Raw genomic sequence first — 62564 nt, forward strand, 5'->3', positions numbered from 1 at the left:
AGAAGCAATACCAAAGGGTAATCTACTTAAGTGATATCAACTGAATAGGGAAATTAAGATAGCTAGGTAAAAACAATGACTGCAGATGCTGGAAACCCACCCCCACCCCCACCCCCACCCTCCTCTAGCTTATCTCTCCACGCTTCAGGCTCTCTGCCTTTATTCCTGATGAAGGGCTTTTGCCCGAAACATCGATTTTACTGCTCCTCGGATGCTGCCTGAACTGCTGTGCTCTTCCAGCACCACTAATCCACAATTAAGATAGCATTGAGAGTGTGGTGCTGGAAAAGCACAGAAAGTCAGGCAGCATCCGAGGAGCAGGAAAGTTGACGTTTCAGGTCGGAACCCTTCATCAAGAATGAGACTGGGAGCCTTGGGAGTGGAGAGATAAATGGGAGGGGAGGGTGGAACTGGGGAGAAGATACCTGAGAGTGCAATAGGTGGTTGGAGGTGGGGGTAAAGGTGATAGGTCGGAAAGGAGGGTGGAGCGGATAGGTAAGAAGGAAGATTGACAGGTGGGACAGGTCATGAGGGCAGTGTTGAGCTGAAAGATTGGAACTGGGGTAAGGTGGGGGGAGGGGAAATGAGGAACCTTGTGAAGTTCACATTGATGCCTTAGGGTTGAAGGATCCCGAAGCGGAAGATGAGGTGTTATTCCTTCAGGCATCGGGTGGTGAAGAGAGTGGCGATGGAGGAGGCCCAGGACCTGCATGTGGCAGAGTGGGGGGGAGTTGAAATGTTCACCACAGGGAGGTGGGTTTGATTGGTGCAGGTATCTCGGAGAAGTTCTCTAAAGTGCTCTGCAAGAAGGCATCCAGTCTACCCAAATGTAGAGGAGACCGCATCGGGAGCAATGGATACAATAAATGATATTTATTGGTGGATGTGCAGGTGAAACTTTGATGGATATGGAAGGCTCCTTTGGGGCCTTAGACAGAGGTAAGGGAGGAGATGTGGACGCAGGTTTTGCAATTCCTGCGGTGGCAGGGGAAGGTGCCTGGATGAAGGGTGGCTTGTTGGGGGCGTGGACCTGACCAGGTAATCGTGGAGGGAACTGTCTTTGTGGAAAGGGGATGGGGTGGGGAGGGAAATATATCCCTGGTGTTGGGGTCCATTTGTAGGTGGTGGAAATGTTGGCGGATGATGCGATTTCTGAGGAGGTTGGTGGGGTGGAAGATGAGGACCAGGGGGTTTCTGTCCTTGTTGTAGTTGGAGGGGTGGGGTTCGAGGGCGGAGGTGCAGGACATGGATGGGATATGTTGGAGGGCATCTTCAACCATGTGAGGGGAAATTTCAGTCTTTAAAGAAGGAGGCCATCTGCTGCGTTCTATGGTGGAACTGGTCCTCCTGGGAGCAGATGTGGTGGAGGAATTGGGAATAAGGGATAGCATTTTTTGCAGGAGGTAGGTTTGGGAGGAGGTGTAATCCAGGTAGCTGTGGGATTCAGTTGGTTTGTAGAAAATATCAGTGTTGAGTCGGTCATTGTTGATGGAGATGGAGAGGTCCAGGAAGGGGAGGGATGGTCCAGGTGAAATTAAGGTCGGGGTGGAATGTGCCGGTGAAGTTGATGAACTGTTCGACCTCCCACATCAATGTAGTGGAGGAAGAGGCGGGGAGCGGTGCCGATGTAACTCTGGAAGATGGACTGTTCTACGTAGCCGACAAAGAGATAGGCATAGCTGGGGCCCATGCGGGTTCTTATGGCTACTCCTTTTGTCTGGAGGAAATGGGAGAAATGCTATCTCGTATTCCCAATTCCTCCGCCTCCGCCACATCTGTTCCTCCATGACTACCTAGTCAGGTCCACGCCCCCAAACAAGCCACCCTCCCTCCTGGCACCTTCCCCTGCCACCGCAGGAATTGCAAAATCTGCGCCCACACCTTCCTACTTACCTCTGTCCAAGGCCCGAAAGGAGCCTTCCACATCCATCAAAGTTTCACCTGCACTTCCACACATGTCATTCACTGTATCCATTGCTCCCGATGCGGTCTCCTCTACACTGGGGAGACTGGACGCCTCCTCGCAGAGCACTTTAGAGAACATCTCCGGGACACCCGCACCAATCAACCCTACCACCCCATGGCTGAACATTTCAACTCCTCCTTCCCACTCTGCTGAGGACATACAGGTCCTGGGCCTCCTCCATCACCACTCCCTCACCACCCGACACCTGGAGGAAGAACGCCTTATTCTCTGCCTCGGGACCCTTCAGCCCCAGGGCATCAATGTGGATTTCACCAGTTTCCTCATTTCCCCTCCCCTCACTTTACCCCAGTTCCAACCTTCCAGCTCAGAACTGCTCTCATGACCTGTCCCACCTGTCCATCTTCCTTCTTACCTATCCACTCGACCCTCCTCTCTGACCTATCACCTTTGCCCATACCTCCATCCACCTATTGCACTCACAGCTACCTTCTCCCCAGCCTCACCCCTGTCCCATTTATCTCTCCACCCCCAAGGCTCCCAGCGTCATTCCTGATGAAGGGCTCCAAATCGAAACGTCAATTTTTCCTGCTCCTTGGATGCTGCCTGACCTGCTGTGCTTTTCCAACAACACACTCTCAACTCCGATCTCTCGCATCTGCCGATCTCACTGCCTCCTAATTAAGGTAGCGAGCAGTTGGGATTTTTCATCCAGAGGGACATACCAAAATCAATATTAGCATACAACCTTGTAAATATTCTACTGGACCATGTCCTCTGATTGTTCTTTTTACATTTTCTGTTAGTGGGTGAGGGATTTTCCTAGATGTAAAGAGACATACAGACTTGGTGTCAGTCTTATAAGGAGCTTCTAGCTTTCTCAGTCCAGCAAACAATTTGGGATATTGTGGTTGGAAAGCACTTTTGATAGCGTTTGTGTGAGTTCCTAAACTCTGTGCAGGAGATTGAGGGAAATGCATATCTCAATAAAGAAGATTGCTGTTAGCTGTTAATGTATGCTTTCTCCTCATATGTGTGATCTTTGAGTTTCAGTATGATATGAAATGTGTCTTTAACCATAGGAATCATACCTCTGGCTGCACACAGCTTTAAGTCAGGTGGTATAATGTTCATCTCCACCATGAGGTATCAACTAAGATGAACATGACATTGGCAGGAATAAACAGTTTAGACATGATGGTTTAAGCTTTCACATGAGTGACTTCTGTCAAATCTACATCAGGTGACTGTTTAATTTCTCCTGTGGATCGGAATGTAGTTTTCCTAAATAGCTGCACTTTGGTAAAACAAACAAGGGCAGGACTTATACAATTAAAGGTAGGGCCTTGGGTGGTGTTGTAGAACAGAGAGACCTAGGCATTCAGGTACATAATTCTTTGAAGCTTGCGTCATATGTAGAAAGGGTGATTAAGAAGGCATTTAGCACACTTGCCTTCATTGCACAGACTTTTGAGTAGTATTCCAGCAGTGGTCTGACAAGTGCCTTGTATAATTTTAGCAAAACTTCCCTATTTTGTATTCCATTCCTATAGACTTAAAGGCCACCATCTATTTTACCTCAGCACTGATCCCTGTGGCACTCCATGAGTTACAGGTTGTGATCCTAAACTTTATCCCAACTCTCTGTCTTCTACTAGTTAGTTAATCCTCTATCCACACTAATATATCACACCCAAAACCATGGGCTCTTATCTTGTTAAGTGGCCTTATATGCGATGCCCTACATACAAAGGTTTCTTTTGGAAATCAAAATATATGTTACATCTAATGGCTCTCTTTACATCTAGTGGCTCCCTGCTTGTTTACCTCAAAGAACTCTAATAAATTATTCAGACATGATTTCCTCTTCGCTGAGTCATACTGACCCTGCTTGAACATATTATGTGTTTCTAAATGCTGTTCTAGTACATCTTTTGTAGTGACTCTAACATTTTTCCAAAGACTAAGCTAACTGGGCCTATAGTTTCTGTGTTTTGTCGCCATCTCTTTTTGAAAAAGGGTGTTATGTTGGCAGTTTCCAGCCCTCATGGACTTTTCCAGAACTTAAGAACTCTTGGAAGGTTATTACCAGTACATTCTACTATATACAACCCATTAAGATCAGGGGACTTATCAGCCTCAGGCCCATTATTCTCTCCCTAAGATTTTTTTCTCCAGTGGTGGTTATTTTATTTATTTCCTCTTCCACCCCTCTTTTGTCCTTAAATATTTAGAATCTCTAGAATGCTATTGATGTCATCTTCCTTGAAGACCGATGCAAAGTATTTGTTCAACTCTTCTGTCATTTCCTGGCTCATCATTATTTCCCCAGCCTCATTTTCTAAAGGGCCTATGTTTACTGTTGCCTCTCTCACTTTTTAAATATATTTAAACAAGATCTGACTGTCTGTTTTTATGTCACTTGCTAGTTTGCCCTCATACTTTATTTTCTCCCTTTGTATTAATATTTTCAGTCATCTCATCCTTGCTTTTAAAATTTTCCCAAACCTCTGATAAGCCTGCCTGGAGTGGAGGCTGGCACAGGGCAGCAGTTCTGGAGCAGAGGCTGGTGCAGGGAAAGGGATCCCAGAGTGGAGGCCGGTGCAGAGGAAGCAAGCCATGGAGTGGAAGCTGGTGCAGGGAGACGTCCCAGAGTGCAAGCCAGCACAGGGAAGCGAGTCCCGTAGAAAAACATATCTTGGAGCAGCTGAGAACTGGTGCAGAGTGGACTGGAGGCTTGGACTGAAACACGGACAGTTGTTGGACTGAGTCTGGCACGGGTGGTCAGACCATGTGTGAAAGGCCCTGCACTGAGCTATTGCAATGTAATGTTTATTTGTAATTTGTTTATCTGACAATAATATCTATCCTTTTAACTATGTCATGTTTCTTAATTATACTATGATTCACTATAAAGTAATGTAACCACTTTTTTATTCCTCTTTTTGTATCTAAAATGTGTACCAAGGTACTTTGTACCTAAGATAGTGCCATAAGTGACATTGGAAGCTTTTCACATTGCGCCTGTATTTCTGTATTTGTATTTCTACATCTGTATTTCTGTACTTGAGTGTAAGGGACAATAAGGGATATTCTATTTTGAATTCAAATTCTATACCACTGATCTTTGCCACATTGTATTTTTCTTTTCCTTTTAAATTGATTTTGTACTTAACTTCCCTGGTTAACTATGATCAGTTTATCTACTTCCTAAATTTCTTCTTCCTCAGTTGGATATATCTTTGCTGTAAACCATGAACCATTTTGTTTTAAATGCCAGCCAAAATCTTCTTGAAAAGAAGTTTGTTCCCTTGCTATATTGAACTATTCTTAAAGGCTTTATTCCAAGACATGAATGTATGTATTTTGCTGGAAATTATTTGATTTCTTGCTTAGTCTATTCTTCAAACTTTAGCACATTTTCAAGAGGTGAAATTATGCTACAATGAGTACATCATTGGTGGAAGTTTGGACAGTTTTGTCTTCACTAATTTGCACTTTTAGAACCACACCTGTGGTGTGAGATTGCTAAGGATTTCACGTTGACCTTGCGGCGTGTGATATATTGGTCAGATGAGACGTTTGCTTCCTCTGGTCAGATGGTTTATTGGAATTTAAGTAGTCAATACACTGTGTATAACGCTCTGCATTAAATGGAATCTTCACTGTATAATCCTTCTTGAACGGTTTTCCCAACTCTGAATTTAACCTAGTATCCAGTCTAGAAGTTGTTCAAAATCTGAGGACTCATGTTTTCCATGACTGCCAATTCACTGAAAGCTTAAAATTTTCTCCAGGATAGATTGGTCTCGGTAAATGTTGATGCATTGTTTTAGCCTTGACAGGTACTTAAGTTGTTGATTATTTTCTTAATTTGTTAGGATGTTGTAAGGATGCTGTCCCCCTTGTATGAAACTCATTTAGTTGTCTTGTCAAATTCTTAGCTGATTTAAGGTTTTGTTGAATCTATTGATGTTAACATTGTTATTGCAGTACTAAAACAGTAAACTGTTAAAGTTATGATTTTTAAAATGTAAAGTTCAGGTTTCCTTTACCAATATGGTGTCTTCATAGAAATGAATGAAGATATCCCTTTTCCAAGATGGTTGAAGGAATCCCAAAGATCAATAGGTGGAAACTTGATCAAACTTGCTTCACTCAAAAAAAAATCAATGATTTCTTTCATTGCATCAAAGATGGCTGTTGTGATGTCATTGGCATTAAATTTTTCTGTCCATGGTATTTTCATGCTAAATTTGACACCATGTGATCAGATTCACAATCTTTCTCTTTATCTGATTTTTTTTGTAGTTTAATTAATAAAATTGATAAAACCGGGAGTTGCCAAATAAAACTTTTTACAAAAACAAAATAATATGAATAGGAAGGGTTTGGAGGGATTTGGGCCGGGTGCTGGCAGGTGGGACTAGATTGGGTTGGGATATCTGGTCGGCATGGATGAGTTGGACTGAAGAGTCTGTTTCCATGCTGTACATCTCTATGACTCTATAATTGTGGATACAGGAAATCAGAAACAATACCAATGCTGAAAAACTCAGAAGGTCTGGCAGCGAAATCAGAGTTAACGTTTTGGGTCTCGTGACCTTTCTTCAGAGTAGACTGATTTCTCTTCATAGGTGCTGCCAGACCTGCAAAACTTTGTGTTTGTCAAACCACTGAAATAATAATTATTTTACTGCCTTCACTGTTTAGGCTTTATGATTTTTATTCACCATTTATTTTCCGTTTCACTTGATTTTCTTTAAGCATATACCTGAAGAATTATCTTAACTTGCTATTGTTAATTTTTTCATCAAGTAAATGGTTTCAGACATTTCTTAACTCACTGTTAGAATTCTTAACTATGCTCCACAGCCTAGACTTAGAGTAAAAATAAAGCTGTATTGTTTCTTCCCTTAAGGGATCAAATTTGCTCTGGATGTCTAGTAGATTAGATTACATTAGATTAGATTACATTACATTACATTACAGTGTGGAAACAGGCCCTTCGGCCCAACAAGTCCACACCGACCTGCCGAAGCGCAACCCACCCATACCCCCACCCTAACACTACGGGCAATTTAGCATGGCCAATTCACCTGACCTGCACATCTTTGGACTGTGGGAGGAAACCAGAGCACCCGGAGGAAACCCACGCAGACACAGGGAGAACGTGCAAACTCCACACAGTCAGTCACCTGAGGCGGGAATTGAACCCGGGTCTCTGGCGCTGTGAGGCAACAGTGCTAACCACTGTGCCACCCACTAATTAGCTTTTCATCTATACTTCATTTGATTTTCTCCACTTAACTGTAAATGGGCTTATACTGCTCTCATCACTTTTTAAAAGGTTTGTTTCCCTTATTAATGGCTGTTTTAGTCTTTTTGAGATTTACAGTGTCCTAATTGTTCTCTGGAGCATTTTCTGTTCCATGATATTTTCCTCACAGCAGCTGTTCTGCTCTGTGTTGTTTTTTGGCTGTGAGTTAGTGTTAAACCTATCAAAAAAAAATTGAATTTTTGTCTTCTCCAGGTGAACTTTGGTCTGTTTCTTGTTCTTCACTGCTGCCATGATTTTTCAAAGCTGTCAATTCCATAACTGGCATCATCTTTTATTGTGTTCTTTGATGCCAAATAGTGAGTTTGAGTTCTTGACAGACTGGTCAAGGAGAAGGCAAAATCAAGAAATGTCTTCAAGCTTAGACTTCAAATTAATATTATTTATTAGATTTTTATGCTCATTCTCTCATACATCATCTCAGGGTTGCTCCAGCGTCCTGAAGCTCTTACACAATGCAAGTTCCTATCCTAATTCTTAACATTAACATCAGTGTTCCTGCGACTAATCTGAAGCAGCTTGATTCCAATGCCCAGGTAGTACACCTGCAGTTCCCCACTGATGAGCCAATCTCTAGTCACCTACTTTGCGATTATGAGAGAGGTAGCAGGGTGTAATAACTGAAAAGTAGCACTTCCTTTTGATGGTTACGTTCCACAACTTTCATTTTCAATAACCTTCCCAGCTCCTATTTGTATAATAAGACTAGAACCCACATTAGAGCAGTGCAATTCAGTATTTTTAATAAATGTGCGGAGTGTATAGCTTCAATCCATGTGCTACTGATTTGCTGTTAGAAGTTTTCTTTTCCTTTCCTTCATTCCAGCTACCCCAACATTTCCAGCTAGGTGGAGGGAGTCTAGAGAGCGATGTGCCCTGAAGGCTTTGAAAACTTCAGTGCGTGACTTCCAGGTGATCTTTGAGTTGAGAATGATGGTGGGGGGGTTCTTACCAGACCCGAACTGGTAAGCCCCACTAACGGGAGTGAGGGACATGGGAGCCAACAGTGGCATGTGGGAGTGGAAGACCCTTAAATAAGTCAGCCTATATTGGGCCAAGGATGCCCAGGCTCCTGGAGCTCTTACACAATACGAGTTCCTATCCTAAATGTTAACGTTAACTTCAGTGACTGGCAATAGGCAAGGGCCCTTGCCTATTACCAGTTCAACAATGCAAGTTCAGGCCTGCATCTCTCTGACCACTGGTTAAATCAATTGACCCAAAGCCTTCCACCACTCCCCACAACTAGAAAGATGGAGTTTCCAGCAGGAATGGGTAGGTGGGTGGGAGGGTCAGCACACGTGGCACTTTTGCAAACCGTTCAATGTGTTGTAGTTTGCTGCCACCAGCCTCTTTCTGTGACTGGGACTAAGGGCCTACTTGGTTCCCAGTGTTAAAGAAAAATGCCACTGAATCTTAACAAGAGACTGGACATAAACCAGATCCATGTTTAACCCTTGGGAGGATACATTTTGAAACTAAGACGATTGGGAAACTGAGAATAACATGCCTATCTTCTTCAAGATCCTGAGTTGTTCTGTCTTTCTCCACCCAAGTCCCTATGACATAATTAGATTGGGTAGAACTTAATGCAGTCTCCAACATTAATCCATTCAAAATTATTAGGTTATATAACAACAACCAATTCTGAAGGGCAGCAAAATTTAGCCGTCAGGCTGGGATTTTGCATTTTGGAATAAAATATGGTGCTCAATAATCCTTAAAGATCGCCACTTCCACTATGACCCAGGGCGGGTTATCTTGTATGACTACATGCTTTTCATTGTGATATTGAATAGGTGACCCTTGGTGAGACCTGCCAGGATATATATAGGTTTTAATGCAATATTCAAAGGAGACTGCTCTTGCACTACCACCCCCAGCCCAAACAGAAAGCAGAGCTTGTCATGGGGGCTATAAGTAGGTGAAAATGGGTTAGCTGAGCTGAAGGTACAGTGTCAGAACAGGACGAGGGTAAAGGATTATTTCCTCTGCTTAGGTATTCCAAGAGAAGGGACAGAAAATTGAATTTACTAGACCATTGAGAAACAAAATACTATTTCATGGGAGGTAAGGCTAGGGAAGTCAGCAAAGCATTGTAGATGTGTGAATTGTAGGACAAAACAAAAGGACAAACCTTTCAGAAGTAGCATTATACCTCCAACAAAGTAACTGGTAATTTACCAATTATTCATTACCTTTGGAGCACATAATCTGAAAAACAAAATTTTCCTGTTATTTGCTAGTTGGTTCATTGGCATAAGAAAAAAAATTACTGGTTTTGCTTCACTTGGCCTTTGTCATGCTTTGTATGACTTCACTGATCTTTGTTACACATCATTACAGGATGTGATTGTAGTGTTATGTGCATACAATGCGCTGGTTGAAATATATCAAAACATCTTACTGGGCTTATTTAATAATGCAAATCAGAACTCAAATCACGTACATTTGATTGTAATAGTCAGTCGGCATTCGTTTGGAATGTAAAGTACAAATTAATGTAAGTCATTTAGGCACGTTTTTAAAGTGGCTAACATAATTTGCGGAAAAAAAACATGCTAGCGTGAGTATTTGATTTAAAAGAAATATAATGTAATGATGACTAAGCCTGCACGGAAACGAACATAGGGCAAGTTCCTCAGTGATAAGCCCGCCCTTCTAACAGAAGGCACCTTTTCAACAGACCTGGGATTTCTTGGGAATTTAGTATTGGTTAACGTGATACAGGAAAGACTCATTCAAATTTCATCAATCGTGGAACGATCAACATCATTACATTAACATTTATTCAGCCAATATGTACTTGCACGTGTAAGTTAATTTTAAAATGATATCTTCATTTAGATTCTGATTCTTAACTTTAAGTAAGAATCTTCCTGATAATGGTTTGTAAAAATTTCTTTTTGTTTCGATGAATAACGGAATGCGCTGCGATTTGTTTTCCGCTATGTTGAACCTTGTGGTTTGCCGTAGGAATGATCGGTGGATTGGTGTTAATACGTAGGTTGTAGTGTTTAGGAGGGCATCGCCCTATTGCCCGGAAGCGGCTTTGTGGGATTGTTGAACTACAACTCCCAGAAGGCCGCACGCGCGGTCGTTGTGCGACCCCTGGGCGGAGGTGGGAGGCTGAGACCTGGAACCGGCCGCATTTAAATTCTGATTCTTAAGTTTAAAAAAAAATCGCTCTGATAGTGGTTTGTACAAAGGCCTGACCTTTTTTAGTGTTTTGATGTATAACGGAGTGCGCTGCGATTTGCTTTCCGCTTTTTTGAACCTTGAGGTTTACCGTAGGAATGTTTGGTGGAGTAGTGAGCACGCGTAGGTTGTAGTTTTTTAGGATGGCATTGTCCTATAGCCCGAAGCGGTGGTGCGGGATTGTTAAACTACAACTCCCAGAAGGCCTCACGCGCGGTCGTTGTGCGACCCCCGGACGGAGGTGGAAGCTGAGGCCTGGAGCCGGCAGCAGTGGGATCGACCAGGGTTTTAATCAGTATTCTGAATTAGTTAATTAGTCACCATTAATATGGGGTTTGATTCGAATATATTAGTTTCCTGTTGGTGACACCGTAAGTGGTGGTTTATATGTTCTTAAATTTATGATCCTTATTACGCCATTGAATGGTGTCAGCTGTGTTCAGGTGGCAGTGTTGTGGTCTCTGACACACAAGGTTCTCGTTCAAATCCCAAACCCTGGGGGCTTGAGCAAAAAAAAATCAAAGCTGATACACCAATGCAGTGCTGGGGGAGCAGCGGGGATATTCGTGACACTCACGCCCTAAATCAACATTAATGTTTGGGAGAATGTTGTGTTTCCTGTATTATATCAGTGACTGGCTGCACTTCAGAAGATGTTCATTAGTTCCATAGTGGTTTTAAGATTTTCAATGGTAATGGAAAGTACTCTTATCAATTGCAAGTCTTTCATTGCCGGCCTATCACATTAATCCAGTCTTGAAATGTTACAGCAGAGGATCAAATGATCTTTTGAAAAACTAAATGGAAGAGCAAGAATTTTTTTTTTCGCACAAGCGTTGTTCTAGTTCTTGAGGGTCTTGCCTCCTGATCGCTGAGTAGTATCCTCAAGCGACATATATAAACAATTCTTTCAAATGGAAAGAGATGCTTCTCGCCCCTTTTTGGACTATGGTTAATTGCCGAATTGGTTTTACTAGAACCAGCTAACTACTATTCATAGAGTCAGACTAAGATAATGATTTTTGTTAGATCATATCTTTGATGTATTTTTCACTAATAAATGTAGCTTGATTTGAGTTTACTTTCCTAACATTTTGTCTTGGTAAATCTTATTCAGAGTTACATGGTCCTTCCAATAATGGAGGCTAATGAATTTGAAGTGGGATGATGGTATATTTTGATATGCGTTAGTAATTCAGAGGCCCAGGGAATGCTGGTTTAAATCTGGTTAAATGGCAGTTGGTGCATTTTAAATTAATTGAACAGATCTAGAAGTGAAAGCTAGCCTCAGTAAATGGTGACCATAAAATCATCCATTTGATTAGGTGCGTTAGACAATAAAAACTGGTTCCATGTCTGGTTTGGTCGTATGTGACTCCAGAGCTACAACTTTGCGGTTGACTTTTGACTGCTCTCTGAAATGGACTGGAGACAAAAAAAACTGCAGATGCTGCAATCCAAACAGGCCTGCCTGTCTACTCTGAAATGAACTAGCAAGCCACTCTGTATCAAGCAAAAGGGAAAAGTCCAAACAGCACTGCAGGTATACCTGCACTAAATGGACTACAGCAGACCAGAAGGCCACCTGCCCTATTCCTTCCAAAGGGCAATTAAAGTTTGACAATAAATGGCAGTGATACCAATATCCCATGAAAGAATAAATGAAATAAATATTTACTATGACTTGTTTTTTTTTTGTTTTAATTGATTTGTGTATATTGTCTTGTGGGTTTGATTCAGTAGCATCTGGAAGAACAGTTTCTGCTGCAGTTCTTGAAGAATGAATATCAACCGCTTCACACCTTTTGGGTACTCTGCTAGGCTGAATACACAGAATTTAAGAGGGTAGGAACTTGCTTAGTGTTAATATCCACATTAGTATAATCTTTAGAGTGGAAAGGCCTTACAAATTAGCATAAACGGTGGCACTTTATGGTGCCTGCCATTATGTTTTTCTTCCTCTTGCTAGTCATCTTAGAGTCATAGAGATGTACAGCATGGAAACAGACCCTTCATGGTCCAACCCGTCCATGCCAACCAGATATTCCAACCCAATCTAGTCCCACCTTCCAGCACCCAGCCCATATCCCTCTGAAATTGTTGAGCTAACGGGGTGCAGCTAACCCTGAGTGTTTCTGGGCAGTGAGTGACAGTAAACTAATGTGAGGCTGAGATATCATTGATACACTTTAGCTTAAGTGCTTAAAATCAAAGAGAATGGGAATCCCAGCTAATATTTCTTTCTCAATACAATTTTGGACAATGTAATTTTTCCTCCCATGCAGTTTGGTGTGGACAGCATACCAATCCTTTATTAAACTAATACACAGAAAAGGGTGAAATTACAAAAGTAATCTGATTATGCAATTAGAATGACTGGTTAATACAACATACATATTATGTGGTTTTCACTAATCCATATTTGTTTTTTTTTTGTTTATTTTATACTATAAGCAAGTGCTCCCTATTTAAACATAGATATAGAATGTAGAAATAAGAACAAAACAATGACTCAGCACGTCCGATAGCATTTGTGGATTGAGAACCTGTTAATATTTTGGCTGAATATTGCTTTACCAGTATGGTAGATTTTGATTATGTTCATCAATTTCAAGTTATATATTGGTATTATATAAATAATATACTAGTTGAAACATCTTTTAATCTCAGTTACATTTTAGCTGTGTCGACGTGATAAAAATACAGAATTTCCTACAGAATTTAACATCTATCTGGCCAGTTTAAACGACTAAATTAGTAGTCTGCCCTGCTAGTAACATGAGATCCTTGTCAAAATGAAAGTTAAATGGCCTGAGTTTAGTAGACTCTGCTAAACTGAGTTACATGATAGCTAAAAATAACTTGGATTTTGAGAAGTGTATTATACATCCCTGGGCATTTTTAAGGCTTTAACATTGTTAAAGAAAGCACTTGCATTTACACAGTCCTTTCTACAGCCTCAAAATATCCCACAGTACTTTGGGATCGATCAAGTACTCTTGAAATTAAGTCACTGTTTAGGGTGTAAGAAATGTAGTGACAGTCAGTTGCACACATCAAGATCTCACACACAGCAGTATGATAAACAGATTTTATTTTTAAGTTTTAATTGTTTAGAAGCACATGCTAAGATTGGATTAAAGCAAAGCCTCAGATTTGATCATGACTTGCAATATATTTTTCTTCAAATCAATTATTTTTGGTTGTGCAGTAAGCTCCACGCATATTGCGTTTTCATGTTTGCATGTTCACTCTGTAAACCTCTTACAAAGGTCATAAATGAGTTCTGTGAATAGCATAGGCATCAGAGTTCTTTCCTTTGAGGTATAGGCAGTATTGGGGTGGTAAATTTCATATCCTCCCATGTCTTAAATAAACACCAATTTAATTTAAGGAGTGTAGATAATCACCCAACACTTACATTGCGGTTTTCAAAAGGGATAAAAATTGACAAAATTTCATTTAAATTAGCTGCTTGGAGAAATGTCAAACCTGTAAAGATGTAGACAGATTTGCACTAACTTCTTACTTATGTTGAGCCTGCCACCAGCAGTAAGAAGAGGATTTTTAAAAGATTTTTGAGGAGAATTTATGGCACAAAAAGGGCAAGAAAACACTATTCTATCCATTAGTGTTGCCCCTATCTTTGCTACCATGCTCAGACGTCCACAATGCATGCTCCAGGAAAAGATAAGAATAATTTGTGGTACTTTTGGAAAGAAGTGAGGCATATCAATTCCAGTGCTGTAATGCAAACATACATTGGCAGCACCATATTTTAATTTGATTCCCTGCATATGGAGTTTTTTTTTGCAGTCCCCCATCCTTTCATAACGTTTATATTTTCTTTAATTACATCTTCAAGATCAATGTATGCCCTCTAATTTGATATTTCCTTCATTCCTGCACTGATTAAAGTATCAAGTTTTGAAGGTAAATTTAGAAATTAGATCTTCAAAATTGATTTATACTGCACACTGCCCTACAAATTCTTATAATAATTAAATAGATTAACCATTAATACAATGATATAAAGGCCTCTGGATGTATTTAAACATTACAGTATTTATCTATTTGAAAGTTGACTAACTTTGTTATAACTTATTAATTTTAGAAGTATGATAAAATCCATTAATGTGTTTTAATAAGGTATTGCACCTAGTATAAGTTATGTTGTTTATTAGTTTTTCATGAAACATTAAGGGGGTAATTTGTGTTTTCCAGGCACCACATGCTTACTCATCATCTACAGAGCTTTGGCAGGAGTTGCATTGCCCGCTCAGAGATCCCGCATTGGTTCCATAGGACCTCGTTCTTTCCCTGTCCTCGGTGGCCATCCAGTTTTGCTCCTGAAACTTTAAGCCTGCATGGTTTTGGAAATTACTTCCCATTCCACTGGAGACCACCTTTTCATTGGAGACCACTTTGTCATAGTAACCCACTGGTCACCTTTCACAGTGATTCATGGACAGGAGGCAGATCTTTACACCAAGGCTTGAGTTCTTACTCAATAAATCAATCACCTGGTTGTTCCATGGAGCTAGTTGACAGTCAACCTCAAACTAAACGAAGAAAGTATTCCCAACCAAATCAGGAAGAACGGAGCCCTACAGAATCAGAAAATGGAAGTCGTGCAACTTACAAAAATACTGGCTGTGTTACTTTTCCTGGAAATGAATTGGAAAATTCATATGTCTCCAACGTGATTGAAGATCAAGAAACTCAGTGCACAAAAGGTAATACTGTTTATAAAGTTTAATCCAGAGAATTAGATTTGATTTAAATTATGAAGGCAAGTAATAAATTATAGCATCTATAAAGGTAATCGTAATTCCATTTGAAGTATATTTGCCTGTTATAGCAAAAGAGTTTCATTGTCCCGTGGTCTACAATAGAAGCTGGTGTGACCAATTAAAATAACTTGGTAAGTTACTATCCCCTTTTTGGATTGGGGGTTTTCTCTGCATATCAACACAGCAAGGATGCCAAATAATTATTTGTACATAACACACTTACTCAGAACACAAATAGAATCTTATACTCAATAAGATTTATACTCCAGTGACCACGTGTTTGGGGTTGCCTGGGCTTGTATGCAGGTCAGATTGAGGGAATGATCAGTTCCATTCCTCTGGTCTCCAAGTAGTGATCAGCCTATTTAATCCTGAGCCAGTGAGTTATCATATTGGACCATAATTCCTTATACCTGGCTCTGTGCTTTCCACAATACGATCATAGGTCAAACCTGTCTTCTTGAGACTTAGCAATCAGCCACTTACCAGATTGGCGTAGCGATTGGCTATACATCTATTGATCTTACATAACTAGTTCCCTGTTTTCAACCATCACTCTAACAAAACAATAATCTTATCTCTACCAACTTCTCAGTTTCAAAACAATCAGCCTGTATAGTGCACTCGTTACAAATTTAACAACAATTTTAATCATATCAAGTCAATAATGAACCTTGTCTAGAGCACTGTCTTGCAGGTGTTTGTCCATTCAGGTACTTTAACAATAGCACAATTACACCATGTTAATCGTGTTACAGGCTTGGAATCAAGATAGTCAGACCATGGGATTTAAAGATCACTTAAACTTTGATCACAGCAAACAAGCATCATGGGAATCATTACAAGTTAATGTGATCAGTTGAACTTGATATTCAAGATTTAACATGTTCTCTCCCCCATGCCTTAAAAAATGAAGCTCTCTTCATACTTTTATTTCTTTGTTTAAGTTGCATGTTATTTGTGTACATCACTTTCTCCTTCACGTGTCAAAACATGCACAGGGGCAATAGAAAAAGGGGGGAATCACTTACACAGGGCACAGATCTATTTCCAAAAACTCCACCTGATAGTTATTTTTTGATTTCGAGGGACACATTTTAGTTTTTGAGACTATTTTTTAAGTCTTATTAACTCCTTTATTAGGTGACACAGCCACATAATAATGTTACTTGCTGTCTATGTGTTGATGGTATGATGCATTTGAATTCTCAGAGAAGCAGAATTAGAAGAGTTCATCAATATCATCAATAATTATCAATCCTCCGTTAAGTGTGAAGCCATAGCATGCAGGAGGAAGGCATTGTTTTACTAGAGTTAAATTCATGCAGATATGTTAGCAACAAATTATTTTTGCAGAGTGACTGACATACACTTCTACACACAAAAAGCCATCACCGTAAACATTGCAGATTGGTGAAATCGCAGCAAATGCATTTCTATCATATGCTTAGATGGAGGAAATTTCTGCTCATTCATTATTGGATGTTGGACTAGCAGTGTGACAAATAGAAACATTGGGAGGTTCCAGGAGAGGTCGCAGTGAGTTGGAGTTGATTGTCATCTGTATGTGTGGAGCCTGATGTTTATTCAGTCTATATCACCAGTTGGCAGCATGTGAATAAGAAAGCACGTTGCCCTGTGATAGATCATTCAGGGACTCCAAAAATAATGACAGAGAATTGAGAAGAGAAGCTTTTGCATGTTATTCTCTAGCTATAGTTTGAAAGATGAGAACAGAATCTAGCAAAGGCGGTTCCACCTAGCTGAACAATAGAGTTGGAGAATACTGTGGTTCACTGTATCACAAGGATAAGGCGGGATAGTTTACCATGGTCATAATTACAAATGTGTAATTTGTGCTTTGATAAAGACCATTTCAGTAACAAGGTCATTGCTAATGATTATTGATTATCATTAAAAGATTTCTTGTGCTTGAAGTGACAACATAACTTCCTGTGCAAGTTAATTTATATCTACCATACAGATGCAATAGCTTTCTAACAGTTGATGCATTCCAACCATGAGGCAGATATTCTCATTGCACTATGTATAGGGTATAAACAGGCAGGGAAAGAGTTAAGTTCTGGGTTTTGTGAAACAAGATGTTCAGCTGAGCATGACTCAGGTCAGATAAGAATGGGGTGCTGGAGGCAAGGGTAATGGGTTAAAAAAGTGGAAAAGCATTCATTGTGTAGAGCCACTTAACAAGATGAGGGAGCATTCAGTCTGTCACATCAGTTAACAAGGTGAAAAGTATTCATTATGTGAAGCCAGTTATTCATTGTGTAACAACAGATGGCTTAATCTTTCGATTGATATTCGTTGATTGTAATGGTCACCCAATTAATATGTATGTTGCCTTATCTGGATGCTCCTCCCTGTAAAATGACTATGTACTTCATTGAGAAACTGCTGTTCCAGAGAAGACCGTAAACTCATGCCCCTGTGCACATGGGCGATCGTTCTCTCTTCCCTCAAGGGCCCGGAATAAAAATACAGGAGGTAAAACTATACTGTGTCTCTGAGCATTTTGCTTTGACTGGGGGGTGGCAGGGCGTGGAGGGGGAACGGGACAACAAAATGCTAATGGGAAAGATGCAGCAATTTAGATAGTGAGCTTTGATGTAGGCATTTAATCTTGCCTGAAGTTGCTGAACTATTTACACATAATTAACAGAATAGCACTAACCTCACCAGTAATTTCATCATTACCTGGCTTACTCTATCTGCCAATACATTTTTGAAGTAAATGTTTCTTGACTGCCATGATAACTATGAAGATTCATTCCTGTTAACAAATGTTTTTGTCCTCTTGGTTGTTGAGATTCAGTAATCTTACGAGTTTATAGTATTCAGATTCTGAGCAGAATCATTTTTTTTTCTTTTTCCCCCTGCTTCCCAATCTCAAACTATGAGAGAAAATCTGACTCACAAAACATGGTGACCCAGACCACACCTTTTCAGTTGGTATATTTATGGCAAGTGAACTTGTAGTGTCTTTCTGAAAACTCCCATCTTCGGGCTAAACAAAGTTGCACCCCAAAAATGTGCTTTTGCTTAATGTTTATAAAATTCTGGCAAGGTTGTGAGAGCACTTTTTCAACTAACTGACCAACGAGTCACCAAAATTATAGTTACAAATCTTTAATTGTGCAATTGCTACTGAAAAAACTTCTGTGAACAGTATTTGTAAGTGAAGACTAAGAAATCAGATTGAATAGCTGTCAAAGTTGATTTGGCTACCAGTCCCTAGATCAATTACTTTGGTGAGTTTTGAGAAGGTTTGTATCTCAGTTGAGGTTCTGGATGTAGGTTTGCTCACTGGGCTGGAAGGTTCATCTTCAGATGTTTCGTCACCATACTAGGTAACATCCTCAGTGAGCCTCTGGACTAAGCACTGTGGATGTTTCCTGCTTTCTGTTTACATGTTTGGGTTTCTTTGGGTTGGTGATGTCATTTCCTGTGCTGGTCATTTTGTGTTCTTTTTCTCAGGGAGTTGTAATTGGAGTCCAAGTCAATGTGTTTGTTGGTAGAGTTCTGGTTGGAAGGCCATTCTCTCTCACTAGTATCCTTACATACAGATAAGGAAGGACACCATTTTAACTGAGACAACACATCCATCCTAGGACAAGCCAAACAGAGACATGCACGTGAATTCCTGGAATCATGGCATTCCAACCGGAAGTTATTCAACAAACACATTGACTTGGATTCCATTTACCATCCCCTGAGAAAAAGAACAGGAAATTACATCACCATTGGAAATGGCATCACCAACCCAAAAAAACCCAGACAAATAAATAGAAAGCAGGAACATCAGCAGTGCTTCGTCCAGAGGCTCACTGATGATGTTACCTAGTATGGTGACAAAATGTCTGAAAATGAACCTTCCAGCTCAGCGAGCAAACCTACACCCAGGTTACTTTGGTGTGGGTTATAGTGTCCATTTTGAATGTAGTTCAAAATAAATTTCGTTTCTTAAGGGGTTGGAGTACCTAAATGTATTGGGCTTCGTGACATAATGTGAGTAAAGGAACCCAAGTTGTTGTTTGGGTGGATATGTTTGCCCTCCTTTCCATTCTCTCTGCTGCTGTATGCCATTGGGTGCAACTGCTTCTGTAATAAGGATGCTGTGCTTTGCCAACTTTGCCTTTGAGGTCTTCAAAAATGTCTTATAACTATCAAAAGTACAAGTACCTTTGAAGGAAACCACAGTGTTCAGTTAAGTATAACAATACTATGCAGTTCAGTAATGCCACATATACTTAGCCGTTGCGTCTCCAATGCATGTACCATCACTTGCTGCAGTGTACTAACATGCCTGCATCTAATTTTGATTTTGAGCATTTTAATGTAATGTCAAGAAATATGGAAAAGGGCTTAGCTAAATGTTTGCGATTGTGTATGGCTCAGTTAACAAACATGTTGGTAACATGATGTGAGAGTCTTAACCTGCAACCTAGGTTGTCTATCTTTTTGGATTTCTATTTGGGTACCCCATGGTTAGTGGAGTGAATAGTGGGCCTCCATTATTGACTCAGGACCTGGGACTTTGCTTGTGATGTGATGATAGTCATTAATCTAGGTATGATTTACCAGGTTTATTTAGGAATGGCACTTGGTTTTCTGTGAGCAGTTCATACATCAATTGTTATGCCATTTGGGGAGGTACGTATAAGGAATCCCTCAGAACTTTTAAGTTGTACCTAGTTATACATTTAATGGAATGATGTTATGTGTGCGCTACAAGTGTCCAGAAAGGATGATATCAAGTCTTGGTGTTGCTTAGACATTTTATGCCTTTTAAATTTAGAGCTTTTAACAAAGTAATCCAACAATAGTTCACAATGCACAATGCAAATAAACACCAGATAGGGTTTGGACATTTTAAGAACTATGATTGAAAAGAGAGATTTTGTAATGGCTTTAAAGACAGACTGTGATGTGAATGCATTCCAAGAACAGGACCAGTTCTTCTGAAGGCTACAGTGTTAGGTTCTTTTCTCAAGGTTTCACACACGAGATGCAATTCCCACACACCAACTTATGCAAACAGTTAAAAGTTATTAAAGCTTGTACAGGCTAGATGACCTCTTTGACCCTCTTTGCAGGCATGCAAACTCGAGTCAAAGAGAGACCCCGAACAAAGAACACATCCTTTTATACAGGTCAGTTGGCAATGCTTTCAGATACTCTGGCCACTCCCCCATAGTCACATGCCACTCAAAACAACTCCCAGCCACTCCCTCACAGTCACACATTACCCCAAGTACATTGGTTAGATGAGATCATTTTTGGAGATAATGTAAATATAAATGCCCTTATCTTGGAAAATCATTATGCAGATGATTTCCTGACTCTGTTTCCCCAAGACAATGCAGGCACGACACAACTAGCTTTGGGGGATGGCTATGAAGGCATTTCTGAATGGAAGGCACTGAATGATAGTTTAATTTGATAATAGTAAGGGAGTAGTGGCAAATTTCTGTCTAAATTGAATGGGAGTCATCCACATTCCTGCATGAATGTCATCCCCACACACTTTCAGAATGTTCAGTCAGTGCAGTTTAACCCTTTGATATTACATTAATGTCCAGAGAGATATTACAAGTTAATCTTTTAACATAACATTCCACCCTTTTGTCATTCCATGATAACCACCTCGATGACACTACCAGCTTTCATAAGACTCTGACAGCCAGTATTTAAGCAAGTTATTGATATACAACATGCAATCTTTATAACAACAAAAATTACTCACCCATGCAGTAAATAGAACTTGGAGAATCCTCCCACGTGGAAAAAAAGTTCACCAATAAAGTTCTTAATCCACAGTCCATAGTGACCAGTCCGTCCCCTTCGAGTCGAGTGGCAATGAGCCAGTTATCCAAAACTTTCTTCAGTAAAGTCCACCCTGAAAACAAAATTCAGTCTATCTTTGCCCACCACTCCTTAATTCTTGGTAAAGGGCAGTTAAATGGTGAACAAAACTAATGGACTTCCATCATTGCAGAGATGCTTCACATGGAGGATACTTCAGATGGAGTGTGAAATGCAGCAGCTGCAACTGCAGCAACAGCCTGGGTGAATGCATCATTCTTTCGCTGCGTCTGCTCCCACTCTGCTGTTAAGTGTAACAAAGCCAACTGGCTGTTGTGATGTTAGCTTCATCAGTGAACCGTCATATTCCTTAAATGATTGAAAGACAAGGTAAAGCTCATGTGCTTTAATGTCCATAGGAAGGCCACTGACAAAAAGCGTACAGACCGCCTCTTCACCATCGTTAGTTTCTTCACTTTTCATGCTCATGATGGTGGAGCTGATTGGATCAGGTTGTGGAGGGGAGGGTGGTAGTCTGAAGGTGTGCTTTACCAGTGAATGGAGAAACTCTAGAGACGATGTTAGCTACTGAAAGTATCTTTGCATTTCCTCTCTCATTCCTTCCTTTCCAAGGTGGTTATCAGTGTGATAACAGTCACACGTTTAACTACACTCAATTATGTCTGCCTATTCCAACATTCTCAGTTGTCTTGAAGTTTGTTACTCGTTCACTATTTATGACATTATCAAGTTTTATACAATCCATAGACTTCAAAATTTTACTGCTTAAACAATTCAGTCATTTATAAACAACAGTCAATGATCCTAAAATCAAGCTTTCGGATATCCCATTCAGGTTATTCAAATTTTTTTTCTTTTTAACAAATTAATACTTGGCTAATGTGAAAGCTGTCAGGAAAAGTAGTTCAATAAGCTAGAATAGCAAGAAAACAACAAAATGTTTCCTGTGCTTAAGCCATTTAAGAGGCAGTTTCAGTTCAGTTTTAAATCTCAACTATTCATGGGAAACAAGTGCAGAATATATTAAGATATGTTCTCCAAATAAAACTTTCCAAATAAAATAGTCAGAATTACAGTGGCAACTCTAGTAGAGATTAATATTCTTTGAATTTACAATATGAAGGGGGCCAATGAAGTCTTAACAATAATAGAAAGAACTTAAACAGCTCAGCTTAAGTTCTAATATTCTCTAAAATCTTAGCAAAACATCAAAATTAAAATGCCGTCTTCTTTTTGTGAACATTCTGCATTTTAAAAATAAGCAAAGATAATTTAATACAATAATCTCATCTGGCTAAGGCATGACCACTGACACAATTGTTTTTTAAACAGGCATTCTAGAATTTCAGACAAATCAGGGGCTCAAAGACCTCAATCAATTTATTTTAAGGTTTCAAGTTTGATCATTTAAAAAGGACATAATATTGTACAATTTTATTTAAAAACAAAATCTGCCCTGTTATATAGCCCACATGACACACTGAATTGAGATTCTGATTCAAACAAGGCTAAACAGTCAATTAAAAGGATTTTCTAAACCAGGATTTTAACAAACCAAAATATTTAAATATCAAACACTTCCAGTATGCCATAATTTATATTGAAACTTCCTTTTTTCAACCCAAGTGCTAGTACAACCTTAATTTCAGTGTTTCTCTTTTTTTTCCATTCTCTCAATGAAATTACACTTTTATAAAAAGAGAAATCCCTTGCAGTTGACCACATGGCACCGCAGTCCAAGCTCTCTTCCCCCCCAGAACAAAGACACATCGAGTTGAGTCCACAGCTCAGAAACTGAGACTCTCACAACAAAAGCCTGGACAAAGCTTCCCGTCAGTTAACGCACTTCATTGTCAGGATCCGAGCAGACCGGCTCCACTTTCTCCCACATTTGCCAGTGACACATGCTGTCCTAACAGTACTTCTCAGGGGAGGTATGGGGGATAAAGGCAATAACTCTAAGAAAGGGGGTGTGTGGAGAATAAAGGCGATAACTTCAAGACGTACCAGATTCTAACAATTTTTATTCCTGCTCTGGAGCCTCAAACCTCATGTTTGTAGAGGACTTTAAACTCCTTTTTTCCCTTGAGGACTTAATCCCTTTCTCACTTTACTTTTCATGGGGACTCGAACCCCATTTTTAGTCTTTATGTCAGGAGACTCTAACCCCAATCACAACCCAGGTTTGTGCAAAGCAACTTTGTGTGCAAGCGTGTGAGTGACCTCAAAGATTCCGTCACTACCAAGTCCCAGCAGACGAGGGGTCGATTGAGTATTAAATTTAGAGAGAGAGATCAAGGTGAAGCTTATCTTGTGGGCGCATCCATCTTACGCAACCAATACTCCGATGAACGATTATTCAATCTACCTGGAAGCTCCGTGTATGTTGGAATCCCACCACTGCCACCATATGTTAGGTTCTTTTCCCGAGGTTTTACACACGAGATGCAATTTGCACACACCAACTTCTGCAAACAGTTAAAAATTTATTAAAGCCTGAACACGCTGTGTGACCCTTTAACCCTCTTTGCAGGCATGCAAAGTCGAGTCAAAGAGAGATCCTGAACAAAGAAAACACATCACCTTTATACAAATCAGTTGGCAATGCTTACAGATACTCTGGCCACTCCCTCACAGTCACATGTTGCCCCAAGTACATTGGTAAAATGAGATCATCCTTGGAGATAACGCAAATATAAATGCCCTAATCTTGGGGAATTGTTATGCAGACGATTTCCTGACTCAGTGATCCCCCAAGACAATGCAGGTGTGACATACCTAGCTTTGGGGATGGCTATGATGGCATTTCTGAATGGAAGGCACTGAATGATAATAGTAGGGGAGTAGTGGCAAATGTCTGTCTAAATGGAGTGGGAGTCATCCACATTGCTGCATGAATGTTGTCCCCGCACACTTTCAGAATGTTCAGTCAGTGTAGTTTTAACCCTTTAATATTACATTCATGTCCAGAGAGAGATATTCCCATTTAATCTTTTAACATTACAGTAATACCCACCAACAGGATCAAGAGATGGAGGAGGACTTAATGACTTAAATATTGGAATCAAATCGATTAAATATTTGAACGTTGTAGAGATGGAGGAGTGTAAGGAGTTCAGGTTTCATAAAGGCCATTGAGGGCATTTTGAGTTTTTTTTTAAATGAGGACCTGGATTTTTGTTGAGTTGGGTCAACTTCAGAGACTTTTACAAACGGTGGATAGGACGGATTCTGAGATTCCCATCTTCATTTCAATTTCGGATAGCTTGCCTGTACACTGCGCCCACAAACTGGCTGCTTCCATTGCAGGGGTAAGCACCTTGGGCATTATATGCACTCCCACAATTTTATTGGACACTAGGCAGTTTCTATAGGATATGATGTTCATGACCTGTGAACCAATTCTGGATTCAGAAACCTATTAATAAGTAAGAGTAAAACGTCTTACACTACCCCTTGAAATGTTGTATGTCTTCTTACATACTCGTGTGCCACCCCCACCCCTAGCTGCAGCCCAATGCTCCATGCCCATTCAATTAGTATGCTTTATTTACTGAAAGGTAGCCATATAACAATAGTGACAAGTGTTTAAAATACCTAGTGAAATGAAAAGTGTCTGGAGTTGCGCTATTGCTCTTACAATCCTATAAAACCAGACACAGCTATTCACAGTATCAGTAACAGAAGCTTTACTCTTTCTCATACTGCTTATTTTTGTCCAAATAAGCCCACATATTGAAACATTATATCTAAGGAAGAAAAATTTACTTTCACTGCATGAAGATGTCAGTCATCAAAGCTAACGCTGTCATTTTAAATTGTGCAAATAGACCGTTGCTGAGCTGATTATGCTAGTGGTTCTTGGAACTCTGCCAAGCATTCACGACAAGGCTATTTGGCAACTGCATTAATAAAAACAGATGGCCAGATATCTCGTTCGTGAAGTGGCCTCATAATTTTCAAAAGAATTACTCCTTTTTTGAAATGGTTAATCACTTTCAAAGAATTCAACAAGACTTAACTTTGAGAATCAGTAACGTGTATGACATTTTTACCTTGACCTTCACCACTACCTCTCTTGGGTCCTCCGTTATTTGTGGATTATCATGCTGCTTATTTGATATTCAGCACTGGATGAGCAAAAAATGAAAGTATCATAAAGAATGAAGCTACTGTTTTTGGCCCCACTGCAAACCTTGTTCCTTGGATACCAACTCAATTTCTATCCCTGGCAACAATCTGAGATTGTTTGTTCACAGTTTTGGTTTTGTATTTGACCCCAAAATGACATTGCAATCACAGGTTTGCATCATTATTACGGCACCTATTTCCCCCTCCATAACATTGTATAATTTTGCTTCTGTCTTATCTCACCTGCTTGTGAAACCATCAATATATATTATTCCAAAACACCCAAGGATTGTCTCCCACATTCTATCCTGTGTAAACTTAAGTTTATTCAAATTCTGCTGTCTTTGTAATAATTCAGACTAGGATCCATTCACCAGTGATCCCATTGCTCACTTTTTAAAAACATTTGATCATGAAACAATATTGTTACTGGCTAGGGCAGCACTAACTGCCATCCCCTAATTGCAATAGCGAAAGTGAAAGTGAGCTGCTTTCTTGAACTACTGCAGTTCTTAGGATGTAAGGTTCTTAGTCCTGTTAGGTAGGGAGTGCGAGTAATTTGGTCTAGTGACAGTGAAAGGACAGTAATTTAATTCAAAATCATGTCAAGCAGTGTCTTGATTTTTATAAGTTTCACTCTTGTTTCCAAATATCTCCATATCTCTTCCGTACCACTATATTTTCCAGCTCCAGTGACCACTGAGGTATCTGTTCTTAGCTAATTCTAGCCTCTTAGACATCCAGGAATTGAACCTTTCCACTATTTGTGGCAATCCCCTTCAGTTTCCTCAGCACAAAGCTTTTGGAATTCCCTACCTTAAACTGCTCCATCTCTTCACCTTCCTTTCTTCTTCAAATTACTCTTCACAATTTATGCTTTGATCAAGCTTTTTGACATCTGATGCCTCCTCATGTAGCTCAGTGTTATATTTTGCTTTATGATATTCCGGTGAATTGTCTTGGCATTTTATTATGTTAAAGTTCAGTGTAACTATGTTATCAGTTATGTGATAATATGATAGTAAACTAACTGTGCCAAGTTATTTCCTTATTTAAGCTGCTGTGGTTCATCCAAACTTAAGCTCCAGGGACTAGAATTCAATGAGATTAATGTTAATTTATTAGGTTTTATATTTACAAGACTTTTTCATTATTTCTCCAGCAATTGCCTTTTTCATCCAAGAGTAGATCTGTTCTCAGGTTAAGAGATGTGTGCATAATGCCCAAGGTGGGTGCATGTTTCTCCTTTCTCTCTCTGTGGGAAATGAGAAGTTGTTGGCTTCCCCTATTTATTGCAACGTGCCTGAAACCACAGTGATATATATTCTTTAAGAATTCATCACTACAAATTGAAGTGTTCTCAACTATGCCGATTAAGGTATCATGTAATAACTAGGATCGCAATGAAACATTGGCATATAACATTGTTGTCTAATTCTAATATAAAATTCTGTGATATCGTTTTTCTCAATTGTAATCTCTTTCCAGTAGGGGCAGTGCATAGGAAATGGGAGGATTTTACTTCATTATACAAGAGCGACCAAGGTACTAGTGAATCAAAAGATGCTTCGAATGGAAAACAGAAGGAAGGTTTTGATTTTTCAGTGATGTCGTACAATATTCTGGCACAGGATTTGTTGGAAGACAATAGTCATTTGTATAAACATTGCAGTCAGTCCTTGTTGCAATGGGGATTCCGATTTCCCAACATCCTTAAGGAACTGAAACAGTTGGATGCAGATGTAAGTAGTTCAATTAAATGCATTCCTATACATCTTCCTAAAGGCTTAATGTATGTGAATTTCATGGTGATGTACCATACAAACCAGAAAATTCCTAAAGCTGATGTCTGCTCAGTCAACAGGAAGGAGGGAAAGCTAATTTGCCTCCATTTCCCAAACCTAAACAAGATTCTTGCTCATTTCTGATCACTCATCCAGACTGAAAAGGTGCAAAAATGTAGCTACAGGTAAGGACAGGGTTGATTGGGCTTTTGAGTACCCCCAGATGATGCAGGAAATTGGAATTTACATTAAAAATAAAAGTTACTCAAGTAGGCAAAGGACACCTGTGAACTTGCCTGTATATCCAAATAAAAGTAACAGATTAAAGGAGACAACAAATAAAGAAAGGAAAAATGGTTGTGAGTAGGATATGTAGACAGAGACACTTGCAGATGTTCTGTAGAGTGCACTGCACTATTGACTGAGAAAGTATTATTTTAACTAACATGCTCAGACATATTCTACACACCGCTGAAACAAGTGGAACTTGAACCTGGCCCTTAGAGCCTGAATATAATAAAACACTGAATTCTGGTTGCTGAAAATGTGAAACAAAAGCAGAAATAGTTTGATAAGCTCAGTAGTCTTATAGTGCCTGTGGAGAACAAACAGAAATAGCGTTAAAATGTCCAGTGACCGTTCTTCAAGACTGGCCTGAAGGCAGAAACACTACCACTGCTCTACAAGAGCCCTGACTGGTAGAATTATGCCCCTTCACATTTATTGACTTCTTATTCTTAAACGTGAATATTTATTTAGGGAAGAGGAGCAGGTGTTATTTGTGCCAGTGTTATAACTTGATTTGGAAACTGTTTAATGAGGACAGAAACATGGGAATCGAGTCCAAGACTAGATCAGGATCATATGGTCTGTTCATCCCTTTTTTTAAATATTATTATCATTTTTCACAAACGGAAAGCAAATGCTTAAAATATTGGGTGAAATGTGTATCTTGCAACAAAAAACAGAAATTGCCAAAGAAACTCAGCAAGTCTGGCAAAATCTGTGGAGAGAAAGCAAAGTTAACATTTTGAGTCCAATGACCCTGAAGATCACTACACCACAAGAACCCTGGCTGGCAGTCTTATCCCCATTCATATTCATTCTGTTCCTATTCTTAAACTTCAATTTTCCTTAAGAGAAGGAGAGCAGATGTAAATTGAGCTGTTACTTGTGCCAGTTGTATAGAGTATTCTCAGTTCTGAAGAAGGGTCAGTAGACCGAAACGTTAACTCTGCTTTCTCTCCACAGTTGTTGCCAGACCTGTTAATTTTCTCCAGCAATTTGTCTTTTGTTTCAGATCTACTCTTTGTTTTATTTTTGTGTAATTTGCAAATTGTTTTCTAGGTGCAAGATGCATGCCAGTTTAAAAGTGAGAGGAGCAAACAGATAAATGGATCAATACTTTAAAAGTTAAAGGTTTAATTGTTCAATGCCTTGTATTTGCACACATAAAAGCAACAAATCAAGTATTAGATGTGTGTAACAAATCTTTCAGTATCGCAGCTTATGTAACGTCAAATGGATATGTCAATATTTTGTTTACAGATGCTTTTATCAGAAATGGAAACTAAATAAATTCGATCCTTTTTTATGAAGACCATAACAGAATGGGGAGCTCATGTATGCCAACTAAGAACTATAGAATGATACATTACGAAATGAGGCTAATTGATTGTCATATCTGCACTAATGCTTTGAAAGAGCTATTCAGTTAGTCCACTTCCCTGCTCTTTTTCCGTACAATTTTTTCAGCTTTAAATGTTGAACCAATTAACTTTTACAATGTATTGTTGAATCTGTTTTTACCATCCTTTCAGGCAGTGCAGTCCAATTCATAAAATCTTTCTTTTTATCTTCTTGTTGTTTGTGGTCTTTTTGCCTGTTATCTTACACCTGTGCCCTCTGGCTGTTGATCCTTCTACCACGGGAAACAGTTTCAACTTATTTACTGTTTTCAAACTCTTTCCTAATTTCAAACAGCTGTATCAAGTCTTAACCTTCTTCTAGGACTTCTTCACGTAATTGAAATCATCCATCCCTTGTACCAAAGTTGTATGTCTCTTGCACTCCTTTTCTAAGACTTGATGTCATTTCTGAATTGTGATGCCCAGAATTTGATACACTGAGGGGCATTTGAATATGGTAATATGCTACAGTAAGACTGAATGCAAAGGGGGCTTGCATCAGATTGTAATGCATCTATCAGTGGGTTTTTAACCAGCCACTGAATTTGCATTCGATTTCCAGATTTCCCAAAGGACACTTGGTGGATTGGAGCAGTTGGGGAGCAAAGGGATTGTCATTGTGGAGTCACAACATGCAGGTCTTTGCCTCACTGTACTGATTTGTCTTTAGATCTAATGCCTATGGGAGGGAAAAAATAACCCTGCTAATGAAATCATAAAGATGTACCTGGAGACTGATAGGAAAAATGCAATTTTACGCATAGCCTATGACTTACCCTCCTCTTAATATCACTTCTCTTCCTGGTAGTCCTGCTAATCAGATGTTCACCATTTGTCCATTCAGTGTGTGCCATTACCTTCTCTTGTAATTTCCTTGTTCCCTCCTTTCAGATAAAGAGAGCACAGAACAAACTAGATAGAGAATCAGTATTGTTTCTCCAGTAATCTCGATATTTCTGTAGGCGAGAAGAAGCCTGAAATTAGCAGTTTTGACAGGCAGGCCAGGAGCTGGCATTCAGAGATGGCGACCTCCCAACTAGTTGATGATAAAATTAAGTAACGGCTACATGGCATACAAAGCTCACCTATGATCACTCTTATGAAATACATTCTTTCACATATTTAACAAAAGAAATTGCTGGAGAAACTGGCAGTGTATGCGGGGAGAAAACAGTCTCAATGTTTCAAGTCTGGTGACTTTTCAGAAGAACAGATCTTGTCAAAGCTCCTGAAATGCAGCTTCAACATACCAACTGTTGGTGCACATCTTGTCATATTGAACTCCTGCTTGTGTTGCAGTGGAAACTGTGACTTTGACCAGTTTGACATGCCAAAAAATTCTAATCAAAGCCCTGAGCCATTGGTGTTGGAATCATCCATGCTTCTTGACAGTGATTCCATGCTTTCTAATAAACATGCGCCAAAAATCTGTGTATATCCTTTCAGTATTCTCCAGTATGCCATCTTTTCACCGATTTCATCTGTGACGGAACATCTACAGATCCTGCCTCTAAGCTACCCGCTAGATTACATACAGTGTCAGTTAAGAGTGAATGACAGGATTTCTTCATTCTCAACTTTCTTTCACTCTCCTAATTTCTACTCCTGCACGATTACCTGGTCAGCTTACGATTCTTATGTATCTGAAAGGAGAAAGGCTTAAAGGCAGCATTTTGATGAGGCAGTTAGGTTGTGACAAAAGCAGATTATCACAATTGCAGCTATTAAATTAGATTAAGTGTGGGTTCCCAGGGGACCTGGGTTGAATGGGACTTCTCTAGTTCCATTTCAGCTGTTCACAGTCCTAGCTGGAAATCAACAACTTTCCAAACCCAGTGTGAATGAAAATCATTGGCATGAGCTCTGACAAATATACCCCTTCGTACCCAAAAGCTGCATTTGTTAAATCTCTGTGACTTTCTGAGAATATTCATGGATGAAGTAGTTATCACCAGAATCTGATCTCTGTTGGAATGCAGTTTCCAAGATAGGAGGAAGTACCCTGAGCTCGAGTACCAACTGACTAGCAACTTCACATCCACGTATATTTCACACAATGCTGGTCACTGATTCTGAACAGAGAGGCCTTGCGAAAACTATTCAAGGCAGTAGTCAGGTCACTGCTGGAAAACTGTGAACAGATTTAGTTCCCTTATCGATGGAAAGATATACTGGCATTGCAGGCAGTCCAGAGACGTTTCACTGGGCTGATCCCACATATGAAGGACTATCTTCTGAGGATAAGGTTATAAGGTTGAGCCTGTACTCACTAGAGTTTAAAAGAATGGAGGCAACCTTATTGAAACATTCCGGATTCTTGGAGAACTTAACAGGGTAGCTGCAGAAAGATTGTTTCCTCCTGTGGACGAGTCTATCTAGGACCAGGGACGTAATCTCAGGATATGGGGTTTAAGACAGAGATGAGGAGGAATTTCTTCTCCCAGAGTGTGGTGAATCTGTGGGATTCTTTAATGCAGAATATTGGGTGTCTAGTTCATTAAGTATATTCAAGGCTGAGATGGACTTAATCAGTAAAGGTTATAAGGAAAAGGCAGGAAAGCAGATTTGAGGATTGTCCAATCAGCCATTACCTTACTGAATGGTAGAGCTGAGTTGATGGGGCTGAAAGGTTTACTTTTGCTTCTTTGTCTTATGATTTTATTTGACATTAATTGTGGCATTATTGCTTAGATTCCTTATGAACGCTATAAACCATATTTATACTGGTTAGTTCTTGTTTGCAACAGCCAGGTGCAATATGTTTTTTACGGTTTAAAAAGCTCTGAGAAAGTGAACAGACACAGGGCAAGTGCGTCATGGCCACTCCCTGGGAATTTGCACACTTGTGTAAACATGTTTTTGTGGTTGCATCCCAGCTGAAAAATCTTGAACTGCAAGCCCTTATACTTAATGAACACACCTGAATAATCTGAAATATCCTGATTATCACAACCAGGCAGAAAAGAAGACCAGACTACCGACTCACTTGACTGGCATTGTCACTTTTAGTTTATAGAATTGCCAACCCTGGCAAACATAGCAATTGTCACGTGTGTAATGCATTTGTAAGCAGCTGACTGTGAAATCAAACAATTCCTGGAAGAAACTTTAAAGAAACTGAGGATTGTATCACTTTACCAGCCTCTGGGAAAGTATGGCCACCAGTTTCACTTGGCAGCACATCTTCGTTCAGTCAGTTACAGATCTCTGCCAAGAACCTTTTGTTGAGCCCTGAGCTTCCTGAGAAACTGATGATCAGACATGTCCAGGAAACTTAAGCTCTGCCTGTACCCGTATGCCTATATCTCTCTGATTATCATAAGACATAGGAGTGGAAGTAAGGCCATTTGGCCCATCGAGTCCACTCCGCCATTTAATCATGGCTGATGGGCATTTCAACTCCACTAACCCACATTCTACCCGATTGACCCCCTCTAATTTTAAGGCTGTGCCCACGGGTCCTAGTCTCCCCGCCTAACGGAAACAATTTCTTAGCGTCCACCCTTTCCAAGCCATGTATTATCTTGTAAGTTTCTATTAGATCTCCCCATCATCTCCTACTGTTGCGACTAGTCCCCAGGCGAGGTTCCCAATTTGTTGTAGTTCTAGATGAGGTACCTCTAACTGTTTATGACTTGATTGAGAAGGGGTCATCTGGCTCCTCTTGATCATCCACCTGTGCCCTTGCTTGGTTGCAACAAGTTAATTTTTTAAAAAGATCCTTTTTCTGATGGATACCTATCTTCCAGACCCAAATGAATTTCTTAAAATAAGCAAAGTACTGCAAATGTTGAAGATCTGAAACGAAAAGAGAAAGTGCCGGAGAAACTCAACATTCCGGCAGTAGAGAAACTGTTAACACTTTGAGTCGAGCATGAATCATATCGGATTCAAATCATTAACTTTCTTTCTCCATCGATATTGCCAGATCTGCTGAGTTTCTCTAGTGCTTTTTTTTCATTCCAAATGATCTTAAGCTTTAAAAGGAGCAAATCTAATTAGCTTTATTGTATTAACAAAAAAATGAGTTTAAGTATCAAACACAAAACTAAAAAGTAATGCAGCACATATATAGATATTAGAAATACAAATCAGTCTGAGAATTTATTCGTGAAGAGCAGATAGTTAAACATCTGGTCCTTCGATTGGCTGTCATTTAGTGTCAATATTGGTAGTTAAACAGTCAGTTTTGAGGTTCGTGGCTTTGTAGGTTGATTGAAATTTTTTTTGCCCTGATTCTTTTTGACAGTAACGTACTGTCAGCACTGAGTGAGAGAGAGTCTTTTCTCTTTCTTTACCATCAGCACAGCAGTTGGCTGTTTTCAGTGTTATAACCTCAAAGCACATTAGTCCTCACATTGGGACGTCAGGTCACTAATGCATCCAGATTAATGCTGCTGTTGGTTTTTAACCCTAGTTCGGAAGGCCAAAACATGCGCACTCTGCAAGGGTGGCTTTCTGCTGAAAAGAGAGGGATGGATAATCAGCCTACTTGTTCTGTCACCCTGTTCGTTTCCCTCTCTGGTTTAAGTGTTTATAGCAGTCTACAGATGCCATTCTTTCCCAGATGCTGCTAAAGTGAAACCATCTTCAACTTCACATTCCTTACAGAGACATTCCATGGGTCACAAACAAAACTTTACCAGACAGCAGTTGAACTTACATGTGCAGATTTTTTTTTGGCTGTAGCAGACTTTGTTTGCAATACAAATTTTGGATTTAAAAGTAACAATGTCTGTCGTGCTTTGGGATTTTGATGTATCATTATGACGCTGTAAAACAGCATCTTTAGGGAGAATACTGCTGCTGCTAGTGGTGCAACCAGTGTAAGTCTCTCTGGTGCTGCTTTTGCTGGCCATCAGGGTACTCCTCTGAAACCCAAACTAAAACAGCAAGTATAAACAGCATCCATGCTAGCTTGGAATGTCACAGATACAGAATGGAAACCAAACCCACCAAATGGTAAAAGTCACCATCAAACCATTAGAAAAGTAGAGAAAGTAAGTCTTAGAGCAAGTACTACGCACAAAAGATTTTTGTGCAATGAAGCAAGGAAGCAGCTGAGAGGTATTGAGACTAATGGGAATATTTCCTTGTGGTTTCTTAAGCACCTCAAATAAGTTCAGTTGTCTTGTTTCCACAAGTGAATTATAAGAAACCTTAGAAACTAGTTATAGATTAAAGTCCCATTGAAAAATGATCTGTTAACATATTGAACTTGTTAACCTGCCTCTTCAAGATGCTGTGGTTTATCTTTCAAAACCCAATATGTTGTAGTTAAATGCAGAAATAAATGCTAATCTCACTCTTAAAACCAGCTCCTCAAGCATTCAGGCTAAATGACTGACAAAACAATTACAACAAACTGGATACTATATCCAGATACCAAAAGATTTAAACCTCAGTTCTAAAATGGCCAACGTTTCAGGGAGGATGAACAAAACAATTCAGTCATCCTGTGGCATTCTCCTTGAATCCCACACTTACCCCATCACACTCACTTAACCAAGCATACACACACGCACACACTCACATGCACACTCAATCACCTACATGCACACACATATAAGCCTATGGGGTGAATTTGTTTTTGCAGAATTACATTTTATTTTGCTCAAAAACTGCATGAAGCCATGTAAAACTCTGTAAAACTATATAGAGGGTTTGTCAGTCTCTCATAGCATTGGGACACAGATAGACTCAAGCTAAGCTATCTTGAGAATGTAATTTAAAAGGAGTTCTGGGATTTACATATCAAAGAACAGAAACCAGCATATCCCATTATAAAAGATGACAGTTTTAATCTGAGATTGTTTACTGTATCATATCTCCATATACACTGGATGCCTTTGGCTATAAATTCTGTGAGTGTGATCTTATCCTCCACAACCGCCTGATGAAGGAGCTGCGCTCAGAAAGCTAGTGCTTCCAAATAAACCTGTTAGACTATAGCGTGGTGTTGTGTGATTTTTAACTTTCTAGTCATCATGCATTTATAACAGTAGGTGGCTCTGTTTACCCACAAGCTTTAGTGTCTTTTCATTTGCTCCACCCCTACACAAGCCATTAATCCTCTTTCAGGATGTATCATTCAACAATTTTCTGCAATAAGCTGCATTTGCTACTTAACTTCTGTACCTATCTAATCTGTGCCTACTTGTAGTCTGTCTATCATTAAAACTTTATAGCAGCAAAAGCAATTTATCATTGCTCAGTAAGATCAATTCACTTCATCCCATTTATCTGCTCATAAACCATTGCAGCAATAATAACTTCATTTTGTATAGCACTCTTTAGTTCTGTTACAGAAAGCCACTGGAACACGATAGCATTGGAGCTAATCTTTACTCAGTTTTAGATTTATTTACAGAATGAAAGATTACTATCATATACATGGACGGGTTGGACTGAAAGGTCTGTTTCCGTGCTGTACATCTCTATGACTCTATGACCTCCTAATTTGGCCACATTGCAGTTTCAATAAGTATTACTTTTTATATGTGAAACTAAAATGAATGCCCTACATCTACATGTGATTAACAGAGATATCCCTTGATATCTCTCCAAACTGGGACAGGAAGTTGGTGTCATTGACTCCGTTGATGTGCACCTGGAACCAGAAATTGACACCCATTCTGATCTTAGGCTCATGCAGTTTGTGTGCCAGATTAGAGGGCAGGGATTGGATTGGAGGGATTAGAGAATTGGAGGAACATTGAGTTGTGGGATGGTTTTAATACTGCAGGTCCTCACAAATATAAGGGTGAAGCCATAGAAGCCTGTGATTATTAAAGGGCTGGGTGTTTCCCTCCTGTAATCTCTAACTCTCGTCTGACTATTGTAATTCTTTCTCTCTAATGTTTCTAACCTCACGCTCTGAGACAAAACTGCTGAAGAGGGAAGCAGACAATTAGTGAGAGACTGGAAGGCTGGGGTCTAAGTGGCTGCATGTGGATAAGATGCAGATAGGGATGGAGTGCCTGGTGAGCAGCAGTATTTCTCTGTTACATATTCTATGTTAATCTAAACTATAAGGTTGCTTGTCTAACTTCAGTCATGGATGCACTGCATTTTTTTTTTAATAATTGTTTTTGAGATCCGAATGATGCTGGTTCAGCCACCATTTATTTTCCATCCCTAATTGCCTTGGTGAAGGTGGTAATAAGCTGCCATCTTGAACTGCTGCTGTCATTGGGATGTAAAGACACCCGCAGTGCTGTTAGGAAGAGCATTACAAGATTTTGTCCCAACAAAAATGAAGGAATGTTGTTTAGAGTTTCATGTCAGGATGATTAAGAGACTCCTATGTAAGTACATGAATAGGAATATGCCAGGAACAGGCAGGTGGGACTAATTTAATTTGTGTTTATGTTTGACATGGACTGGTTGGACCAAAGGGTCTGTTCCTGTGCTGTATGCCTCTGACTCTATGTGTACCTTGGTGGGTCAACTTGCAGATGATCATGTTCCCATGTACCTATCTACCCTTGTCCTTCTAGTTGTTATAAGTTGTGGGTTTGAAAGGTGATGTGAAAGGAACCTTGGTGAGTTACTGCAGTGCTTTTTATAGTTGTACTGCATGTACCGCTGCCACCAGGCTGTGGCGTCAAAGGTTGTGGTACTAATTAAGTGGGTTGCCTTTTCCTGGATAGTGTCAAGTTTCTTGAGAATTGTTGGAGCTGCACCCAACCAGGCAAATGGAGAGTATTCCATTACATTCCTAATTTGTGCTTTGTAAACAGTATCAGGCATTGGGAAGGCAGAATGTGAGTTACCCACCACAGAATTTCTAGCCTCCAACCTTATCTTGTAGCCACACCGTTTATGGGGCTGGTCTATGCTAGGCGCTAGGGAATGGTAACCCCCAGGATATGCTTAATGGGTGATTTGATTATGGTAATGCCATTGTATATCAAGGGGCAATGGTTAGATTCTCATTGTTGAAGATGGCCATTGTGTGATGTCAGTATTGCTTGCCATTGGTCAGCACAAGCCTGGATATAGTACAAGTCCTGCTTCAGGTGGATGCAGACTACTCCAGTATCTGAGGAGTCCTGAATGGTGCAGAATGTTGTACAATCACAGCAAACATCCCTACCTCTGACCTTCTGATGGAGGGAAGGTCATTGATAAAGCAACTGTAGATGATTGGGCCCAGAACATTACTCTGACAAACTGCTACAGTGACATCTTAGAGCTGAAATGATATTCCTTTTCAATTTCCTTTGCAAGTTATTCCTTTGCAATTTCCACTTGATTGCACTGTCAATGAACCCTTCCATCACTTTGCTTATAATCATGGTAATTGACCAGGTGGTATTATCCTGCTTTTTGCATACAGAATATACATGGGCAATTTTGCCACATTACTAGGTAGACAGCAGTATTATAGGTGTGCTGGAACTGGCTAGGGGCATGCCTGGATCTGTAGCAAAACTTTCATTACTATTACCAGAATTTGTTAAGGCCCATAGCCTTTGCAGTATCATATCTTCAATTTTTTTTTAATATCACATGGAGTGAATCGAATCGTCTGAAGACTGGCACCTACAATGCTGGGGCCTCAAGAAAGAGTTGAAATGTATCAACTCGCTGAAGGTGAATGTAAATACTTCACCCTCGAATTTTGCACTGATGTGCTGGCCTCCTCCATTGTTGAGAATGGAGATATGTGTGGAGCCTTCACCACCTATTTGTCGTGGATGTGGCAGAACTGCACATCTTAGATCTGATCCGAAGGTTTTGGGATCATGTAGCCCTGTCTATTGCAAACCAAACAGCAGAAGCAGCCTTCAAGTACCCTTGTGTTGTAACTTCACAAAACGGACTTCTCATTTTTAGGTATACCTGGTGCTGGTCCTGGCATGCCCAACTGCATTCTTCATCAAACTAGCTTAACAGTAGTGGTAGAGTACTGGATATGAGATTCATAAATTGCAGATTGTGGTTGAATACAATTCTGTTATTGTTGATGACCCATAACACCTAATAGATGTCCAGTTTGAGTTGCTAGACCCATTCAAAGTCTATCTCACTTAGCACTGTGGTAGCCAATAACATGGGCAATATTGGGCTTTACACTCTTGGAAGTAATGGCAAGTATCTGAAGAGAGTGAAAAAACTTCACAATAGGCAATATCAAGAGTAAGAACTTTCAGTATTCTGCCCTAGTTTTAAAGAAAAGTCCCATTGGACTTGAAACATTAACTTTTTCTCCAGATGCTGCCAGACTTGCTGAGTTTCTCTAGTCCTTTCTGTTTTTATTTCAGATTTCAAGTTTTGCTTTCATTCTGCCTGAATATTTATACATATAAATTATATGACCCAGATCAGTATTAATTTTGTATTTGATAACACTCACGTGAAGCAACTTATGTTAGGGGTGCTGTATCAATATTGTGCAGAGTTGCCTTTACCACCTTCAGCTGTTGCTCCAAGCAGTGTTTGATGCAGAGGGGGTGGGACAATCAGATAGCAATCAGCAAGAGGTTTCCTTGCAAATGTTTGACTTGATGCTAATAGATTTAATGGGATAAAGAGTTCCTCAAGCTACATGATTGGGAGATTGAAGCCATAATTTGTGCTTCCAATGTTGTGCTTCACATCCATGCCTTAGTGAGCTACAGATTTTACTATTCCAATGTGCCATGAACTGTTTTGGAATCTTCGAGCCCCTAAACTTCAGTTCATTCAAACCTCTACTGACCATATCCTTTTGCATGTGACACCTTGCTTGCTAATTGCCCCGTATACTCTATCGTGCATTGGTTCCCAGTCATCTGATGCCTCAAATATAGAACTTTTGGCCAGTTATTTAAATCACTGTCTTGTTACACTCTACATTTAAACTCAAATCCCATCTTAGATTTTCTCTCCTCTGTTTCTGACTTCCTTCCTCAGCTCACTATTAATAGTCAGGCCTTCATCTACCTAGATCTACGATCTACAAATTCCTCCTTAAACCTCCACATTTCCTCTAGTAAACTGTTTTATCATTCCATTCTTTTGACTTGCTTTTTACCTCCTTTCTGAATAGCTCATGGATTGGTATCCATATTATTTGATTATGCTTCTTTCAAAACCTAGAGACCATTTCTACATTAGAAGTGCAATGTAAATGCAATTTGGTTTTAAAATCTCTGGATAGTTTGTACTGGTCTGTTCTTGTTGGGACAAACAGTAAATAAGAGAGAATTAAAGTTAATGCTTCTCACCAGACTCAGGGCGATATTAAGTGAAAAGCTTTGCTCTTTAGATTATAAATCATAAAACTGCATCCATTCTTTTTGGTTCCACTTGGCACCTGTTTGCCCTTTGCTCCAGCTACTCCAGCTTGTTTCGGCTAAACCAGATGTTGCACAACCTTGCTACTGCCATAACATGAGCTTTACATCCAGTCAGTTTACTACTGCAATTTCCACTTGGAAGCCTCCTCTGCTTGCACCTGTTCTCTTCCTTTCACCACACCCCGCCCTCACTACTTGCTCAAACCTTAATTTGTAAGTATTTATGATGAATGGCTCTTGCTATGCCCGGACCTTTTTAGAATTTTCTTTCAAAGTCGGTGTACTAGACTTCCATCAAGAAAACCTTTCCTTTGAAGAACCAGAAATCTGTTTTCATTTTTTTAAATCCCCATGTCTAAATACTAGCATATTTTGTATTAATGCTGAGTATTGGAATTTTGAATGATCTTGTGTCTTTTATCAATTGGAAGACAGGAATTATAATTCTGGCAACTTGCTTTATACGAGCTGAAGTCACACACTACTTAACCATTAAATTTACAATGGTCTGAAGTAGTTTAATTTAATTTATTTAAAATCCAGCACTGTGGGTGATTTACAAGGTTTCTCAATATGCAACATTATTTCTCAGTGAAATAAATTAATCTTTCTTTATTTACCATAGGAAAAAAAAATGCAATTATGAGGTAGGTACTCTAAGTGGAAATGTGAGACCCATGGGTAATGCCAAAAGAATCTGCAGAGAGATGTAGACAGGTTAAGTGAGTCGACAAAAACTTAGCAGATTGAATATTTATGTGGGAAAAATGTAAGGTTGCACACTTTGGAAGAAAGAATAGAGGAGCTGAATTTTACTTAAATGGAGAAAATCTGCAGAAAGCTACGGAAAGGAGGAATTTGGGAATATTTGTGCATGAATCAGAAAAAGCTAGCATTCCGAGTTCAGTGGGTCATAGGAAAAGCAGTTGGAATGTTGACCTTTATTGCAAAAGTAATCTCTGGCTTTTGTAGTGCAGTGGTAATGTCCCTACATCTGAGCCAGGCCTGGGTTCAAGTCCCAACTGCTGCTAAGGTGTGTAATAACATCTCTCAACAAGTTAATTAGAATATGTTTAAAAGTCAGGAGGTTTTACTAAACCTACACAAGGCACAATCCAGAGCACAGCTGGAATATTGGAAATGGTTTTGATCCCCTTATCTAAGGAATGATATGTTTACATTACTGGCAGTCCAGACAAGGTTCACAGGCTAATACCAGGTATTGAGGGACTGTTTTAATAGGAGATATTGATTAGGGTGCCTATAGTCATTGGGATTTGGAAGAGTGAAAGGCAACCTTACTGAAACATACAAGTTTCTTGGGGGGTGGGGTGAAAATGTTGGGGACCATGAGGACATCAGGCTGAGGCTGGAAGTTATTGGCAGAGGAGTCCTCTACATCACCTTCCATCATGCTAGAAATCAAAAGGGTGGAATGTGAAAGAAAATAGCTGCAGCCCTGGGAGGGTTTTTAAAAAGATAAAGGCATAGGTCATAGGCCCATGTATGTGCAGCACACAGGGTGCCTACTCCTTTGAGATCCCCTCTCACTGGCCCTCTGTGTGTTGTGCCTCCTGGCACAGCACTGTTGGACAACTCTTTGACATGGATACCTTTTGCACACAAATGGAGCCAAATATTAGGCATGTTTGGTAAAAATGACCCTCAACTTCCTGTTGCCTACCACTTCAATACACCACTATGTTCCCTGGCCAACATATCTGTCTCAGGGTTGCTCCAGTGAAGCTCAGGGCAAGCTAGATGGACGGCATCTCATTTTTCTCTGGTGGACCTGCAGCCTTTAGCACTCAATATCGAGTTCAAAAAGTTTAGAGCCTGAGCAGCTGCTCCCATATTCTTAGCCCAATCCCCGCATACCAGACCTTGTCATTACTTAGGCTGCCATCACAAACAACCTATTGTCAACCACTAATGTCCCCATTAGCAACTATTGTCTCTCTCAGGCTCACCCTTACCCATTCCTTTGTCTGCCCAACTGTTTTCTGTCTCTCTCCCTCTTTCTGCGCTCCATCTCTACCTATCATTTACTCACCTCTTCCCCACCACCATCCTTCCCCAAAATCTTCAGTATCTGTACCAATCTTTTTCTGGCTACAATCAGTTCTCAAGATGTCCTCCAGCAACTTCTGAGGGGGCTTGGCCTGGCTTTCCATGGCAGGCCATTGCAAGATTTGCTGCATCAATGCAGCCTCTGGTCAATGAAGGGCGATTGCATCTCATGTGTCCACCTGCCTCTGATGCTCAGCCCTGTGCATTTGGATGCGGTCTCTAAACGCCGACTCAACAGAGTCCTCTCCTGCTTTTGTTTGAGCAGGTGGCTCATCTCTTCCAGTCCAAGTGCCAGCAGCCTAGGCCATGTCTTCCTCAACCAGCTGCTGAGCCGTCACTGTGAGGTGCTCCCCACATTGTGTACCCACACTCTACGTCTACAGTTGTCACCAAGGTATCTGTATCTGGGCTGGTAGAGATTGCAGAAAGCAGCTTTGTTGGTGCTTCCCCTGAGGCCTGTGTACTCTTGTCTTGCGAGATTGAAGATGGTGCTTTTGCTGGAGCTGGTGTTTCCTTGTGGAGGTCCAGGGCAGGCTGGCAGAAACCGCAAGATGAATTGAGAAAAGGCATTGCTGCCAGTGCTTAGAAGTGATGTGCAATGATTAAATCGACAGTGGGGTTAATATTGAAAGTAGCAGTGGAATGTAGAGTGTAACACACTCATTTGGTAGAATATGAACGTTTCTGCATCCCCACAGAGCAGTCCCAATCTCCTTGAGGAAGAGCCAGGGTTCACCCCTTGTAGGTGGTCAATCACTCCTCCACCTGTCCAGCGGCTTTCTGCCCTGTTGTAGACTGTCCTCTCCTGTGATGAGAAAAAAGGGACCAATGAGTGAGATTACATTGGGTGCCATATCTATTAATGTTAGGCGTGGGTGAAAGCCTGAGGACGCAGCACCGTGGGAATGCAGGGATAATGTAGGAGGGTGGAGGAGGCAAACAAAAGCAAGTGAGGGAATGCTGCGTTCAATAGTGAGAGTGGCAGAGCTTGATAGACACCATAGCAGTGATAGTGTGTGTGAGATGTAGCAGAGAGAAGAGTCTGGGAGTCATCCTGATGGAAAAGAGAAAGCAGAAGAGACAAGACTTTCTTTCTACATTGCTAACCATTCCTCTCCACTTGGAATTAGCACTGACCCAAGTAGCAAACTCTGACCAGGTTGGCAGGGCCTGGCGACACAGCCTTTTCTGCTGGCCAGAGCCACACTGTCCACCATGACCTCTTGGTCCCTGTTAACCAAGTGCCACCTTTCCCTCCTCCATCATGTTCTGACTCTATCAGTCAACAAGCAGGGTGGCTTCAGAATGCCAATGCTTACCTGGGTGCCCAGTGGCCTTTTAAAAATGGCATAGATGCAAAGGTTGCCAGTCTTGGGGAAGACATCTGCTGAGAGGTGAATTGTTGAGGAATCGGCACATGGTAAGACTAGGATGAAACTAGACATGAGAAACTCTATAGGGACGGGGTAGAGAATTAATGCACAAGCTTGATAATATATTATGAGAAAACTTGCTAGGCCTTGCTGTGAGAAACCTTCCACTACTGCCGCAATTCTGATTTTGCCAGAAAAGTGTAAGATTTGGCCTCAAGAGTGTCTCCTGTATCTTGTCTCAGGCTCAATGGTGAGCTGCCTGTAGAAATTCATGGCCACATGGAAAAGTACCACAATGCTTATCTGAGAGGTCTGTTCCATATTGCCATATGGGAATGCTTCCTGGTTTCAGTTTCAAGGGAAAACTTATTAAAAGGTATTCTTAACATGCCATGGACAATTTCAAAACATTTAAAATTTGAAGAAATACCTGGTCTGGACAGTCACCTATTTTTATATAAAGTACTTGGAAATTGTGCACTTGTTGTAGACTTTAAAACTAAGAGTTTGTACTTACTGTTCAAAACAACTTGTTCGGTGTCAGTTTAAATGGATACACTTGTTCATATTAGCTTTAGCTTGCATAGTTTGTGAACTGTAAGCCATTTTTGCAGATCAGTTTCCATTGGAGTAGGAATTCTAAAAGGTGGTACATGAAGTTATTCAGAAAGTTTACAGAAATCTTGCCCCTGTGGATTGATTTTACATGGATCAGTAGATTCTTGTCAACTACAAAGTGTCCATCTGTGATTTGTTGTCAAAACTAAAATGGTTCTAAAACTGAGATGTGAGAGAGACAGTTTTGAGAATCGAAAACCTGGACGAAGAAATTTAAAGGTAGGATTTGGTTACCATTTTGTAAAGTATCTCCCAGCCACAAACAGTCTGAATGAAAGACTGTAGCAGCCAACCACAATCAAGGACACTTAAAGAGGAAAAGAAAGATTAAATGTCAGGGGTGACACAGAGATTTTGAATGGAAAATGAGGCATTGATGCTACATTTTTGAGGAGATGCATAAGTTGCAGTGGTTGGGGAGTAGTGACGAAAGCTAGGAGAGTAAGGGGTCAGGAGTGACATCAGTGGATTGGGGCAGGAGGACGGATACGTATTGTAGTTGTATGAAGGTGGGGAAGGACACGTGCAGGGTTGGTGACAGGAGTAATGCATTAAAAAAAACTCAAGTGATCAGGTGGTCCAATTGTTATGGGGAGCAGTTTTGATTGCCCAAGGACATCTGACTAGCCACTGTTTGCTGGAACAGAGGATAAATGCAGCTTGAATTAAAATATAAAATGCGAAGGAGCTGCCTCCTAGGAGCATGTTGCTAACACACACTGCCATTAAAACTGAAAGTGAATTAGGTCAAAGAGGGTTGCTATGGATTTGAAATCTTTTGCATTTTACTTCCTACTTGATTCAAACCTATTTGTTTTTCGAGATTAAAATGCCTCCCATTCTTTTTACTGAATGCTTATTGAATCCTTTCCTTTGTGCCTCATGGAGGAATACTTGTTTTCTATGGTCACAGATGTGAATTTAGATGGCAAGCTACTGTTAGGTAACTGTGCAAAATGCTTCCAAATAAACCTGTTGGACTATAACGTGGAGTTTGCACGTTCTCCCCGTGTCTGCGTGGGTTTCCTCCGGGTGCTCCGGTTTCCTCCCACAGTCCAAAGATGTGCAGGTCAGATGAATTGGCCATGCTAAATTGCCCGTAGTGTTAGGTAAGGGGTAAATGTAGGGGTATGGGTGGGTTACGCTTCGGCGGGTCGGTGTGGACTTGTTGGGCCGAAGGGCCTGTTTCCACACTGTAAAGTAATCTAAATCTAAACTTTCAATAGCAGTCTGGTTAAAGGCTGTTCATTCATTGCCTCCTAGCATCTTTTAATCAGATTTCAATTTCTAACTTCATATCGATAGCTTCATATACTTAAATATTTAGTAAGTAATGTTGTATAGACTTCATTTCAGCACATGATCAGCACCTCGAACTGTACAGCATTGTCCCTCCTCTTGTGTATAGAAAATACTTATTGAGCAAGAAAGCTTGATTACTCGCATTGTTAATTCATAAGTCTTCGCATATACTCCCTGTGTTTCCCCCCCCTACTCAGCACACACATTGTGAAATAAACAATGGGAATCTTCTGGTTTGTGAGTTATTAATTGGTGCATTTTCTTTGTGTTTGAAATTAATAATTTTCATTATAATTCTAAATTAATATTTATGTAGCCATGGTGATATATTTTAAAACAGTTTTGAGGCCTCGGCTTAGAGTGAATAGATTTTGTGTACCACAAATGGACTTCTGTTTGTTTTGCGATCCAGGATGATAAATAATGGTACCTCAGGGTTTGTTAGAGACTTTGAGAACCTGTTATTTTTAAACACACATAGCTTAGAGAGGGAGTGTTTTGGCTGACAGTTTTTACTTTGAGAGGAACAGTGCCATGCGTCCTTGGGATAGATGGCTGTATAGACTGCTACCTCAGAGTAAAAAGTTAGTTTTTGTTAGTCTGGAAAGTGTTAAGACTAAAGCTCTGAAGAGGTTACTTCAAGCTGTGTATATTTAAGCTAGTGTAAGGTAGCTTCTTCCTGGCCCTGTGATTCTAGTCTAAAACCTGAAGTCACAAGTGACTTACACCTACCAAGGTGCTAGATGCAGGAATAGTGGTTTGAGTATGGTATGAGTAGTGTTTTGGGTACTATACAAAAGCTTTTTTGTTTATTTCAGTGTATAATCGATTGTTTTGGTATTAATGGGATTATATTATACTCTATCATTTTTCTTTTGTTAATAAACTTCTGTTTCATTGTTAAAATAAAATCTACAGCTGTGTGCCTGTGTTTCTGCAAGAGACCACTTTGTTAAAGCCAAAACAAATCAATATAAGAGTTTGATATCATATGAAATTATGTGATCCTGGGCTTTATACACCATTCAAATGGGGAATTATATATGACACTACTCATCAACAGCACATGATATCCATATTCTGTGTGAGCTTAACAGTTGGCTAAACTAGGCTTCCTAAACATATTTAAAGAATCCAAATCATTTAAAGATTAAAATTTCTGAAGAGAATCTAATTTTATTGACGGGTATTGCAAATTAAAATTGCATAGTGCAAATGCTAACCAATTATTTCTACTGGTGTGACAAGAAGTCAGTAAAGTTTTTGAGCAACAGCCTCTGAATCAGTTGTGCTGAAGCTTTGAAAAGTAACTGGTAATGTTCCTTTCTTTTAAAAAGTCAGTTGCTGTGTGCATCAATGTTAACTGCCTTTGGCTATCTCGTTATGATAAACAAACTTCTTACGGGATGTCACTCTTTCTTGCATTGACTGATCCCTTCTAGATCTTATGTTTACAAGAAGTTCAGAACAACCACTACAGGCAACAGTTGAAACCAATACTGGAATCACTGGGTAAGATTGGTTGATTGTTTCACAGAAATCTTCAAGATAAACACTTTGATGTTCTGCTTAATAGCCTTCAATTTATCTAGTTACATAATTCTAAGCCTAATACAAATGAGTCTATATGGATAAACTTTAAAAAAAACTTGGTATGATTAAAGAACGTTGAAAAAATATTCTGTGATTCTTTTGCTTTTAGAAATTCAATATTGTTATGATCCCTGTAAGGACTGATAACTTTAGAAAGTTATTTGAATTTCCAGTGGCTGACTGAAAAGATTACACAAGATTTCAAGTGTTAAGACTTTTGCTGTAATAAATAATCCAAAAGCAACATTGTCTAAACGTCATTAAGCAGGGACCTTATACTCTAAACTATAGAAAATAATTCTCCTTTTATCTTTTAAACTGAAAGAAAATCCCACTTCACATTTGTATTTTACTCTATTCCTCGAGTGGACACTTCACTGTCCAGGAACCAGCTCCTGAAATTTTACTTCCTTTTCCTTTTCCAAATTGATAATTCCTCATACCCAAACTGACTTCCACAGTGAGAAGCAAATTGAAGTTTATTCTCTCTAGACAAGCTACACACGTTTCAGTCTTAGTTAGATCCTCACACAATGTCTCCTCAATCCAAGTGCAAACTCCTGTGCACATTTTGCACAGTTACCTAATAGGCCAGCATTTGTTCTGCTTCAGGTGCAGGACTAATTGCACTCTTTCTTTTCTCTCCCTCTCCCCCAGGATTTTGCAGAATGCCCTGCCTGTGAGGGTAAGGGAGATTTTTCTTTTAAAACTGTTGTTATCTCTGGCTTGTTTCCCTATCAAAGTCCATCACCGTGGCAGTGTGAATCAGATAGGCCTTGTATCCAACTAGAAATGCTGATGTAACTACTTTCTAAACTCCCAACTCCATTTTATTTTCTTCATAAAAGGGTGGTATATCTTAAAGCAATCAGCTATATATACTTAGTATTCTGAAATGAATCCAGCAGGTGCTAGTAGACAGTTGTCAGTTTTGATCATGAAAATGCTTTTTGTCTTGTATTTGTTCTACAGGTTATCATTGTGAATACAAAATGCGAACAGGAAACAAGAGGGACGGCTGCGCTATTTGCTTTAAAAGATCAAAGTTTTTGCTCGTCTCGGCTAGTCCAGTAGAATTCTATCGCCCTAAGATTCAAGTACTAGACAGAGACAATGTAGGACTGGTACTACTGCTGCAACCAGTTCTTCCACAATCTGCTGCCTTTCTGTGTGTGGCAAACACTCATCTCTTGTATAACCCACGACGGGGAGATGTCAAGCTGGCGCAGCTTGCAGTACTCTTAGCTGAAATTAACAAATTGGCAGCTGATGGGAAAGGTGGATATTGGCCGATAATCCTGTGTGGAGACTTTAACGCCGTGCCTGATTCTCCATTATACAACTTCATTAGGAATGGGAAGCTGGTTTATGATGGACTTCCAATTGGAAAGGTACTGCCAATAATTTCAAAACATTAACATGGGAAGATGCTTAGTCCTTGGTTGATACTATTTTTAATTAAGAAAAATAGCCAATCTTTTTATTTAATGAAATTTAAGATTCTAAAGTTCTCTTGTGTTTAACCATCACACTACAATGGAAATATAAGATTTTATTGAAGAAAAACTTTGCAATCACTGACGATGTTCTTACTTTATAGGATCCAAGTAGGTTAATTTGATATCTAATAGAAAGTGTTGCTCTAGAAAACGTAATGGATAATTTCTGATAAGATGCTCAGAGATGAAGATTTTGTGGTTTGTGGTCTTGAACACTAGATAGTTCCTGAAAGCCTTCATCCTGTTGGACAGATCCGTTACATTTATGTGAAAAATCAGGGCCATATAAAAACACACCCAAAATATTAACTTCTCTGCACCAATTTTATTTGGAAGTATTGAGAAAATAACTTTTTAAAAAGCCAAGTGCAAAGTTCCAATAAAATGAACCTGTCTCTCTCACTTTGGTTGAGAGATAGTTTTTACCTCCTTTAAATTCAAAGGACACAGAGTTGGAAGGATATTGTGGACAACTTTCTCAGCAATCTGTTGCTACCAAATTGGGTCACTTAAAATACTGTTGTATGCATTTGCTAAAACTGTGCACTTTTCCAGGATGTCCTGGAGTGAAAAGTTAACTCCAAACTTGTTTTCTGTTCTGCAAACTACCTTAAACCTCTTTCCCCTGTTCTATCCACTCTCACCTCCAACAAGTGCAAAGAGTTCAGGGATGTTTTTGTCACTAAGATCAAGACCATTCGATCACCTGCCTGTGCTATTTCTCTCCATCCTATTAACCCTCAGGGCCAAACTTCCTCAATGCATTCCCCTGCCCTCGATCTGAACATTTTGTATAATTTTTCTTCTGTCTCCCAACATTCCCATTCAAAGTTAACCTTGTCTGTGAGACCCATCATCTCTTCCTTCAAGCCTATATGTATTGTTGATCATGCATCATCTCCTCCTGACTTCTGTGTTCCCCAATATTATGAATGGTTCTACCTTTTAACCCTTGGTGTTACAGTGATCCTGAGTTAAGCTTCCAGCCTCCTATTCATACCATCAGACAGATGACTTATTTCCTCCTCCATAACTGTCCACTTGTAACTGTCTCAGCTCATTTGCTGTGGAAACCCTCATTTGTGCCTCAAGTTCCTTCAAGACTCAGCTGTTATAATGCATGCTTGGTTGGTCTCCCACATTCTACCTCAATTAACATTATCATATACAACCCTATTGCCTGTGAATTAATTCACAGAAAATCCTGTTCCCTGATCCCTCCTACGCTAAACTCCAGTCAACATCTGATTTTAGATTTGCCATACTTGGTTTCAAATCTTTTCTTGAACTTACCTCTCCCAATATCTGTAATCTCCTTGATCCTTGCAACTCTCAATGATATCTGATCTCATTTATTGTGCTTCCCTAGTTTAATTGCTTCACCATTGGTGGTCATGCTTATATTTGTCCAGGCCTCTAGCTTTGTAATACCCTCTTTATACCTTTTCTTCTACCACATTTCTTCCTTTTAGATACTCATTGAAACCAAGCTTGTTTCAGCTTTTGATCACCTGACCGAATATCTCCAAATGTGGCTCAATGTTTTGGTGTCACTCTTTGGCTTTGTTTGATGATACGCCTACAAAGTGCCTTGGGATGCTTCATTACATTAAAGCCACTATATTCTTTTAAATTGTTGCTGTTGTAAGTTCAAATAAAAACACAGGCTGTATTTTCTAATATTATTGCTGTTTGCATGGATTTGCCCTTGTGACAACTAATGGGCATTTTATTTTATTCCAGTAAATTTCAGAAAAAGTGTCACGTTTTTAACCACTGGTCAGTTGGATTTTTCGCAAGTAATTTAAACTATGTTTTGTCATTCCTTTAGACAACTAAAACACGGTCTCAGAATAATGGGTAGGCCACTTAAGACTGAGATGAGGCAGTTTTTTTTAACTCATTTTTGGAATTCAATGCCCCAGAGAGCTGTAGAAACTTAATCATTGAATACATTCAAGACAGAAATTGATTTCTACGTATGAATGACTTTGAGAGTTTCATTTAATTGTTCAATATAATTGACAATAGTAGAGGTTTATTGTAATAACAATATATAGAATTTGTATTTGTTCACTCAAATTTTACAGCTGAATTTTATTGGCATTATTGCAACTTTGGTTATCATTGTCATTTGTCACCTGATGGTTGAATTTTCATGAGAACAATGATTGTTGCTTATTGTGTTTCAACAACATTCTGCCTATACTGTTATGTAACAAAACCAACAAGACTTCAAATCGGTCAATTTGCTAGTTAAAATTTTCTTCTGATTTTACTCCCAGGTATAGATTAGAACATTTACCATATATCATCCTGGCTGTCTTCAATTCACCAGTTCAGGGAAACAAAATGAGATTAGGTATCAGTATTTAGTCTGACCCCCGAATAGCAAATATTATTCATGTAGTCTTACCGAGAAAACAAAGACATTTTGTCAAAGTTTTTGCCTTGTTCTCATCAGGACATTTGCAAGAATATCAGTGTAAAGGCAACTGCACTTTATACTATGAGAGCAAAGTGTGCTGATTGGCTGGCAAGTGAATTCTGGTCAGTAGAGGGTCCAGGTGCGCATTTTTTTTGTGAGAGCATTATTTTAGTTTATTATTGTCTATAAAACTCTTACACCATTAGCTCCCCATATTCATGAAATCAAAACTAACCTTCTTTATCCTTAATTAATATATCCATCACTTATTCCCATGTTCCATTAGGTCTCAACCATCCTTTCAAACCTTATTAGATAACAATACTGATCAAGTTTCATTTCTTTTCGTGGAATGAACTAAGGAATAATTGTCGCCCTTTTTTAAAATTAGAACAGGTGTAATGTGCGTACATGTTTTTGTTTGCAAATAATAGGATCATATGTATTAATGTTGGTGGCTTAAATGACGTACAAATGTGTCACACTGCATGCCGAATTGGTGATTTTAAATTGGATGTAAATGTAATTCTTAGCATGTTCAGGATTATTTAGCAGTGGTCATACAATTGTGGAATTATCTTTAAAGTGAGTTGTTGTGCTTTGAGTTTGGCAGGAACAGGCAGGCTGCATACATTCAGTATGAAAAAGATGAATGAACATGTTGTTTGATATGATATGATCTGCCAGTCATTGAGGTGTATGGCTTATGTAACTAGCATCACGCCGGCACTGGAATACAGAAATCCTATCACTCATCTACAAGATGGCAACATCCTAGCAAACACCTCTCGTATTGCTATTGCATTGTAGCAGCATGAAACAACTAGCTTCACCTATTACTATTTATTGCGCAAACTCAGAATCACCATAAGATTGCCAATTTCTGTCCTGTAGAGTGCCCAGTGTACCGCAGATTATGCTGGAAAGGTAAAGTATCTGAAAAATATGCGCAACAGATTAAGTCAGCTGTTTCATGCTGCAGCTATACATACAATATAAGATGTTGTTCCTCTTTACAGTAGTTTCTTGCGAATGTCCTGACGAATACAAAACAAAGGCTTTGTCAAAATGTGGCATTTTTTTCAGCAATACTCAAGTTCTGTGCTATCAAACAAATAGTTATATTCTTTCAATGCATACTCACTATCGGCCTGAACTTCCACATATAAGTGAATGGAAATATAGCCTTTTATACTAAGGTGCACTTCATTTGAACTCAGCTAATTCATATAATTTTTACAGATTTAGATGAGAGGAAGCTATATATCACATGTCCTTTATGTGATATGACCAACCTGACACCTGTATTGAAAGTGCCACTTGATATTCCAAAAAATGATCAAAAGCACCATGTTGAAATACTAGCCTTTGTATCAACTAGCATTTAAAAATCCATTCGCAGTTGCCTGGCTTATTTCAGTCAGAATAATCCATTTACCTGATTGTAAAGCGTTGGGACTATTTAATTGCAAGTCCTGCACCTTGTTCTTGTTGCAGATTTTATACATCCTCTCTCTCTTGTATTCTTCAATTGTAAATCAATGACAGAACTTTCCAGTGAAATCAGAATTGGGAGGGAAAGTAGTCAACAATGTGAGAACCTTTTTTGGTACACTGTATAACTTGCAATATTTTATAGGTATCAGGTCAGGAGCAAAGTCACAGGGGCCAGAGAGCTTTGCCAAAGCCACTTTGGCCTCCAAGTCTTGGAATTTCGCCAGCCTGTCAATATGAAACATTGAAATGTCAACAAATGCTAAAAGACACAGGTATGATTTCTGATTTTTTTTGTAAATGTTAAATTGCCATTGAGAGATATGATAATAAGCCCATCAGTATTTTTGATATTTTGTGCGATGAGATGCCTCTTTTAAATGGTTTTCATAGGAATTTTGGTTTTATCATTGACTTTACAGTAGTTTAAGAAATTTGCTGCCACATTTGGCAAATTTGTTATGCATTAGCATGGTTCTTGACTCCAATAACATTTCCTATGTAATTTAAATGCTGTGTAATTTAGATGCTGTGGACAATTCAGAAGAATTAAAGGATGCCACAAGTCGGAAGAATTTTCATTTGGATGAAAAGTAAGTTAATTCAAGAAATTAGAATTAATCAGTGTTGAATATTTTCACATGAAACCCATTATTCAACATTTTATTAACATTCAGTCTACTTAATGTAATACCAGCAAAGAAAACTTACTCTGTATTTCAGAATTTTTTTTAACTGTGTCCACGCTGATTTTAAAATCCGATTTGAAAATAAATTGTTTTTGATGCTGATTTTAAAGGAGGGTCAGGCGCAGTGCAAATGAGTTCTGAAACAGGCTGCACTCTTAGCCTGAGAATGTGAGGCTATGGTGTTTCTAAAGATCCAGGCATCATTGGCATTACCTGAGCAGAGGTACCTATTCACAGTGTCAAATAACATGGAAATAAGGACAGGAAGTTTTAGTTTCATGTAAGTAGAGTCAAGGGGCAAGAGTTCTAGTTTCTTGTACAAGCTGGGTTTGGGAGGATGTGAGGGAGTTAGGAAAGCAACTGGAAAAGGAAAGGGATCAAAAATAGGAAAGTGGGGATCTTTGAGGGAGATTTCTCTTGGTTGACAAGGCTGAAGTGATTGATTGTCTCATTGATCTCTTCAGACTTTCCTAGAGGTGAATATTAAGTAGACAATGTTTAATGCTACAGTTATCAATGGGGAAACAAGAGCTGGGTTATTTTTGTCTGGGCTGTTTACGATTAATGTACTGCCCTTTAAGAAATCAGACAATTTAAACCAACAGTGCGTTCTATTGATTTTCGCAGGATTCCCTCTGCCATCCAACACAACTTCCGGCTAATGTCTGTGTACTCCCATTATGTAACAGACAGTGGTAAAGCTGAAGTCACCACCTGTCATTCCAGATCTGCTGTCACTGTGGATTATATTTTTTATTCAGCAACAAAACACAATGCCTCTGCAAACTCAGGTAACTGAAACCAGCAACTAAAGTTAATATTTTCCAAAATGTGTTACAAAGCTACATGAAAAAGAAGCCAACCAATACCTGTGTTAACTTAAGTTGGTAATAGAGCTGAGATCTCTTAAATTGAATTGGTTTAATTTGTTTGTTGCAAATGTCTTCCCAAAGGAAAGGAGCAGAGAATCAGCTAATTCTGCTTAAAGAAACATTGTGCACAAGAAGTTTTTTTTTCATAGCCCTTTCTTTTAATAACTATCATATTACCACAAATTAAACAGTAACATCAAGCATTGACCTGAGGACACTAATGGTGTAATGATACTGTCCCTACCTCTGAACCAAGAAGTCAAGGTTCGAGTCCTACCTCCTTTAAAATTGTGTAAGAACATCTCTGAGCAGATTGATTAGAAAATATTTAAATCCTTATTAGCCAAGAACATATACTTGAAAGACTGCAAGATCAATGGGAACATTTATATGCAAAAGTATTGTCCATATTTCCCTTTAAGTGATTAGCTTAAATATATTTATGATAAAAGAATATTGTATTAATGTCACTTGCAGAACCTTATTTTCAGTTGTTAGGTTTATGATTATAACTCATGTTTCCACTTTCACAATGGAAACTGCCTATGATTTCAGGTGAAAATGGGTACTGCAGATGCTGGAGATTAGATCAAGATTAGAATGATGCTGGAAACATTGATTTTCCTGCTCCTCGGATGCTGCCTGACCTGCTTTGCTTTTCCAGCACCACACTAAGCTTGACTGCCTATGATTCAGTCTAGGTACCTTTGTTAACAATTTGGAGGAGTAGTATGGTATTTAATAGAAAACTAGTACAGAGTAATGTGAATCTACATAGCACTTTTTGATTTGAAAATATCACAAAACAGATTAATTTAACAAAAATGAGCACTAACCATAGTTATGAGAAGATCCTAGTTAAACAGTTAGAATTCATTTTGAAGAGCAGAAGGATTTGAGGAAAACTCAGCAGAAGGTAGACCCTAAGCAACTAAAGACATGATTGCCAAGAAGTGGAACAAGGGGAAGGGGGGATGGACATCAGGTCAGGGTCAGTGTAGCAGAATGTTTGGGGTGGGGGCATTGTAGGCAGAGATAGGATGGAGCAGGCCATGAGATGATTTAAGTATGATAATTTCAAATTTCATATGATAGGCCAGAAATCAGTGTAAATCAGCAAATATGTGGATGATAATTGAACAAGAAAATGTGAGAGAGCGTATAGACACCAGAGTTTTAAATTATATTTACGATTCATGGAGGATTGTGGCAGGAGAACCAGGAGAGCAGTTGTGCCTGGAGGTGACAAAAGTAAAGATGGGATTTTCTATAGCAGGTAGGCTGAGATGAAGCTGAAGAAAAGCAGTGTTTCAGAGGTGATGGTGGGGTGAGCGATATGAGAGTGGAGGTGAGAATACATTACAAAACATAATAGTTTGATTTTTCTTTCATGGTTTATGAACTTTACTGGCTAGGTTATCACCTACTGCCCATAAACCGCTGCAGTTCATTTGCTTTGCAGCGTTGCCCTTTTTGCTGGGGAGGAAGTGGAATTGGTGACAAAGATAGGAGTTTATGCGAGCGGCTGTGACAACAACTTTGGTGGTTCCATTCCTTAACTAGGGCTTGATATCAGACAAACAGTTTGTGCACAAGTAGTCTTCAGAACCAGGAGAAAAGTAGGGAAATGGACCTGACTGTCATCAGTGTTGAAATGGAAGTTAGCCCCATGCCAATGAATGGTGTTGGTAAGAGCAACATGTAGGTGAAGAAGTGGGAAGTAGCCATGGTTGAATCCTTGGAGGACTCCAGGCATAACAGGGCTAAGGATGGGGGAATATCTTGCTGGTGATGCCTTGACTGTGATCAGATTTAAGAAGAATGGAGCCGAATAAAAACAATATCATTAACCGTGGTATTGGAAAAGCACAGCCTTCCGGCAGCATCCGAGGAGGAGAGTCCACGTTTCAAGCATAAGCTCATTCCTGATGAAGAGCTTATGCTCAAAACGTCAAGTCTCCTGCTCCCTGGATGCTGCCTGACTGCTGTGCTTTTCCAGCACCACACCTTTTGACTCTGATCTCTAGCATCTGCAGTCCTCACTTTCTCCCAGTATCATTCAGCTCTGATATTGGGGAAGTTTTGGTTTAGAGTAATGTGGTTAATTCAAAACTTAGAAGGAGCAAGAGGAGGGATAATGCACAACAGTTATAATCATAGCAACACAGTGGTTCAGTGATTAGCATTGCTGCCTCACAGCGCTAGGGACCTGGATTCGATTCCAGTCTCGGGCGACTGTCTGTGTGGAGTTTGCATATTCTCCCTGGGTCTGAGTGGGTTTCCTCCGGGTGCTCCGGTTTCCTCCCACAATCTAAAGATGTGCAGGTTAGGTGAATTGGTCATACTAAATTGCCCATTGTGTTCAGGGATGTAGGTTAGGCACATTAGGATGATAGGGTAGGGGAATGGGTCTGGGTGGGTTACTCTTTGGAGGTTTGATGTGGACTTGTTGGGCTGTAGGGCCTGTTTCCACATTGTAGGGATTTTATGAAGATGACATTTGTCAGTTTGATTAAGGCAATTGCAGTGCTTGTTCAAGGATGAAAATCTGATCAGTAAGATTAAACATATTGCGGGAAATTTCAAATGATGGACCAGAAATCAAGTAAATCAGCATTGGATGATAAGTGAACAAAACAATGTGAGAGAGCGTATAGTTTTAGTAAAAAGAACATGCTCAAAGGCAATGAGAGGAAAGGGAGCCTGAATATGTGGTGATATTTGACAATTTGCAAACAAGAAAACAGGAATCAGGGCTGAGTCTATTGAGGGATAGGATATTAGCTGTTTTTAAAGGAAGGGCACTGCATCTGAAGAGAGGTTTCAAGTCGTGGTGGCTCCGTGGTTAGTACTGCTGCCTCACAGTGCCATGGATCCAGATCAGTGCCACCCTCGTGTGACTGTTTGTTTGTCTGCGTGGGTGCTCCGGTTTCCTCTCACAGTCCAAAGATGCGTAGGTTAGGTGGATTGACCATGCTAAATTGGTCTGTAGTGTCCAGGGATGAGCAGACTAGGTGGATTAGCCATGGGAAATGCAGGGTTACAAGGATAGGATAGGGGCTGGGTCTCAATGGGATGCTGTTTGGAAATGTCAGGACTTGATGGTCTGAATGGCCTGCTTCCACACTTATGGATTCTAAGATAACTGAGTGCATACGGTGAGAGTGGGCTTTTTCATGTCATTTTATAGTGGTAGCCTCCATTGTCACCTTTCTTTTCTCCTTGTTTAGTACCAATGGTTTATGTTTGGAGAAAAGTAACTGCTGCAGCGGCAGTTACATGAGCTCTCATGCTACACAGACAATACTAGAGAAATTGAGTTTTAAAGAGACCCAAACGTCTCACAATGGTGAGCTTAGTGGGAGCATGAGGGTGCTCAGAAAATAACTATTGAAAGGCACTGAGGGAAAGAATCTCAAAGGCGTTTAGTGGGCATGACAAATAAGGATCAAAGTTCTGAGAATATTCATCTGCCAACAGAAGATACAAGCATTGTCATTATTGTGGCCCAGTAGGCTAGCTTGCCATAGGAGTGCTGCTCCTTCCAAACTTCCACCAAATGTTAAAGGTTTTTAAGGTAAACACAGTACTCCAATTTACCTGATTTCTACTGCAAGGTTAACAGAAAGCATGGACCAAGTTTGTGTACCTAATAAGAACTAATTAAAATGTTAAATCTGTCACGCTCTCCCCCTCCTTTCCAAACACATACACACAAACATGAAGAAAACTATCAGTGAAGGTAGAGAAAATCTGGGAGGTCAATTCAGTAGTCATTGCTTCCTGATTGTGATGTTCAGATGATCCTCTGCAGCAAAACAGGCCTATGGTGTTCAGTTGTCCTTGGAAGCTTCCACTGATTTGTAAAAAGAACAGACTGACTGATTCACTTGGAAATGTCTTTGATTTATCAATTTAAGAGTCTTGTTTCACTGCAACTACTACAGGAAAGGCTTTTCTTACTGCAGAAACAGGCAGCTTCAGAAACAGGCAGCTTCCACTGGGGAAAACAATGGCAAACCTTCTGTCTTTCATTCTCTATATACATGTGCTTTAGTAACTTGTTTCCAGTTCCAACCTTCTCAGTTAGAACCAGTCAGCTTCAGTTGTAAACAACAACTTGGGCCCCTGATCGTCTGCACATTGCAGAAACCCATGGCTGCAACAAGCAGTTTGTAATACATAGTGAATTTCTTACTGTGAAAATATGCAGCTATCCTGATAAATTCTTGTTTTTTTAAATATAGTTCTTTCTACTCGCAGTCCATATTTTACAAAGGCACAGAAAAAGGTTCCTTATATCAGAATCATGGGAGGAGGTCTTTTATGTACCTGGGGAGGTGGCTGATGCCATTGCTGGCCTCAAAATTGAAGCACTGCTATGTCATTGCAGTGATTGATTGGAAACCCATCAGAGTTACAAGGCCCATTTCCTAAAAAAATGCACAATCCTTCACTTCGGAAAAGAAACCTAGCTCTCAAGGAAGGGTGTGTTAAAAACTTGCAGCATTTAATTATCGTTAAAGTTACTGTAGTGATCCAAAAGATAACTAATACTTAAATATAATTTTAATCTAGCACCTTCTAATCTTTTTATAGAAAGCTGTTAATGATTGATTGTACATGGAAATCTCCAATCACTCCACTCCAATCACTAATTTAAACCTTGCATTTCCAATGGTTCTGTGAACACAAAATTCTACATTTTTAATTGTTGCAAAATTGCTAAACCAGTAGTCCCTGATACCACTGAATTTTGAGGCATCCAAGTGCAGCATGGATGCTTCTCCCAGCCTCACAAAAAGAAGGTTTTCTCCGCCTTCTTAAGATTTAACTCTAGGCTGGACTTAGAATAAATCTAAGCTTCCCCTCCCTCTCTCCATCTATAACAGTTAAGCATTCAAATTAGCTTCGACCACAAAAATAATTCTGGCAGCTCACTTAAGCCATTAGACAATTTGTACACCAGCAAGATGGGCTGCATAATTAAAAGTGAGTCTCATTAACTCCCCAACAATAAAATGGCACTGAAATTTCAGAATAAGTTTTTCCATGTCTGCATTCTCCTTTTCTCGGATATCATGAAGCCATGGCTCTTGTCATCAATAAGGGAAGAAATGTTGGTGGACCTGCCATATTGCCAAAATCTCAACAAAAAATTTTCATGGGGGATTTTGTTTTTCAAATGTCCAATACAGTTTTGAAAATTGTATGATTTACATAATTCAGTTGCTGATTCTCTTGAGGTATTGTCTTTATCTGGAAATGTCCCTGGAAATCTAAAAGGCTGTAATTCTGTCTTATTATTTCTTTAGGAGGAGGTCCCCATGATGGTTCCTTGCAGCTTCTTGGAAAACTCGCTCTGCTTACTGAACAAGATCTATGGACTGTAAATAGATTGCCCAATGAAAACAGCTCATCTGATCACCTCCCTTTGTTAGCAAAATTTAAACTTTGACATGATAAAAGCTGCCTGATGATTTCTTCCTTCTGCACCTATTCAGTATCTGATCCAAAATTATACATTGTGGGGTAAAGAAAATTGTGTATCATTTTTCACTTTTGATAAATTTCTGTCTGAAAATTGGAAATAAGTCTATTTTTGATCTTTTATAAACACTTGTGTAATAATGCTGTACAAACTTTACTGTTGTTGAGTACGATGAGAACAAGTGCAAAGGCGTAATTCACAATACTAGAGGAATGCCTGTCATTGTGCCAAAAAATAGGAAGAGTACATTATTCAATTTATTCAATATTGTTAATGTTAAAATATTGCCAGAATCTTTTAGTGTTTGGCAAGAGCAAAGAAAGAGTTGCTTGGTTTGGCACTAGACAGTGAGCACAGTGAAGAGAAAATACCAAGGAGATGGGATTCAGCTGGCAAATGGGATGTAGGTCAAAACCTTTTACAGGTTGCAGTTGGAAGCAGGAACTTTGTGGAACCAGACACAAATTTGGATGATGGAATGGATAGGACAGTAAGTGGAACAGGGATAATGTGAATGAGACTGAGTAAGATGAATGGAGACTGAGTTGCCTTACCATCTCATCATTCTGTATCATGAATCTCTTCTTTCATCACTGCCCCCACCCCCATTTAACTATCCCTTTCAAAAAATACTTTGGAAAAAATATTGTCATCTATTAGCATAGAACCTGAAAGACTAAAGAAGTCTATGTACTTCTCTCCAATTAAGTCAATGATGAGAAGAATCATTTTCAGGTGTAACCTTAGCTGGGTAGTAGTATTTGAGGCAGTAGGTCAGATGATCATGGGGTTCAAGTCCCAGAGTGGAGATTCAAAGGATAATCTAAGCTGGCACTTCATTACCTGACTAAGAGAGTGCTACATATTTGGAAGTGCTATCTTTTGGAGGAGATACTAAAAAGAGGCCCTGTATGTTGTCGGTTAGGTGGATATATCCCACAGAACTGTTTGAAGATCAGTATCCATGTCGATAATTTATACTACATTTAACACAAGTCTGGTCCTGTGTGGAATTGATGCATAAAAATTGGCTACCATGTTTTGTACATTAAAACAATGGTTACACTGTTGTTTTATTTATGTTTTAATTGTATTTCAGAAACTGTAAAATGCTTTGTGACATGATGAAAGCACTATATAAATATGAGTTACATCATGTTTCTATATATTGAGAGATTATAATAGAGTCTCTGTTTATGCTTTGGATCTGGGAGTAAAACATGCAGGAGGCCAGTGCTGAATCATTCACTTTAGGGCACTCTCAGCTAATTTGGTGTATACCAGAATAGCTGACTTGAATCAGAGAATCAAAGTTTCAATTGAACTATTATCATAGTCCCAGCTCCCCTGGGCTGAAGACAGGAAAAAGCTGCTCATCGACACAGTGATGGGTCCATAGTAAAAGTGCAGCAGTACACATGTGCACCACTGCACTTATTGTTTTTCCAAGCTCTGGAACAAACATTATTTTCAGACTTGATTTTCTGAAGATAATAAGCGGGCCAAACATGTTTTTCTTATTAATAGTATTAAAATTACATCCCCTGATAAAGTTTACAATGGGTATTTGTAGGTATCTAGACCAGAGAACTGTACATGAACAGTTGACCATTTGAGCTTGAGATCAAAAGTGATTTTTATTTCATTATTACAAACATAACTGAGATTAGGCAACCAAAATGTCTGCTTGTTTGCAAAAATTCTGGCTGCGTGATAATGATCATGAGTTAAAAACTCAGTCCTTCTTTCATTAATTCAGCTTTAATCACAAATTATTCTTTTGTACAAAAGATATTATTTTTCTTCACTATCCTTACTTCAAAAACATGCTAAGCATACATTTGAAATATTCCCATTTTCTTGCGATTTAGCTACCTTCCTAAATTTTTGAATTCTGTAAAATATTATTCACGCTTCTGTGGCCATGAGAGAGACTCCAGGATGGGCTATTGCCTCCCAAGTGCCAAGGTCATGGATGTCTCTGAGGGAGTACAGGGCATCCTGAAACAGGAGGATAATCAGACAGAGGTCATTGTCCATATTGGCATAAATGACATAGGTAGGAACAGTGGCAAGGTCCTGCAATGACAATTCAGGGAGCTAGGTCATTAACTAAAAAGCAGGCCTCTAAGGTAGTAACCTCCTCATGTGCTACTGTGGAAAGGAACAGAGATGAGTACAATTGAACATATGGCTAAAGAGCTGGTGTAGGGTGGACATCTTCAGATATGTAGATCATTGGGATGGTAGGACCTGTATAAGAAGAACAGGTTGCATCTGAACTGGAGAGGCACCAATATCCTGGCAGGGTGGATTGATAATGCCACTCAGGATGGTTTAAACTAGTGTGGCAAGGGGTGGGAACTAGAGCAACAAGTCAGTAAGTATAGAGATTAGGGAAGAGCTTGAGACCAAAGCAAATATAGCTAAGAGGAAGAGCAGTCAGGAAGAGGCTGGAACTGGAGGCTTGGACTGTATTTGTTTCGATGCAAAAAGTATAACAGGTAAGATGGATGAACCTAGAACCTGATTTAATGCATGCAGTTATGATGTTGCTATCATAGCAACATAATTGAAAGAGAGACAGGATTGGCAGCTTAATGTTCTGGGATATTGATGTTTCAAGACAAGACAGAGGAGGAAGCAAAAGTGTTAGGGGAGTTACATTACTGGTTAGGAAGCATATCACAGCTACGTTGAGGGAGGACATCCTGAAGGGATCTTGCAGTGAGGCTTTATGGGTAGAGCTCAGGAGTAGGAAGGGTGCAATCAGAATTCTCGGATTGTACTACAGACCTCCCAGCTGTCAGCAGGAGATACTGGACGAATATGTAGTCAGATTCTGGAAAGATGTGAAAATAACAGGGTTATTGAGGTGGTGCTTTTAACTTTCCTCATATTGACTGGGACCCCCTTAGCGTCAGGGATTTGGATGGGGAGCAATTTGTTATGTTTGTCCAGGAGGGATTTTTGAAATAGTATGTGATCAGGGGGCCTGATGTTGGGGACAAGATTGGCCAGGGGATCAATGTTTCAGTGGAGGAGCATTTTAGGAATAGTGACCATAATTCTGTAAGTCTTAGATATTTATGGACAAGGACAAGAATAGACAAGAACGTGTTAAGTTAGGGGAAGGCTAGCTATAACCAGATTTGACAAGAATTGGAGAATGTGGATTGGAAGTGGCTGTTGGAGAGTAAATCCATATCTGATGTGGGAGTCTTTAAAAGACCAGTTAATTAGAATGCAGGACAGGCATGTTCCTGTAAAAATGAAAGGCAGGAATGGCAGGATTTGGGAACCTTGGATAGCAAAGGAAATTTTCAGCTTTGTCAAAAATAAAATACAAGATATAGGCTATTAAAAACAGAAGAAATCCTTCAAGAGTATAGAAGAAGTAGGAATGAGCTCAGATGGGGAATTAGGAGGGCTGAAAGGGCCTATGAAATGTTCTTGGCCAGCAGGATAAAGAAGAATCTCAAGGCATTTTTTTATATATACACATAGGAGCAAGAGGATGGCTGGATAAAGAGTAGTCCCACTCAAGCATAAAGGAGGGAAGTTGTGTGTGGGGCTAGAGGAAATGGGTGAGATCCTCAGTGAGTACTTTACATTGGTATTTACCAAAAGGAGAGAGGTGTGAAGGATGTTGAGGTTAGGAAAGGTGTGTGAACACTCTTAGGAAGGCCAACATAATGAAGGAGGTGAGGACAGTGCAGGAGAGAGTGAGAGAACCTGCACAGTTACTGCCTTTGCTGTTTTTGAATTCATTTGTCGCTGGACATCGGAGTGCATCTTGGAAACAGTGAATTTCACAACTAATCTTGGAGGAACCGGTTTGGGCGAAGTTCACAACACAGAATCAGATAAGTTAATTGTTGTTTTAAGTCTGTCCAAGAGAAAGGCTGCATTAGTGAATACAGTGGGTTTTTTCTGATTATATGTTTTTGGAGATAAGTCTCCTGATTAAACTTAAAATATAAACCACAGCTATTAATTTAACCTGGTGCAGTGTTTTGTAGAGGAATAAGACGGTGTTATTTTCTGGGTCTGTAGATTGTGAAGGAGCAAAAATGGCCTTTTCAGTGATATGTATTCTTGTCAGATATGGGAGTTTAAAGAGAGTTTAAGGGTTACTGTGGATTATATCTG

General features: G+C 39.6%; 1 protein-coding gene across 6 annotated transcripts; it reads left to right on the forward strand.

The window, feature by feature from the left end:
- Positions 1-9904: 9904 nt before the first annotated feature.
- On the forward strand, positions 9905-59574 carry angel2 (angel homolog 2 (Drosophila)). Of its 6 annotated transcripts, none has more exons than XM_043695849.1 (10): positions 9905-10076; positions 12201-12305; positions 14685-15196; positions 26714-26967; positions 45789-45858; positions 46912-47330; positions 51506-51635; positions 51887-51953; positions 52677-52840; positions 58237-59574. In XM_043695849.1, the coding sequence occupies exons 2-10, from the start codon at positions 12241-12243 to the stop codon at positions 58377-58379; spliced, it is 1824 nt and encodes a 607-aa protein (XP_043551784.1). In that variant the 5' UTR covers positions 9905-10076; positions 12201-12240; the 3' UTR covers positions 58380-59574. The 6 variants fall into 6 exon arrangements, with proteins under 6 accessions (XP_043551784.1, XP_043551785.1, XP_043551786.1 ...); XM_043695850.1 differs by having other exon boundaries at positions 12204-12305; XM_043695847.1 differs by lacking the exon at positions 9905-10076 and adding an exon at positions 10504-10831.
- The last annotated feature ends 2990 nt before the right edge of the window (positions 59575-62564 follow it).

Source organism: Chiloscyllium plagiosum, chromosome 9 (assembly GCF_004010195.1).
Source record: "Chiloscyllium plagiosum isolate BGI_BamShark_2017 chromosome 9, ASM401019v2, whole genome shotgun sequence".
NCBI classification, from domain to species: domain Eukaryota; kingdom Metazoa; phylum Chordata; class Chondrichthyes; order Orectolobiformes; family Hemiscylliidae; genus Chiloscyllium; species Chiloscyllium plagiosum.

Excerpts from the sequence above, each read along its gene's own strand:
- angel2 (XM_043695849.1), top strand. The coding sequence starts at position 12,241 with ATGAATATCAACCGCTTCACACCTTTTGGGTACTCTGCTAGGCTGAAT. Across the intron at positions 15,197-26,713 it reads AGAAACTCAGTGCACAAAAG|TAGGGGCAGTGCATAGGAAA; the intron begins GTAATACTGTTT and ends ATCTCTTTCCAG. Across the intron at positions 47,331-51,505 it reads ATGGACTTCCAATTGGAAAG|GTATCAGGTCAGGAGCAAAG; the intron begins GTACTGCCAATA and ends AATATTTTATAG.